This window comes from Oncorhynchus kisutch, linkage group LG8 (genome assembly GCF_002021735.2).
Source record: "Oncorhynchus kisutch isolate 150728-3 linkage group LG8, Okis_V2, whole genome shotgun sequence".
NCBI classification, from domain to species: domain Eukaryota; kingdom Metazoa; phylum Chordata; class Actinopteri; order Salmoniformes; family Salmonidae; genus Oncorhynchus; species Oncorhynchus kisutch.
This window is the reverse complement of record NC_034181.2, coordinates 42,866,489-42,938,577: the sequence shown is the minus strand read 5'-3', so window position 1 is coordinate 42,938,577 and position 72,089 is coordinate 42,866,489. Positions and strand designations below refer to the sequence as shown.

The 72,089-nt window shown below is 43.4% G+C and overlaps 1 protein-coding gene across 2 annotated transcripts; it reads right to left on the bottom strand.

Moving 5' to 3' along the window:
• Nucleotides 1-14,276: 14,276 nt before the first annotated feature.
• On the bottom strand, nucleotides 14,277-59,478 carry LOC109895632 (transmembrane protein 161B). Of its 2 annotated transcripts, none has more exons than XM_020489491.2 (12): nucleotides 59,255-59,478; nucleotides 27,225-27,328; nucleotides 26,106-26,189; nucleotides 24,026-24,123; nucleotides 23,675-23,831; nucleotides 21,641-21,792; nucleotides 21,179-21,239; nucleotides 20,893-21,033; nucleotides 19,134-19,247; nucleotides 18,604-18,778; nucleotides 18,377-18,473; nucleotides 14,277-18,264 (listed from the first exon to the last, which is right to left on the bottom strand). In XM_020489491.2, the coding sequence occupies exons 1-12, from the start codon at nucleotides 59,255-59,257 to the stop codon at nucleotides 17,981-17,983; spliced, it is 1,470 nt and encodes a 489-aa protein (XP_020345080.1). In that variant the 5' UTR covers nucleotides 59,258-59,478; the 3' UTR covers nucleotides 14,277-17,980. The 2 variants fall into 2 exon arrangements, with proteins under 2 accessions (XP_020345080.1, XP_031686272.1); XM_031830412.1 differs by having other exon boundaries at nucleotides 14,533-18,264; nucleotides 21,641-21,755; nucleotides 23,665-23,831.
• Nucleotides 59,479-72,089: the final 12,611 nt, after the last annotated feature.

Genomic DNA, 72,089 nt, shown 5'->3' with positions numbered 1-72,089 from the left:
GTTCGAGGCATAGGCTTAAAGGTTCCGTTCTGGGCAATCTCTAAGTATCTATTCCAATTCAAGCCAACCCCATGTTATTAACTAGTAGGGGGTTACCTGCTGAACATGGCATGTTTGTATTAGAAAATCCGTCTGATCTGAAATCCCACAGCTGCGGCCTTGAACTGATTTGTGTAAAAGCCAGAAGTTTGATTTCGAAAATGTATTTTATTGTAAACCAATAAGGACATTTTGGTTGTAACTGAATATTAGTTAAAGAAGTCTGTGCCAGACTCTGACGTGTATCTGACTGGTTATAATGTTTTTATATCTGATACAGTCTGCAGAGGAGTGGGTATCGCCTTATACATACAGAGCAACTTAAATGTGGTAATGGATACAGAAACCTCTGTCCCTAAGCAATTTGAATGTCTAGTCCTAAATGTGGGACCACCAGATGCTACCCGGAATTTATCACCCTCCCTTGGACTCCATATGTGCTCTGAGTCTCGATTGGTTGATGACAGCATCCGATGGGCTGAAAGATATAAAAAAAATCTAATCTTGTAGATATTATTCTAGCAAATGCCCCTCATAAGTTTACAGCCAATGGAATATTTGCCAATGAGTTCAGTGACCGTTGTCCCGTTGCTTTTATAAGAGGTGTTAAAATGCCTAAATCTCGCTCATTATTACAAAAATACATTTTAGGAATTTGAACCCTTTTACAAATATGATCACATGTTTGTGATCATTGTTGAGTATTCCATGCAGCGTACTATCGCAAATATGTGATTGGAACAGTAGCAAAAGAACGTATGATGCAACAGACGTATCTGAAAGGCAATCTAAACAATGTTTTGTACTGATGTTAAATAAAGGCTTTATTCCTCAATTTCACATTTTATTGTAAAACATAAATGCAAACTTAACTTCATCATCCAAACAGCACACGGAACACAACCACAGCCAAACTCATTCCATAAACCTGTCTAAATAACAGGTTGCGTTGCCAAAAGAAACTAAACATACAGTGCATTCGGAAAGTATTCACACCCATTGACTTTTTCCAAAATTTGTTACATTACAGCCTTATTCTAAAAAGGAAAAAATATATATCTACAGACAATACCCCATAATGACAAAGTCAAAACATGAAATACCATATTTACATAATTATTCAGACCGTTTGCTATGAGACTCGAAAGGGAAGTGACCAAGAACCCGATGGTCACACTGAGAGAGCTCCAGAGTTCCTCTGTGGAGATGGGAGAACCTTCCAGAAGGACAACCATATCTGCAGCACCCCACCAATCAAGTCAAATGTATTTATTAAGCCCTTCGTACATCAGCTGATATCTCAAAGTGCTGTACAGAAACCCAGCCTAAAACCCCAAACAGCAAGCAATGCAGGTGTAGAAGCACGGTGGCTAGGAAAAACTCCCTAGAAAGGTCAAAACCTAGGAAGAAACCTAGAGAGGAACCAGGCTATGAGGGGTGGCCAGTCCTCTTCTGGCTGTGACGGGTGGAGATTATAACAGAACGTGGCCAAGATGTTTAAATGTTCATAAATGACCAGCATGGTCAAATAATAATAATCACAGTAGTTGTCGAGGGTGCAGCAAGTCAGCTCCTCAGGAGTAAATGTCAGTTGGCTTTTCATAGCCGATCATTAAGAGTATCTCTACCACTCCTACTGTCTATAGAGAGTTGAAAAAAGCAGGTCTGGGACAGGTAGCACATCCGGTGAACAGGTCAGGATTCCATTGCCGCAGGCAGAACAGTTGAAACTGGAGCAGCAGCACGGCCAGGTGGACTGGGGACAGCAAGGAGTCATCATGCAAGGTAGTCCTGAGGCATGGTCCTAGGGCTCAGGTCCTCCGAGAGAGAAATAAAGAGAGAAAGAGAATGAGAGAGAGCATACTTAAATTCACACAGGCCCCCGGATATGACAGGAGAAGTACTCCAGATATAACAAACTGACCCTAGCCCCCCGACACATAAACTACTGCAGCATAAATACTGGAGGCTGAGACAGGAGGGGTCAGGAGACACTGTGGCCCCATCCGATGATACCCCCGGACAGGGCCAAACAGGAAGGATATAACCCCACCCACTTTGCCAATGCACAGCCCCCACACCACTAGAGGGAAAACCTCAACCACCAACTTACCATCATGAGACAAGGCCGGGTATAGCCCACAAAGATCTCCGCCACAGCACAACCCAAGGGGGGGGGGGCGCCAACCCAGACAGGAAGATCACATCAGTGACTCAACCCACTCAAGTGACGCACCGCTCCTAGGGACGGCATGAAAGAGCACCAGTAAGCCAGTGACTCAGCCCCTGTAATAGGGTTAGAGGCAGAGTCTCCTAGTGGTAAGGGGGGAACCAGACAGGCAGAGACAGCAAGGGCGGTTCGTTGCTCCAGAGCCTTTCCGTTCACCTTCACACTCCTGGGCCAGACTACACTCAATCATATCACTGAAGAGATGAGTCTTTAGTAAAGACTTAAAGGTTTAGACTGAGTCTGCGTCTCTCACATGGATAGGCAGACCATTCCATAAAAATTGAGCTCTATAGGAGAAAGCCCTGCCTCCAGCTGTTTGCTTAGAAATTCTAGGGACAATTAGGAGGCCTGTGTCTTGTGACCGTAGCGTACGTGTAGGTATGTACGGCAGGACCAAATCAGAGAGATAGGTAGGAGCAAGTCCATGTAATGCTTTGTAGGTTAGCAGTAAAACCTTGAAATCAGCCCTTGCCTTGACATGAAGCCAGTGTAGGGAGGCTAGCACTGGAGTAATATGATAAAAATGTTTGGTTCTAGTCAGGATTAATTTAGTGCTTTATCCGGGTAGCCGGAAAGTAGAGCATTGCAGTAGTCTAACCTAGAAGTAACAAAAGCATGGATAAATTTTTCTGCCTCATTTTTGGACAGAAAGTTTCTGATTAATTGCAATGTTATGTAGATGGAAAAAAGCTGTCCTTGAAACAGTCTTGATATGTTCGTCAAAAGAGAGATCATGGTCCAGAGTAACGCCGAGGTCCTTCAGTTTTATTTGAGACGACTGTACAACCATCAAGATTAATTGTCAGATTCAACAGAAGATCTCTTTGTTTCTTGGTGCCTAGAAAAGCATCTCTGTTTTGTCTGAGTTTAAAAGTAGAAAGTTTGTGTCACCCATAGTGTGTCATCCGCATAGCAGTGAAAGTTAACATTATATTTTCTAATGACATCCTCACGAGGTAAAATATATCGTGAAAACAATGGTGGTCCTAAAACGGAACCTTGAGGAACACAGAAATTTACAGTTGATTTGTCAGAGGACAAACCATTCACAGAGACAGACTGATATCTTTCCGACAGATAAGATCTAAACCAGGCCAGAACTCGTCCGTGTAGACCAATTTGGGTTTCCAATCTCTCCAAAAGAATGTGGTGATCGATGGTATCAAAAGCAGCACTAAGGTCTAGGAGCACGAGGACAGATGCAGAGCCTCGGTCTGATGCCATTAAAAAGTAATTTACCACCTTCACAAGTGCAGTCTCAGTGCTATGATGGGGTCTAAAACCAGACTGAAGCATTTCGTATACATTGTTTGTCTTCAGGAAGACAGCCTTTTCTAAATTCTTTGAGAGGAATGGAAGATTTGATTTAGGCCGATAGTTTTTTATATTTTCTGGGTCAAGGTTTGGCTTTTTCAAGAGAAGCTTTATTACTGCCACTTTTAGTTTGGTACACATCCGGTGGATAGAGAGCCGTTTATTATATTCAACATAGGAGGACCAAGCACAGGAAGCAGCTCTTTCAGTAGTTTAGTTGGAATAGGGTCCAGTATGCAGCTTGAAGGTTTAGAGGCCAGGATTATTTTCATTATTGTGTCAAGAGATATAGTACTAAAACACTTGAGTGTCTCTTGATCCTAGGTCCTGGCAGAGGAATACGCAGATTTAAAGAGGAGTCCGTAATTTGCTTTCTAATAATCATTATCTTTTCCTCAAAGAAGTTCATGAATTTATTACTGCTGAAGTGAAAGCCATCCTCACTTGGGGAATGCTGCTTTTTAGTTAGCTTTGCGACAGTATCAAAAATACATTTCGGATTGTTCTTATTTTCCTCAGTTAAGTTGGAAAAATAGGATGATCGAGCAGCAGTAAGGGCTCTTCGATACTGTACGGTACTGTCTTTCCAAGCTAGTCGGAAGACTTCCAGTTTGGTGTGGCGCCATTTCCGTTCCAATTTTCTGGAAGTTTGCTTCAGAGCTTGGGTATTTTCTGTATACCAGGGAGCTAGTTTCTTATGAGAAATGTTTTTAGTTTTTAGGGGTTCAACTGTATCTATGGTATTGCGCAAGGTTAAATTGAGTTTCTCGGTTAGGTGGTTAACTGATTTTTGCCCTCTGACGTCCTTGGGTAGGCAGAGGGAGTCTGGAAGGGCATCAAGGAATCTTTGTGTTGTCTGTGAATTTATAGCACAACTTTTGATGCTCCTTGGTTGGGGTCTGAGCAGATTATTTGTTGCATTTGCAAATGTAATAAAATGGTGGTCCGATAGTCCAGAATTATGAGGAAAAACATTAAGATCCACAACATTTATTCCATGGGACAAAACTGGGTCCAGAGTATGACTGTGACAGTGAGTAGGTCCAGAGACATGTTGGACAAAACCCACTGAGTCGATGATGGCTCCGAAAGCCTTTTGGAGTGGGTCTGTGGACTTTCACCAATCAGGCCTTTATGGTAGAGTGGCCAGACGGAAGCCACTCCTCAGTAAATTGCACATGACAGCCCGCTTGGAGTTTGCCAAAAGGAAACTAAAGACTCAGACCATGAGAAACAAGATTCTCCGGTCTGATGAAACCAAGATTGAACTCTTAGCCTGAATGCCAAGCGTCACATCTGGAGGAAACTTGGCACCATCCCCAAGGTGAAGCATGGTGGTGGCAATATCATGCTGTAGGAATATTTTTCAGCGGCAGGGACTGGGAGACTCTTCAAGATCGAGGAAAAGATGAACAGAGCAATGTACAGAGAGATCCTTGATGAAAACCTGCTCAAGGGCACTCAGAACATCAGACTGGGGTGAAAGTTAATCTTCCAACAGGACAACGACCCTAAGCACACAGCCAAGACAACGCAGGAGTTGCTTAGGGACAAATCTCTGAATGTCTTGAACCTGGAATTGAACCTGATCAAACATCTCTGGAGAGAGCTGAAAATGGCTGTGCAGCAACACCCCCCATCCAACCTGACAGAGCTTGAGAAGATCTGCAGAGAAAAATGGGAGAAACTACCCAAGTACAGGTGTGCCAAGCGTGTAGTTTCATACCCAAGAAGACTCAAGGCTGTAATTGCTGCCAAAGGGGGCTTCAACAAAACGCTGAGTAAATGGTCTGAATAATTATGTAAATGTAATTTCATTTTTTTTTAATACATTTGCAAACATTTTTTAAAACCTGTTTTTTCTTTGTCATTATGGGGGATTGTGTGCAGATTGATGAGGATTTTATCAATTTTAGAATAAGGTTGAAACATAACATAATGTGAAAAAAGTCACAGGGTCTGAATACTTTCTGAATGCACTGTTAGTTAGTGTCGTGACATTACTTTCATTAATCTGCTGACTGTTATTTATCGAATCAACTAACTATGTTTAATTATTACCCGATTAAATTAATAATGTAACAATTAACTAATTAGGAATTTTGGGCACCACAAGAGCGGTTGTTTAAAGAGTTACCATCTCCTGAAGAAAACTCTAAAGGTCTTTACCTATCACATCCATAAAACAGTCAACATATTATATCATAACCTCTTATATATCATATCATCATTCTGAACAGTCGTAACCTTCTAGGATCTGCAAACACCCTAGCCTTACTTATGATTCAGTACTTCACAGATTGGTAAAATGATTTATTTACTAGTTAACTAAATAATAACACAGAATAAGCATACACACGAGGTTAATACCTGAGAAAAGGGTCCCTAGCGGACTAACACAACATATGGTGGCTTGTTACACAGAAAATGAAGAACCAGGTTGTTGGCCTTTCAGTTGAATGCTTGTATGTCTCTGATTGTCCAAGAGGTGTCTTCCCTGTTCCGTCTTCTACGGATGTTCACTCAGGAAGATGCTCCTTGGAAAGGCTAGCCAGCCGTGTCAATGGGACCCATTGGTGATGAGCGTAGTAGAATACGGTGATTTGAGAAGAGTAGTGGGATGTCCCCCCTTAAATTTTCTAGATATTTGGCTTAGAACAGCTAATCAGCTGTACCAGTGATTGTCCGAGAGGGGAGTTTTCTCCACTCTCCGCATCATGTTGATAGTCAGAGTTTGAACCACTTTACACGGGCAGATGCGGCCTAGCCATGTTCTGGTCTAGTCTCGGAGGTGAGTATATTTTTTTCACCTCGTTCTGAGGTTCCAAGTTCCAATGTGTAGCGACCGCTTCACGCTTTTCTGGTCTAATGTTAATCTCTCTACCAATCCTTTTATGCACTCTGGCCCGAAGGGGATGGTTCCATCAGTCTGACACGCTCTCTGACCTCACTCGGGACGTGGCTACTTACTATGCACAGTTTAAAGGAGAGATTATCTGATGGCTCCTAAAATCACAGTCATAGCTTAATTCTTAGGGCTGAGATCCCGTTAACGGGATCGATATGACAACAGCCAGTGAAAGTGAAGGGTGCCAAATTCAAAACAGAAATCTCATCAATTAAAATTCCTCAAACATACAAGTATCTTATACCATTTTAAAGGTAATTTTGTTGTTAATCCCACCACAGTGTCTGATTTCAAATAGGCTTTACAGCGAAAGCACCACAAACGATTATGTTAGGTCACTGCCAAGTCACAGAAAAACACAGCCATTTTTCCAGCCAAAGAGTAGAGTCACAAAAATCAGAAATAGAGAAAAAATGAATCACTAACCTCAAATCAAATCAAATTGCATTTGTCACATACACATGGTTAGCAGATGTTAATGCGAGTGTAGCGAAATGCTTGTGCTTCTAGTTCCGACAATGCAGTAATAACCAACGAGTAATCTAACCTAACAATTCCACAACTACTACCTTATTCACAAAAGTGTAAAGGGATAAAGAATATGTACATAAAGATATATGAATGAGTGATGGTACAGAATGGCATAGGCTAGATGCAGTAGATGGTATCAAGTACAGTATATACATATACATATGAGATGAGTAATGTAGGGTATGTAAACAATAATCCCAGAATGCCATTCACTATAAAATGCAAATAGTCAGAGTCAAAGATGGCTGCGCCCATTGCCCCAAAAATATTAACTTAATTTGGCCACTTTTCAGCATATCAATAATCTTCAATGTACTTGTTACAGTGTATACAAAAACCAGAGCACATGACTTGACAGGTAATTTACAGTCACCGCACAGATTATCACCCCAAATAGAAGCCAGCTGCCTAGCCTAACCATAGCGTGAAAGCTAAACATGGTTGTTGTTTAATTTGCAGGGAATTTCAAGTCCATGGGGGATAGAAATGGGGGATGGTATCATGACAACAGCTCTGGTGGACATTCCTGCTGTCAGCATGACAGTTGAATGCTTTTATTTCAGCTCATGAAACATGGGACCAACACTTTACAATTTGCGTTTATATTTTGTTCAGTATAGCTTGGGATAAGACTGACTGATTCTACATCTGATTGGCCTTCATTCAGACATTTGAGAAATAGATGTCTATCCCTGGTTAAAATCAACATATTTCTTGAAATGTGTGTCAGAGAGTGGTTGTATCCAGCCAATTTCTGGAAAGGGATATTTGAAACAAAACTCCACCTATTCATTGCCCCAGCAGTTTTGACAGCCTCCGGTCAAATACTAGAAAACATTTATATTTGTGATGCTTTTAATAACCATTCGCTTTAGCTGGCCACCTGTTTGAAAGGATAAACTCTGAAAAGTCATCTCATCCCACTAGAGGGAGTCCTGTAGTCACCTCAGAGCAGATTGTAGAGAATGATGCACTAACAGACTCAGTTGCAACACTCACTACCGAGTTCCAAACTGCCTCTGGAAGCAACGTCAGCACAAGAACTGTTTGTTGGGAGCTTCATGAAGTGGGTTTCCATGGCCGAGCAGCCACACACAAGCCTAAGATTACCATGCGCAATGCCAAGTGTCGGCTGAAGTGGTGTAAAGCTTGCTGCCATTGGACACTGGAGCAGTGGAAACACATTCTATGGAGTGATGAATCATGCCTCACCATCTGGCAGTCCGACAGATAAATCTGGGTTTAGCGGAAGCCAGGAGATTGCTACCTGCCCCAATGCATAGTACCAACTGTAAAGTTTGTTGGAGGAGAAGTAATGGTCTGGGGTGTTTTCCTGGTTCGGGCTAGTCCTCTTAGTTCCAGTGAAGAGAAATCTTAATGATACAGCATACAATTACATTCTAGACAATTCTGTGCTTCCAACTTTGTGGCGCTTTCCTGTTTTAGCATGACAATGCCCCCATGCAGAAAGTTACGTCCATAAAGAAATGGTTTGTTGATATAGGTGTAGAAGAACTTGACTGGCCTGCACAGAGCCTTGACCTCAACCCCATCGAACACCTTTGTCATGAATTGTCATGACAAATTGATCTTGCCTCTCCCTAAATATCAAGGAGCCAGATTGTACAGTCAACTTTCCTGACAGTTCTTGACTATGGTGACACCATTTACCAGATTGCAGCAGCCCCTACTCTTAAACCTTTGGATACCGTCTACCATTGTATCACTGCTGACAGTTTAAATACTCACCACTATATCCTGTATCAAAAGTTTGGCTGGTCATCATTAAAGTCCCCTAGATTGATTCATTGCTCACTTTTTGTTAGCAAAGCCCTACTACAAGCTTCCAACTTAGCTAACTTTTTTAAAAAGGGGCGGGGTACTTACCTAAATTGGTTCTTAAAGTGTAAAAACAAAAAAGTGTAAAAACATGAGATACCAAACCTGCTCACAGGGTTGGTTAACTCTTGAGGTTCCTCGGGTCTCCACCAAACTAGGTAAATCTGCTTTTAGTTTTAATGCATCTCATTCCTGGAACCAACTGCAAAATACACTGCAATTGGATGCTCTGGTGCTGCTCGGGCATTTAAAAATATTGATAGCGCAACTACTTTCTGAGGAATGTGGCAGTTTTTTGTTTTCTTTGTGTTTGCTGTATTGTAGTTTGTTTTTGCACAATATCTGATTTTGATGTGATTTTATCTTGTGAATTGTATATGCAGATCTCCCTTGCAAAAGAGACCTTTGTCTCAATGGTGACTCTGTTTAACTTAAATAAAGGTCAAATTAACCCTAACTCCTAACCCTAATTAGACTTTTTCCTGTGGGGACCGGCAAAATGTCCACACTTGTCCGAATTGTCCTTGCTTTATTATCCTTGTGAGGACTTCTGGTCCACACAAGGATAGTAAAACAAAAACACACACACACACACACACACACTCAGAAAGGAAACTACTAATTAAAGGCTGTGCTAGAATGCACCATGAAGACCGCAGAGGAGCAATATTCATCTCAATGTGAATTGATGTAAGAGCACTGTTGATTACGAGGAGAGCAGCCAGCCATTTCATATCGCTATGAGGAGCCAACACAACCCAAAATTCACCCATGACTAGATGTAGATTTATTTTGCCCGTGAAGGGAGAAAAATCGTTATTTTCCCATCTTTGCTTGTTTCTGACGGATCACACAGTGTCCTCTCACTGATGTTATGTGCCCCCCCTCACACAAACACATACCCACGCAGGGCCAGCAATAGCCTTTTGGGGGCCCCAACCAAAATCAATGGGGGCCACCTGGAGTTCAGGGCCTCTGGGCACCTGCCATGCATAATCAGTTGGTATTCGGCTATGATAACAACAAGTTTAGATTGCTGGCTAGACTAACTGACCAATCTACAAACTGACATAACAAGAGAAAAACTGCTGTTCCGCAACCAAATGTCGAAATTCCACCTTCTGTATTCTACTATTTTAACTCGCAAAAGTTGGTTGAGACCCCGACTGAGTTTATTTTATTTTGTTGATGTTAGGGGGGCCCGTAGCGATCATGTACACATGACACACACACACACAGAGCTCAACAATGACCACTGCACTTGACCATTAAAGAGAGTCTGACTGAGTGTCCCCCAAACGAACCCTTTGACTTCTGTTTGTCAGATAGGAATACACTCAAACAACAATTTCAGTGGACACATTAACGGAGGATAGTTTGGATAGGAGGACCTCATGATTCACAATATCAAAGGCCTTTATAAGATCCAAAAAGAAAAGGTTTTGAAAGATCATACACAGCAAATCCCCAGGTCCTAAATTGCATTTTTGTGTGCATGTTCTGCAGACCAACATCCCCCTCCCTCCCCCATTTGCCTACTACATTTACTATGGACAAAGATGTTCTATTATATTGACAAGATAGTCAAGTGACTGCTCTAACAATGGAAGTATATGTCCTCAAAGATGGAAGGCATGCAGGAGGAGGCGAGTTCAGGTGGGACCATTCTAGCCAAAGAGGGCAGATACGCCTGTGAGTTCCCGAAATGTCACGTGTGTCCACTTATATCAGAGCATTCGTAACAACCTCACCTTCACGAAACTTCTATCCGATCAAATAAGCTTTGTGGCAAATTAGCAAATATTTTTTGTTGTTGACCATATTCGAAACTTTCTCAATGACATTCATACAAAATTTCCTCAGTAGACAGTAAACCCTCTCTCTTTGCCTCTTCCTCTCTGCTATGGAGCACTGTTTAAAGCCACCATGCACAATTTCAGAGTGTTATTTCAACCTCATAGTGTGGATATTTGATTTTTAAAACCTGGAAAAGCACATTTTTAACTGCACTGCCTCTTTAAGGTCATGTTTGGTGTATATAAGCTTGTGGCTACTGGTGTTACTGACATTACCATACCATTCACAGATTGTTCAGACTGTAGTATTCCTTTTGATGTTCACTCTCAGTAGCACAATATGTTTTAGGAATCTTTTTTTGAAACATTGCAAATATTCTGGCCAAGATATTTAGTCTATCTTTAGTCAAATGTGATACAAGGGAGTATGTGGGTCTTATTTGTGTACATAACTTAGGTAAGATGAGATGGTAAGGTACACCAAATCAAACGAATTCAGTCTAAACCCTTCTTCAAATGATAATGATTTTGCAAATACACTACAGGTTTGAGAAAACAAAAGCTGTTGCTGGGCTCAAGCTATAAAAATAGTGTGTGATCTGCCCTTGATTTCATTGACGGCCCTTTCGGCAGGCCACGTTTTTTCCTTGTCCCAAATCTGAAGTAGAATTGCTAATGTTCTATAAAAACAGATCAGAGGCTTCCAGGGAAATGTTATGTCCTCTTTTGGGCCATTCAATCCACAAGGTCAGGTCATTGATGGAGTAGCTCCTCTTCATTGCTACTAGTTCTCACAATCCCAATAACACAATGGTGGAATTCCTATTCTCCCTCAGACAGAGAGCTAGCGATTAAAGGGACACCTCTCCAGAAGGTTCTGTCATTCTTGCTGTGGAATAGGGTGGTGGGGGTCTGGAGGGGTACGCCAAAACCCCAAAGGGGTGCTCTGTGGCCCTCTGTAGAGAAACAGACTGGTCTGAATAGGCCCCTCTCAAGGGAAAGAAAGGAACCTCTCCAGAGGTTTGTTTTGAGATCCTGCCTCTGAAATGAATGTATTGGCCCAGTTTCTCCTGTTCATATGGAATATGGACAATGGCACTCACAGGCTTTATTATAGCTCCTCTGCACTATCCAATGAATGCCTCATAATGCTTGAGTTGGATGAGAATGACCTCCCGGTCCTACAACACACCACCCCACCCCACCCCAACAACGGAGGAAAGGCAAAGCAAATCAATAGATTGATAGACTTCCAATTAGTCTAACGTGACATTCTGGGCTAAATCAAAATATAGGATGACAAAACTATATTGAACACCATATCTTGAGCATCTGGTTTACAATGAAGTAGAACATGTGTTTCTCAAACGTGACTAGTTTGAGGCCTTGGAACACAAAGTAATCTAGAGTGAGAGGCTTATCAGACCAATGAATTTATCAATGTACTTGACAGGCTGGCGCTGACCTTGTGAGGACCAAACCTGGACTGAGCCAGAAGGGACCAAAACATCTTGAATAACAAGGCCACTTACTACTAAAGTACATTTCTTTATTTACTTCTGTTTAACTATGCAACAGGACAATGTTGTTGCTATTAACTGTGGCCAGGTTACACATGCTACTGTAACAGTAACAGTTGCAGAGTTGTCTCACAGTTGGTTAAAGTCTGCCCCGCCATCTGGACAACCCCTGAGCTAACTAAAAGCAGGGGCGTAGTGTCATAATGCAAACTAACAGTAATTATACTGTATGTATTACACTGAAAGAAAATATAACATGTAGTGTTGGTCCCATGTTTCATGAGCTGAAATAAAAGATCCAAGAGATTTTCCGTACACCAAAAAAAGCTTATTTCTCTCAGATTTTGAGCTCACTTTTGTTTACGTCAGTATTTCTCATTTGTCAAGATAATCCATCCACCTGACAGGTGTGGCATATCGAAAAGATGATTAAACAGCATGATCATTGCACAGGAGACAATAAAAGGCCACTAAAATGGGCAGTTTTGTAACATTACACAATGCCACAGATGTCTCAAGTTGAGGGAGCGTGCAATTGGCATGCTGACTGCAAGAAAGTGCCCCATGGTAGCGGTGGGAATTTGGTATGGACAACGAACACAATTGCATTTTATTGATGCAAATCTGAATGCACAGATACCGTGGCAAGATCCTGAGGCCCATTGTCGCGCCATTCATCCACCGCAATCAACTCATGTTTCAGCATGATAATGCACGGCCCCATGTCACAAGGATCTGTACACAATTCCTTGAAGCTGAAAATGTCCCAGTTCTTCCACGGCCTGCAAACTCACCAGACATGTCACTCTTTGAGCATGTGTGGGATGTTCTGGATCGACAGCGTTTTTCCAGTTCCCGCCAATATTCAGCAACTTCGCACAGCCTCTGAGTAGTGGAACAACATTCCACAATCAACTGCCTGATCAACTCTATGCGAAAGACATGTGTCATGCTGCATGAGGCAAAATGTGGTCACACCAGATACTGGTTTTCTGATCCACTCCCTTACCTTTAAGGTATCTGTGACCAACAGATGCATATCTGTATTTCCAGTTATGTGAAATCCATAGATTAGGACCTAATGAATTTATTTCAATTGACCGATTTCCTTTTATGAACTGTAACTCTTACTGTAAATCTTATACATTGTTACATGTTGTGTTTATATTTTTGTTCAGAATATATTCATCTGGCACTTTTCATTATGGTTTTAAAAACACTCAAAATTGTATGGATGTAACTCATCCCATCCATGGCCAATGTTTAGGTCTACCTGGGTGATGCACGGCAGCCTTTTTGGATTGACAATAACAGGGTGAGCCTTAACACATTGGGCACGTTCCACTGCCCAGGCATTGCTAATGAATAGATAGGCATTTTAAGTATCAGCTAACTATATCATACGTTATAGAAATCTGTCAATCGATGACGTGGCACACAACCATTGGTTGAGGGCTGCAACGTCTGAGCAGGGGAACACAACCATTGACTGACTGTCATCGCAATGGCTCGACAGAGGGGTTGACAGAGGGAGGGACAAGACAAGGACACATTACACAGTCTTTTGGAAGGCACCGTTTCTGAAGTTGTCCAACATTTGTGTTGTACTGAACACTACCTAACAATACTGAAAGACTAGGAGAAAATTTTAACTGTAGCTAATGTTTTGCACTGGTAACATATGGATTATTAGGAGTCTGGACACTATATTCTCACATGGCCTCATTTTAACACTTGTCCATTGGCAAATTTCTGCATTAGCTGTCGAGAACAGGTGCCATATGCCATGCCTATGGTGGGTAAAGTGGGTCCTTCCAGCAATGTCCACACCTCTGATGCGGAAAGCTCAAGTGAACAGCAGTCTAAAAAGGTCCTCACTAATATTTCAGAACAAACCTGTTCAAAAATGTAAAAAAACTTTAGATAAAGACTTGAATGTAACCCTCAAGCTGAGTAACTATTTGTAACAGTCACGCAACCTTTGGGGCCTCTGGGATAATAAGCCTCTGGGCCAATAAAATAGCTTTTCCTTGTGCAGTATTTCATCCCGGCCAATTATCAACCAGTAAGTCAGTAAATAAAAAGTATTCAAAACCAAATTCCAAAACACATGGTAATGATTGGAATTTATTAAAGACAAACTAAACCAGAAAAAAATAAATACATGGAGGAATAGTAATACTTTTTAACTAAATAAAACACTAAAGTGGTGACAGACGAGGCAAACAACACCTTTTTGGCCAATGGATTGTAAAAGTATCCCAGCTACTTTTGACATATCAGGGGAAATATATATCTAAAAAAGATGCGATTTGTCTTGTACACGTTTCTGAACTGATTGAAAACATCATAGTCCAATAATACAATGTTTGGTGTTAAGATTATATATATTTTTTTACAGGCCCCAAAATATATTGAACTTAAAACCCAGTTTCCGAGTGGGTAGGGAGGATGGGTCAGGGTTAGCTTCATATTCTTTTATTTGATTGTTTTAGTGCTTGTAACCCCCCCTCTGAAAAAGAAAAATGACAAAACTAAATAAGTTGGTCACAAAAGAAAACATGGTGTTCAGATGTAAAAAAAGAATCTTCTGTTGACCTAATCACGAGGCATAGGGCTAGGAATAGGAGCCAAGTGCAGTCATTAACCGTTGAGGGTACAAATTAAAATCACATACCAATAATTTATCACAAAGAAACATCTGAAATTAGGCAGGATTGATACATTCAGTGTGCATACTCTCCACCTTTCAAATAAATAAGAACAAGTGAAGACTTTTGACCGCTCTTTAAAAGCTTGAAATGGGCACGGTCTAACGTACTCGACATCCAAAAACATACCGTACGAGTCAAAAGTTTGGACACGCCTACTCGTGGAATGGTTTTTCTGAAGTTGTGCTATTTTCTACATTGTAGAATGGCAAAGACATCAAAACTATGAAATAACACATGGAATCATGTAGTAACCAAAAAAGTGAGACACAAATCAAAATCTATTTTATATTTGAGATACTTCAAAGTAGCCACCCTTTGCAGTGAACAGCTCAAATAAGCAAGGAGAAACGACAATCCATCATTACTTTAAGACATAAAGGTCAGTCAATCTGGGAACATTTCAAGAACATTGAAAGTTTCTTCAAGTTCAGTAGTGGCAGCGGGTGCCGCTGCGGCCTAAGGTACTGCATCGCAGTTGCTAGCTGTGCCACTAGAGATACTGGTTTGAGTCAGCCGGCCACGACTGTGAGACCCATGGGGCAGCACACAATTGGCCCAGCGTTGTCCTGGTTAAGGGAGGGTTTGGCCGGCAGGGATGTCCTTGTCCCATCGTGCTCTAGCAACTCCTGTGGCGGGCCAGGCGCATGCAGGCTGACAAGGTTGCCAGGTGTACAGTGTTTCCTCCGACACATTGGTGTGGCTGGCTTCCGGGTTAAGAGGGCATTGTGTCAAGAAGCAGTGCGGCTTGGTTGGGGTGTTAAGGAGGACGCATGACTCGCGACATAAGCCACTCCGAGTCCTTACAGGAGTTGCGGCCATGAGACAAGACTAACTACCAATTGAATACCACAAAATTGGGGAGAAAAAGGGGTAAAAGTGTTTAAATATATAAAAGGTTCCATCGCAAAAACTATCAAGCGCTATGATAAAACTGGCTCTCATGAAGATCGCCACAGGAATGGAAGACCCAGAGTTACCTCTGCTGCAGAGGATAAGTTCATTAGAGTTAACTGCACCTCGGATTGCAGCCAAAACAAATGCTTCAGAGTTCAAGTAACAGACACATCTCAACAGCAACTGTTCAGAGGAGACTGCGTGAATCAGGTCTTCATGGTCGAATTGCTGCAAACAAACCACTACTAAAAGGACACCAATAATAAGAAGAGACTTGCTTGGTCCAAGAAACATGAGCAACGGATATTAGAACGGTGGAAATCTGACCTACCGCCGTGTCTTTGTGAGACGCAGAGTAGAACGGATGATCTCCACATGTGCGGCTCGCACTGTGAAGCATGGTAGGACTATCATTTGTTTTTGAACAGGACAATGACCCAACACACTTCCAGGCTGTGTAAGGGCCATTTGACCAAGGAGAGTGATGGAGTGCTGCATCAGATGACCTGGCCTCCACAATCACCCAACCTCAACCCAATTGAGATGGTTTGGGATGAGTTGGACCACAGAGTGATGGAAAGGCAGCCAACAAGTGCTCAGCATATGTGGAAACTCCCTCTAGATGGTTGGAAAAGCATTCCAGGTGAAGGTGATTGAGAGAATGCCAAGAGTGTGCAAAGCTGTCAAAGCAACAGGTGGCGACCTTGAAGAATTGATTTGTTTAACACTTATTTTGTTATTACATAATTCCATGTGTTATCTCATAGTTTTGATGTCGTCACAATTATTCTACAATGTAGAAAATTGTAAGAATAAAGAAAAACCCTTGAATGAGTAGGTGTGTCCAACTTTTGACTGGTACTGTATCTATGTTTAGCTTTCTTAATGAACCATTAAATAAACTGTTTGACAAAGTTATCTGGCTAACTCATTGACCGTGCTTTGTAGTATACCACTCTGTCCAAAACTATTCTTTACTCCTGAACGGGCTGTACAATTATCCCTGTGTTTGAGCTTGTGACTATGTGTGTGTGTGTGTGTGTGTGTGTGTGTGTGTGTGTGTGTGTGTGTGTGTGTGTGTGTGAGAGAGAGAGTGTCAGTAAGCCTATGAAAGTCTGTACATATACACTTGTGCATATCTTGTTCTGAGTACACACTTGTGCTCTATGGTTCCTCATGGGGACTCTGAAGACAGAAGGCCGCATTGTCGCTGTAAAACTATCAGTCATCAAATCTTACAGCCCACTGGAGGGGTCACTCTTACTTGGCAGCTCTTTCAAATAAAAACACATTTCTAAATTCACAATTTGATCCATGAAACAAAAACAGAAGACCTAAAAATGGTAGTTTCCCTACTGGCTCTACAAGGGGTGGACGGGGAGAGGGGAGGGTGGAGGAAAGAGGCTGTAGCTTACAATTGGCATTTGACTTGACACTTCTCCTATTGATCAAAATGCCCTTTTAGTTGTACACCAACCTAACAGCAGGGATCTTACTCACATTCACACGTACCATTCCCTTGACCAAGGCCTGTGTGTTGCTTCCCTCCCTGACTGTCGTCACAACTGGTCAGAAGGGGCACACGTTTCTCTCAGCTCTTCCAGTATGGCTCAGTTTGTACCAGGGACAGTAAAGGGGGGATAAAATATTTCAGAAATCATAAGGAACGTACATTTAAAAACCCATGTTCGTCCTTGGTAGCCAGTTAGACATATTTAAATTTAACAGTTTCAAGTGACGGGATCTCAGCAGGGACTCTCCCAGTGAGGTGTCCCCTCCTTCTCCAGTAGGACAAGCATCGCAGTGGTGACCTCTTATTGGCTGCTTTAGTTCACACATCCCTTTTCAACATCCACAGCCCCCCACCACCACCACCACCACAAGGTTCTCTGCTGCTCTGTTTAAGACTGTACGCACATAAATATTACCATTACTCTCATTTATATTAGTGTCTTTTTGTTAAGGATTTGTGAATCCTGCTCTCAAAATAAAAAGGTAGTAAAAGTCAAGTTAAGAGTCATCCATGAAGGAAGCACTGGGGGGTGAACCAGGGGTTCTCTGCAGATATGGTCATGAGTGACGTGGCTGTGGGAGAGGAGAAGGGTTGTCCTTAGAGCCCTGCCCCACACAGTCGTTTCTGAACGGGGCTGGAACAGAGCCCAGTGGGACACCACCCTGACCCTGGGGGAATGCTGCTATGCCGCCATGAGATACTGGTGGTAGAAGAGGCCGAAGATGGAGGTGGAAAAGAGGCAGGCAGCGATCCACCAGGTGAGGAAGGAGAGGAGGCCACGGAAAAGCAGAGGGGTGAACACTGTTCGCAGGCCCCCGAGGGCCACCGACAGCTGGACCACCGATGCCTGGGCCACCACAGCCAGCCCTGGAGCTGCAGTTGCTACTGCAACCACAGCAGGGGCAGAGTTAATCTCCATTGGGCAGGGGAGGTCTTCCTCAGAGTACACCCCCCAGGAGTGTCCACCTATAACACAAAGAGTAGGGTGCTACATTAGCAGTGTGGTGGACTAATGACGGCTGCTAAATGGTTCAATTTAATATATGAGCAATAATTTCTGATGATGTGCCAAACTCACCTAAGGTTTTTAGCAGGAAGGTTGTATGCAGCAACATCACCAAGGGTGCCACATACTGCAGTGCGATTACACATAGGTAGTAGAAAACACGGGCCACCTTGGAAACAAAAGAAAAAAACCAAAAAGAGTACTCCCTGTCAAGAGGAACTCTTAAAACCCCATTTGTTTTATCATACTCTGCCCATCTGTCAAGGCCAAATGATTGGCTGATTTGAGGCACCACTCACCATCTTCTGCAGGTCAATGGTGCTGATGCGTCCCGCCTCCTTCTTCATCTGCTCCACGCCCTTCTGGGCCAGGTTGAGGTAGGCCTGGAGGTGGTGCCTCATCATGGCCAGGCGCAGCACACACAGCAGCAGGATGGCCCACAACCGCAACGTGTCATAGGTCTCCTCAGTCATCCTGGTGAGGAGTCAGACACAGCAAGTGTGTGTGTGTGTGAGGAGTCAGACACAGCAAGTGTGTGTGTGTGTGTGTGTGTGTGTGTGTGTGTGTGTGTGTGAGGAGTCATACACAGCAGGTGTGTGTGAGAGTGAGTGAGTGAGTGAGCGATGGGTGAAGGGAAAATAAGCCAACCCACGTCGATAATGTGAGAAGATGAGATAGTATGTGAGAAAATGTGAGGGTATGAAAGCCAGGAGTGACAGGGAGAGGTGGAAAGAGATGTTACAGAGATGTGAAACTTTGGGAAGGCTTCATCCTTTGACCATGCATGTGGTTGAAAAATGTACTGACAAACAAAACAAGGTGAACTTACAAAGGCATACTCTCCTTCCCCAGGGCAGGATTCAGGAGGTAGTCCTTGGTTATAGGCTTCACCCACAGCAGTACCATAATAAGAGGGGAAAGGAAGTTGATATGAAGCAAAGTCCTGGAAGAGAAGAACAAAATAAATGGTCACACATTCTTGTCAGTAAAACGCTTTGCTTATCCAGGAGTACAATGTGAATACTGTATGAGCACTATATGTTTATGGCATACTATCATCTACACTAGAGGTCGACCGATTATGATTTTTCAACGCCGATACCGATTATTGGAGGACCAAAAAATATCCGATGCCGATTAACCGGCCGATTAAAAAATTTACAAAATGTATTTGTAATAATGACAATTACAACAATACTGAATTAACACTTATTTTAACTTAATATAATACATCAATAAAATCTATTTATCCTCAAGTAGATAATGAAACATGTTCAATTTGGCTTAAATAATGCAAAAACAAAGTGTTGGAGAAGAACGTAAAAGTGCAATACTTGCTATGTAAGAAAGCTAACGTTTCAGTTCATTGCTCAGAACATGAGAACATATGAAAGCTGGTGGTTCCTTTTAACATGAGTCTTCAATATTCCCAGGTAAGAAGATTTAGGTTGTAGTTATTATAGGACTTTTCCCCTCTATACCATTTGTATTTCATTAACCTTTGACTATTGGATGTTCTTATAGGCACTTTAGTATTGCCAGTGTAACAGTATAGCTTCCGTCACTCTCCTCGCTCCTCCCTGGGCTTGAACCAGCAACAGCCACCACATCGAAGCAGCGTTACCCATGCAGAGCAAGGGAAACAACCACCCCAAGGCTCAGAGCGAGTGAAGTTTGAAACGCTATTAGCGCACGCTAACTAGCCAGCCATTTAACTTCGGTCACACCATCCTCATCTCAGCAGTTGATATGTTTGAAGTCATAAAGAGCGCAATGCTTGACGCACAACGAAGAGCTGCTGGCAAAACGCACGAAAGTGCTGTTTGAATGAATGTTTACGTGCCTGCTTCTGCCTACCACCGCTCAGTCAGATACTTAGATACTTGTATGCTCAGTCAGATTATATGCAACACAGGACACGCTTAATAATATCTAGTAATATCATCAACCATGTGTAGTTAACTAGTGATTATGATTGATTGTTTTTTATAAGATAAGTTTAATGTTAGCTCGCAACTTACCTTGGCTTACACCATTTGCGTAACAGGCAGTCTCATTGTGGAGTACAACGAGAGAGAGACAGGTCGTTATTGCGTTGGACTAGTTAACTGTGCGGTTGCAAGACTGGATCCCCCGAGCTCACAAGGTTAAAATCTGTCTTTCTGCCCCTGAACGAGGCAGTTAACCCACCGTTCCTAGGCCGTCATTGAAAATAAGAATGTATTCTTAACTGACTTGCCTAGTTCAATAAAGATTAAATGTGTAAAAAAAAATATATTTTTTAAATAAAATAAATACAAATTGGCGCCCAAAAAGACCCTAATTAAATCGGCCTAATTAATCGTCCATGTTGATTAATTGGTCGACCTCTAATCTACACTCATTGAGGACCAGCCAGTAGACCACATTACTTATTGGTTTATTCAGATCCCCATTAGCTTTTGCCGATGCAGCAGCTATTCTTCCTGGGGTCCACAAAAAACAATCATTTAAAAACTCACACCTACTTCAACCAGCCCATTTATGAATGGGACAACAGTGTAACTGCGGAGAGGGTGAGGAAGACAGGAGAGAAGAGAGGGACTCACTGTGTGACTTTGGCTGTGGTCAGGTTGAGGGCGTCCAGGTGCATTTGAGCCAATCGTAGGCCGGGAAAGGTGAGGAATGCACCAATCAGAGAGCAGAGCAAGGCCAGGATCAGCTTAAAGGTGAGTTTAGATATGGGACCCCTGGAGAAAAGAACAGACCCAGTTGTACTGGGCTAAAGCGTACGCCACAGTCATACAACTTGTGAAAACGCGCACACACACAGTCCACGAGTCAATTAGATTCAAGACCCATGCATACTGATAAAAAAAAGAAGCTCATACTTACTGGGACTCTAACCCCTGGTTTTCCAAAAACTGTGTGGCACTTTCAGAGAAATTTGCAAAACCTAGATTGAAATGATAACACGATTACATTTTAAAAATGCCCAGAAAAATAACAATTACAATACATTAGACAAAACAAATGGAATCTAGTAACAGATTTAATCTATTCCTCTAATGTAGTGTTCTTCCACCCTGGTCCTAGGGAAGCACAGAGTTTGCAGGCTTTTGTTCACTCTCATCACTAACACAGCTAGTTAGATATAACTTGATGTGTTAGTACTGGTCTGGAACAACAGCCTGTGGGTCCCAAGGGTTGTAATCACTAGGAAGCAAACGGGACGAAAAAGCTAGGTTTTTTTTTCCATTACAAAATGTTGTGCTATGTTTTGTACTAGGACCCATGTGCAGGACAGAAGAGCGCTGTGGGCTAGCCATACTGACAGATGGCTCATAGCCCACTCACCTGTCTCCAGGCCAAACTCCAGGTAGTTCTCAGTGACGATGAGGATGGCCATGGCTTTGACAAAAAAGAAGAAAGCGAAGGTGATGCAGAGCGAGCGCTCGCCACCTTCCTCCAGCTTGAAGTAGAAGGCCGTCAGGGAGAACAGAGTCTTACTGTGGGGCAGGGGAGTTAAGGAAAATGCCAGCAGAAACACACCACTCATGAAATATAGCCTACTAATCATATTGCTGTGAGCCATGGCCGTGTAGAGACGTTTCTGCAGTAATGGTGGTGGCTCATTAACATAATGGACTCGAAGGATCAGAAGCACGCAACAGTACTCGACAGTGACCCTGCAACAAGCATGCGCACACACAGTCTAGCTTCTCTCACTCTCTTAAGCAGCGGCTGTCACACATTACCATGAGGCTCAATGGGCCGGGCTTCCTCAGAACTAGAATGGTGTTTTCTGCGGTGCCTTGCTGCAGTGTTTCTAGGGTGCTAAGTAAGGACATAGCGTGCTTCTAGAGCTGCCTCGCATCTCCAAGGTGATGGAGTTCAGCCTTTATTCCACATAGCAATCTCTCAGGCCATTCTGAATGGGGAATCATGGTAATGTAGGCAAGCCAATGGATTTGCCTTTTCCTGGGGGTCACAACCAGGATACTAAAGGCTGCATAAAAAAAAAAAAAAAAAAAAAAGGTATCCGACACCTTAAGAGCTAGTTTCTCTCAAAGGAGCAATGAAGCCCCATTATCAGAGCTCAGTGAGGCAGCTGCTAATGTAGCCCTAAATACACCTTGGGAAGCAGCCACAGAACGCAAGTGGCAAATTTCGATGCAGCATTTCAGCGAGAGTAGCTTTAGCCCACTTCGTTATACCATCACTGATTGTCAGGATAAATCTAGGCTAACCAACAGGCCACTCAATGGGATGTCTACCTGTTGTGCATTCAACTTCATCAACGCTGATTGAAATCCCTTTCTGTTAGGTGGAAATCACAGAGCTTGGGAAGAATCCAATGTTCCAATACCTCATACTGTAACTTCACAAAAAATGCAATCTGCTAAATCAGTTTTAAGATTCCATTCCATGGCTGAGGTGTGTTAAGTCGAGGTTAACACAACAGTCTCCAAGAGGGTCGCCCGAGACGGGAATATGAAATCAAGTGTGCCATTAACACACACACACACACACACACCATCTTCATCATCCACCTAGCCGTGCAACCCCTCCTCCACGTACCTCCCCCTCCCAGTCGCCTCTTTTCCCAAGCAAATCAGTCTGGTGGGCTGTGAAAATTGGGCCTCCAATCTTCCTCAGCAGGCACGCAGGAAATGGCATGCCTTCTGACCGCACTCAGCCAGGGAGCGTGGGAAAGATTGATCCCCACGGACTGCGGCGGAGGATAATGCGTATGATTTGGTGACGCGTCGGCAGAAGAGAGTAGCAAGGAGGCATGTGGTGGCAGGCAGTGGCTGGAGCTGTGTCTGTCAGTTTATGGCTACTTACTGCCGTCTGCCTGCTGAAATGGAACCTGGGAACAATCAAGGCTCTCTCAAATGTTTTTTTTACACTCTCGTAGACAAAGAGATGTTAACCGGCAACAGGTAGTGAAAAAAAGGTAGGATTCTCAGTATGTGCACGGAGTGATTAAATGCAAGAACTGTAATGAAATCAAAGTCCTTTACTAGGCCTTTTACAGCACCTATGTTATTTGTGGACGAAATAGGGGCGAGGTACGTTGAGCAGTGTGCAAATAAATAGAACAGCAGAATATGTACCATCGTGCATGTGATATTGTTGCAAGGGGAGAAAAAAAAACAGTGTTCACTGTTCGCAGTAACGTCTTTTTGTTATGTAATAGACGTTTCGCCATTAATGACTTGGCTTGTCAAACGTTGCCATTCGTTGAGACTGGGGTTCCACTGAAACCCCGACAACCTCTAGACCTGGATCGCTGTTCAGCAGGACATTGTGACAGATGGATGTTATATAGAAGGAATGATCGAAAGAGAGAAAAAGGGATTGGACGATGTACTGACTGAAGGATGCATGACGAAGGCGAGGACGAGCAGGCACCACACCACGCTGATGTTCATCTCCCCAGAGGGCTGGGCCACTGTGTAGTACAGCTCTGTGATCAGATACACCACTGTGGCAGCCACCGTGAAGTCCACCAACCACTGGAACTCTGGGAAGTAGTGCAACGCTGCAGGAGGACGAAGAGGAGGATGACTGATTTACTGTTCTGTTACTTGGCTGATTTATGACAGTAATTCTGGACTGTGATGATGTGCTCAAATACTGAACGATGAAGATTTGTTGAGGTTTAAGGGGGGGAAACAAAACTGGTTATAAAGATAAGAGGATAACTGAATGGTGCCAGTAGATATGGCCTCATACCTAACGTGTCCACTTCTGTGATGCACTTGGTCTCCAGCTGCAGGTCTATGTCCTTGGGAATGGTCAGAGGCTTGTTCTCTATGTGGCCATTGTTCCTCCTGGGACAAAAGACAGAGCGCCAAGTCAATACCAGACAGACATGGGGGAAGAGAGACAGACATGTCCTATGTTGCAGGCAGGTGTACTCTGTAATTTTTCTGGTCATTAGTCCACCTCTAAAACACAGGCACAGCAGAGAGTGCTAAATAAAAATCGACTGCTATCATGTCAATTTACTGGCTGTCCTAAAGAAAAACACATATCCCGGACTATATCAAACTTAATCTGTGTACAAGGTCGTTTGGGCATCTGCGAGATGGCTAGAGTCATGGAGGTCACGAAAAACGTGACAAAATATTATGTGCGCACATTGATGAGGCAGAAGGCCGTGTTGTGTTTCTGAGCAGTCAGATAGATAGCAACAATGACAAGAAGCTGCCATGGGGCCTCCCGGGTGGCGCAGTGGTTAAGGGCGCTGTACTGCAGCGCCAGCTGTGCCATCAGAGTCCCTGGGTTCGCGCCCAGGCTCTGTCGTAACCATCCGCGACCGGGAGGTCCGTGGGGCGACGCACAATTGGCCTAGCGTCGTTCGGGTTAGGGAGGGCTTGGTCGGTAGGGATGTCCTTGTCTCATCGCGCACCAGCGACTCCTGTGGCGGGCCAGGCGCAGTGCGTGCTAACCAAGGTTGCCAGGTGCACGGTGTACCCTCCGACACATTGGTGCGGCTGGCTTCCGGGTTGGATGCGCGCTGTGTTAAGAAGCAGTACGGCTGGTTGGGTTGTGTATCGGAGGACGCATGACTTTCAACCTTCGTCTCTCCCGAGCCCGTACGGGAGTAGTAGCGATGAGACAAGATAGTAGCTACTACAACAACAATTGGATACCACGAAATTGGGGAGAAAAAGGGGGTAAAATTCAAAACTAAAAATAAGATTTAAAATGGGAGGAATCGTAGGTGGCTCATTTCAGCTCGTTGTATCTTTTAATTGATACAATGTCTAGTTGATTCATGTCAGGTCTACCCTAATATGGCTCAAATTAGCTAGCTAGCTAACAAACAACTGTATTTGAGAGACACCAAGTGCTCATTGGTTGTATGTTTTCAATAAACATTTGGAGACTGAATATAGTTTACATGTTGTCAACAATCCAAGCCAACCCAGTATGCTTTGGCCCATAGTTGCACACGCGTCGGTTTTGTTGCCTAACAACCAACCAGGACAAATTAGCTACCAAGTGCAAGCTAACTAGCTAAATTGCCATACATGTTTAATGCTTTTCGACCTGTCAAATTAATGTAATTGGTTCAGAGTTTGTTTTGAGGTTTTAACCTGCGAGTCATGATAGCGTTTGGTGTAAGGGGACACAATACATTTATTCACGATAGCGCGCGCAGCCAGTTTGGGTTCCGTGTTAGTAAACGTGGCGTTGAGCTCCAACCTGCCTCATGGAGGCCTAGGAATTGGACTAGAACTACGTAATGGCTCCAAGCAAGAATCTAGAAGATAAACTTCATGAGACTTAATTTTCAAATGTTGCCAAACATTGCCAAACCTTGCTTTCTATTAGGCTAAAGGCATGAACACAAAATGGAGATGAGGAATAAATATCAACATTAGGTAAGTCTTATTTCAGAACTCGCCATAGTATCGTCATGACTTCTACCTGAAACCATTACATGGGGTTGGCCCTAAACCTTGTTTTGTTGGGAGTCTTAAACTACGGTTTATTCACCACTGAAAGATGTCACCTGCATGGCCAGGACTGACCAACCATTCAAGGTTCTCCCACCATAACTCACTACCGTAAGACAGCCAGAGACCATTCTCGAAGGCAAGGCAAACAAAAATATAACAATATGTCAGTCCTCTCACTTCAAACAGGCCTTAAACAAGCCTCCTAAACACATCAGCTTAATCTCTCAAATGCCGCGCCCGTGTTCACCATCCATCTCACACGTCTGCCTTTACTTCCTGCCTGATGAGAGGTATCACTCGCTCCCCTCTGCTCCACCCTCCTCAGCAGCCCCCCCCCCCCTTACCGGTCTTTCTTGCTCTTAGTTTTTTGTTGCTTTCCAGCAAGGCTCCTCAACTCATCTTCCGTAGGGTGCTGGTACCACCGCAGACTGGGAAAGGAGGAGACAAGTGAGTAATCAAGGTAGCTTTAGAACTACACCAATGGTCCCATGTCCTGGAGGGATGAAGGGTGGACAGGCTTTTACACATCAATCAATTAACTAACCAATACATCAGTTGGATTGTTGTTTTTTTGTATTGTGCAAGAACAATATATTTACACAGGCTATGGCCCACTAGGACCAGTATTGGTGACGTTATACCTCACATACCCCAAAAAGTGAGCCCTTCTATTGTTTGTGGTTCCAGGCCTTCATGATTGAAAATTATTAGGACCATCAATTAGCGAACAATCTGGGTTTTGTGATAATTTACCTTAGAAATTTACACAAGACATCCCTCAAAGCATCAATACACCTAATACACCCTTGACAAATACTTGCCAGAAGTTTACAGAGAGGGTAGTTATCGTGTCCTTTGAGGACTGTACTTAAAACAAGAGCTAATTTAAGAGCAGCCTTTTGAAGACTAACATTTCACGCAAGCTCTAACTTTGTCACAAGCCCTGAGAGGCATAGGCGTGAGGGAGGAATGGAGGGCTTGTTTTCATTCATTCATCTTTATTTATTTATTTATTAGGGGAAACTTAATTGGAGATCTCTCTGAAGCAACACTGAGCCTCCTGTTTGGGCTAAAGTTTTTTTTTTAAATGCATCAACAGCCCCCTAGAAGAAAAAACAAGCACTGGTGAATTATTAAGCGTTTTCTGGGGAGCTGTTTACTCAAAAACACATATCGCACTAATTAGAGGAAACGAGACTGGTGCTTTATTTGTATTGCCCGTCCTCTCGGGTTCTCCCAATATTTGATGATGCCCTTTGGTCTATGCGACGCAACTTAAATTATTATTTTATTTTTATTCCCTACAGCAGACAATGAATAAAGAGACCATGTACAAATTGAGCAAATACTATTTCCCGCATTGTTAAGACTTGAAATGAATTGTTCTGATGGGAAAACCACTGAGGAGATTAAATCATGGCACCACCAAAAACATTCATGTCAGGTACAGAGTTCTACATTACCTGCCACTGCAGAGTAGCCATCTTGCAAAGGAATAATGAGGAATGATCTTCTGAATTACACTGGCCATTACCATAGTAACCACCAGCTGCACACCGATCACCCCCTGAGGGAGGGAAAAACAAATCAAGTTATAATTTAATAGGAATTGGACAGATATGAAATACATACAGTTGAAGTAGGAGGTTTACATACACCTTAGCCAAATACATTTAAACTCCGTTTTTCACAATTCCTGAAATGTAATCCTTGTAAAAAAAATCCGTCTTAGGTCAGTTAGGATCACCACTTTATTTTAAGAATGTGAAATGTCAGAATAACAGTAGAGAGAATGATTTATTTCAGATCTCTTTCTTTCATTACATTCCCAGTGGGTCAGAAGTTTACATCCACTCAATTAGTATTTGGTAGCATTGCCTTTAAATTGTTAAACTTGGGTCAAATGTTTTGGGTAGCCTTCCACAAACTTCCCACAATAAGGTTTGTGAATTTTGGCCCATTCCCACTGACAGAGCTGGTGTAACTGAGTCAGGTTTGTCGGCCTCCTTACTCGCACACGCTTTTTCAGTTCTGCCCACACATTTTTTTATGGGATTGATGTCGGGGCTTTGTGATGGCCAATCCAATACCTTGACATTGTTGTCCTTAAGCCATTTTGCCACAACTGTATGAAGTATGCTTGTATGGTCCATTTGGAAGACCCATTTGCAACCAAGCTTAACTTCCTGACTGATGTCATGAGATGTTGCTTCAATATATACACAATTTTTCTTTCTCATGATGGTATCTATTTTGTGAAGTGCACCATTCCCTCCTGCAACAAAGCACCCCCACAACATGATGCTGCCACCCCTGTGCTTCACGGATGGGATGGTGTTCTTTGGCTTGCAAGCCTCCCCCTTTTTCCTCCGAACATAACGATGGTCATTATGGCCAAACAGTTCTATTTTTGTTTCATCAGACCAGAGGACATTGCTCCAAAAAGTACGATCTTGTCCCCATGTGCAGTTGCAAACCGTAGTCTGGCTTTTTTATGGCGGTTTTGGAGCAGTGGCTTCTTCCTTGCTGAGCGGCCTTTCAGGTTATGTTGATATAGGACTCGTTTTACTGTGGATATAGATACTTTTGTACCGGTTTCCTCCAGCATCTTCACAAGGTCCTTTGCTGTTGTTCTGGGATTGATTTGCACTTCTCGCACCAAAGTACGTTCATCTCTAGGAGGCAGAATGTGTCTCCTTCCTGAGCGTTATGACGGCTGTGTGGTCCCATGGTGTTTATACTATTGTTTGTACAGGTGAATGTGGTACCTTCAGGTGTTTGGAAATTGCTCCAAATGATGAACCAGACTTGTGGAGGTCTGCAATTTTTTTCTGAGGTCTTGGCTGATTTCTTTTGATTTGCCCATGATGTCAGGCAAAGAGGCACTGAGTTTGAAGGTAGACCTTGATATACATCCACAGGTACACCTCCATTTGACTCAAATGATGTCAATTAGCCTATCTGAAGCTTCTAAAGACATGACATAATTTTCTGGAATTTTCCAAGCAGTTTAAAGGCACAGTCAACTTAGTGTAGGTAAACTTCTGACCCACTGGAATTTTGGTACAGGGAACTAAATATAAGTGAAATAATACGTCTGTAAACAATTGTTGGAAAAATTACTTGTGTCATGCCTAGATGTCCTAAGCGACTTACCAAAACTATAGTTTGTTAACAAGAACTTTGTGGAGTGGTTGAAAAACGAGTTTTATCCATTATAATCGATCATTTCAATAAGCATTTTTTTACGGCTGGCCATGCTTTCCACCTGGCTACCCTTACCCCGATCAACAGCCCTCCACCCCCCACAGCAACTCGCCCAAGCCTCCCCCATTTCTCCTTCAACCAAATCCAGATAGCTGATGTTCTGAAAAAGCTGCAAAATCTGGACCCCTACAAATCAGCCGGGCTAGACAAGCTGGAACCTCTCTAAAATGATCTGCCGAAATTGTTGCAACCCCTATTACGAGCCTGTTCAACCTCTTTCGTATCGTCTGAGATTCCCATAGATTGGAAAGCTGCCACGGTCATCCCCCTCTTCAAAGGGGGAGACACTCTAGACTAGAGGTCGACCGATTAATCGGAATGGGCGATTAATTAGGGATGATTTCAAGTTTTCATAACAATCGGTAATCGGCATTTTTGGACACCGATCATGGCCGATTACATTGCACTCCATGAGTAGACTGCCTGGCAGGCTGACTACCTGTTATGCGAGTGCAGCATGGAACCAAGGTAAGGTGCTAGCTAGCATTAAACATGTCTTTTAAAAAACAATCAATCAATCTTAACATAATCACCAGTTAGATTAGCTTGTCCTGCGTTGCATATAAATCGATGCGGCGCCTGTTAATTTACCATTGAATCACAGCCTACTTCGCCAAACAGGTGATTCAACAAGGGCATTCGCTTATGGTTAGGCACCAATGTGTACCTAACCATATACATCAACGCCTTTCTTAAAATCAATACACAAGTACATATTTTTAAACCTGCATATTTAGTTAATATTGCCTGCTAACATTTCTTTCTTTTAACTAGGGAAATTGTTCTGTGCAACAGAGTCAGGGTATGCAATCTGGTTTCAGAGCTGGTCATGGATGCACCTCAGCCACGCTCAAGGTCCTAAACGATATCATAACCGCCATCGATAAGAGACATTACTGAGCAGCCGTATTCATCGACCTGGCTAAGGCTTTCGACTCTGTCAATCACAACATTCTTATTGGCAGACTCAAAAGCCTTGGTTTCTCAAATGATTGACTCGCCTGGTTTACCAACTACTTCTCTGATAGAGCTCAGTGTGTCAAATCGGAGGGTCTGCTGTCCGGACCTCTGGCAGTCTCCATGGGGGTGCCACAGGGTTCAATTATCGGGTTGACTCTTCTCTGTATACATCAATGTCGCCGCTCTTGCTGCTGGTGATTCTTTGGATCCACCTCTACGCAGACGACACCATTCTGTTTACCTCTGGCCCTTCTTTGGACACTTAACTAACCTCCAGACGAGCTTCAATGCCATACAACTCTACTTCCGTGGCCTCCAACTGCTCTTAAATGCAAGTAAAACTAAATGCATGCGCTTCAACCGATCGCTGCCCGCACCTGCCCGCCCGTCCAGCATCACTACTCTGGACGGTTCTGACTTAGGTATTTGTAGTTATTCACATATTCTAGGTGTCTGGTCAGACTAAACTCTCCTTCCAGACTCACATCTCCAATCTGAAATTAAATCTAGAATTGGCTTCCTTTTTCGCAACAAAGCATTTTTCACTCATGCTGCCAAACATACCCTCATAAAACTGACCACGCTACAGATCCTCGACATCGGAGATGTCATTTACAAAATAGCCTCCAACACTCTACTCAAGAAATTGGATGCAGTCTATCACAGTGCCATCCGTTTTGTCACCAAAGCCCCATATACTACCCACCACTGCAACCTGTACGCTCTCGTTGGTTGGCCCTTGCTTCATACTCGTTGCCAAACCCACTGGCTCCAGGTCATCTACAAGTCTCTGCTAGGTCCCCGCCTCATCTCAGCTCACTGGTCACCATAGCAGCACCCACCCGTAGCACGCGCTCCAGCAGGTATATCTCACTGGTCACCCGCAAAGCCAATTCTTCCTTTGGCCGCCTTTCCTTCCAGTTCTCTGCTGCCAATGACTAGAATATAGAGACTCATATCTCCCTCACCAGCTGTCAGAGCAGCTCACAGATAACTGCACCTGTACATAGCCCATCCAACTACCTCATCCCCATACTGTATTATTTATGTATCTTGCTCCTCTGCATCCCAGTATCTCTACTTGCACATTCTACCATTCCAGTGTTTAATTGCTATATTGTAATTACTTTGCCACCATGGCCTATTTATTGCCTTACCCTACCTCATTTGCACATGCTGTATATATACTTTTTTCTACTGTATTATTGACTGTGTTTGTTTATTCCATGTAACTATGTTGTTCTACATGTCGAACTGCTTTGCTTTATCTTGGCCAGGTCGCAGTTGCAAATGAGAACTAAGAGCATAACATTTCTACACCCTAATTTTCTAATTCTAGTCCAAAGAATTACACCCCCCCCCCCCCATGGGTCAGGTCTGTGCGCGGCTCTGCGGCCCATCCCGTGCCCCTGCCCTCTTGCATTGAACCTTCGACCTTGCGCGCGTTCAATGGATGCAGCTGGAGAACTGTAAGGCAATCCCACTGTGCGCCACTCGGGAGCCATGACCAATATATATTGTCCTGCTAATAACAGGGTTAATAATATATCTGAGAATATCCAGCAGGCTTTTATATAGTTCTAAATGAATAATAATCACAGTTTAAAAAAATATTTGAGATGATTTTGTTTTCAAATAATGTAAAATTGGTGAGAAAAAGGTGATTCTTGAACATGGGGTGAGACATTGCTACTAATTTGTAAATTAAGCCAGTTTGTTATTTAGAATGATTTATTTCTGTTTTTAGAGGGAGAGAAACCTACAATCATCTCATGGGTCTCCCAGTCAAGGGCGGCATGGGTATTGAACCAGCATCTGTAGCAATGCAGCTTGCACTGTTATGCAGCGTCTTAGACCGTTGCACCACTGTACAACGTGAACATTCGGGAGTGGACTACAGTACTACAGTAAGAGCAAACTAATCCTAACAAAATAAAATAAAAACCTTAGTGTAACAGTTTTAGTAAGTAATAGTGAAGTCGTGCACAATTAGTTTCTATTTAGGTTTATGTCGCCCATTCACTGTCAGTTAGAGACACAGTAGGACCAAAAAGCATAATCAGTGCTCTCTCCCCCTTGCGTTGGTCTGGAGCAACGAAGCAGTGACGCAGGGTACCGTACTAAACCACAAATTACCTAAATCAAACAGCATAATCTCAACATTTTCAGTTGAGCAACCACTGTACATGCACACTAGACGGTCAAATTGGATTTATTTGCTCTCAAGTGGTTTTTAGTCTTTTTTTGCATATCTTGTTGCTTACTAGTTGTCAAACTGTCAACAGAGTAGCTAAGAACATGTGGTAGCTAACTAGCTTGAGAATGGTTTACAAACAAATTAGTGAATGTACTCTAAAGCTAAACAGCTACCTAGTTAGCTAGTTTGACTGCTGTGGCTAGCCAAAAATAACTCATTTAAAAAGTTGGATCAGCTTCTCCTTTGAGCCTTTAAAAGTGTTCTTACACTGACTTTGAACATTCAAAACAACTGGGAAATGTTCATGACAGGTATTGTTGTCACGTTAGCTTGCTATACAACTTCTGAGTGATAGGAAGCATGAGCACCACCAATCAGCCTACACCACCGTGCACACACAGGTCGTTACTATGACAACTAGCGTAGCCATGTCAGAAAATGGACTTCCGTCTGAACACAAATCCACATTTGGTCACTTGTAACTTGTTTGAACAGTCAGTATACCGAATGGGATTTGAAAAAGGCCTGCGGTGTGAACAGGGTAGATGCATTACCATGTGTATGGGATCCAACTTGTGGCCTTCACTTCTGATGAGAGCTTCATTCATGTGGCTTTGGTATGCATGGTCTCTTGTAGTATTGGCACAACAAGGATAATTTGTGCTTAATTTGATACAGCCTAGCCAAAAGGTATACAGGGTGGAAGTGGTGGGTTTGAGATTTGAGAATTAGTGCTGCATGTGTGTGTGTGTGTGTGTGTGGGGGGGGGGGGAAATACAGTTACATATCACGGGGGGGGGGGGGGAATACAGTTACATATCACAATATTATTTAGAATACTATTACAGTGCATTCGGAAAGTATTCAGACCCCTTCACTTTGTCCAAATCTTGTTACATTACAGCCTTATTCTAAAATTTCTTAAATTGTATTTTTCCCCCTCATTCATCTTCACACAATACCCAATAACGACAAGGCAAAAACAGTTTAGAAATGCTAGCTAATTTATATTAAAAAATTAACTGAAATATCACATTTACATACAGTGGGGCAAAAAAAATATGACAGACAAAATGGAGAAAAAAAATCCAGAAAATCACATTGTAGGATTTATGAATTTATTAGCAAATTATTTTCTCATTTTGGCTGTCATAGTTGAAGTGTACCCATGATGAAAATTACAGGCCTCATCTTTTTAAGTGGGAGAACTTGCACAATTGGTGGCTGACTAAATACTTTTTTGCCCCACTAAGTTTTCAGACCGTTTACTCAGTACTTTGTTGAACCAACTTTGGCAGCGATTAAAGCCTTGTATCTTATTGGGTATGACGCTGCACATATGTATTTGGGCAGTTTCTCCCTTTCTTCACTGCAGATCCTTCGAGCTCTGTCATGTTGGATAGGGAGCGTCGCTGCACAGCCATTTTCAAGCCTTTCCAGAGAATTCCGAGCTCTGGCTGTGCCACTCAAGGACATTGAGACTTGTCCCGAAGCCACTCCTGCGTTGTCTTGGATGTGTGCTTAGGGTCGTTGTCCTGTTGGAAGGTGAACCTTCGCCCCTGTCTGAGGCCCTGCGCACTCTTGAGCAGGTTTCCATCAAGGATCTCTGTACTTTGTTCTGTTCATCTTTCTCTCAATCCTGACCAGTCTCCCAGTCCCTGTCGCTGAAAAACATCTCCACAGCATGATGCTGCCACCACCATGCTCCACCGTAGGGATCGTGCAAGGTTTCCTCCAGACGTTACACTTGGCATTCAGGCTAAAGAGTTCAATCTTGGTTTCATCAGAACAGGCCTCGATTCTCATGGTCAGACTCCTTCAGGTGCTTTTTGGCAAATTCCAAGCGGGCGGTCATGTGCCATTTAATGAGTTGCTTCCGGCTGACCACTTTACCATAAAGGCCTGATTGGTGGAGTGCTGCAGAAATGGTTGTCCTTCTGGAAGGTTCTCCCATCTCCACAAAGGAACTTTGGAGCTCTGCCAGAGTGACCATCGGGTTCTTGGTCACCTACCTGACCAAGGCCCTTCTCCCCCAATTGCTCAGTTTGGCAAGGCAGCCAGCTCTAGGAAGAGTCTTGGTGGTTCAAAACTCCTTCCAATAATGATGGAGGCCACTGTGTTCTTAGGGACCTTCAATGCTGCAGAAATGTTTTGGTACCCTTCCCCAGATCTTTGCCATGACACAATCCTGCCTGAGTGCTACGGACAATTCCTTCGACCTCATGGCCTGGTTTTTGCTCTGTAATGCACTGTCAATTGTGGGACCTTATATAGACAGGTATCTGACTTTTGAAATCATGTCCAATCAGTTGAATTTACCACAGGTGGACTCCAATCAATTTGTAGAAACATCAAGGATGATCAATGGAAACAGGATGCACCTGAGCTCAATTTCCAATCTCATAGCAAAGGGTCTGAACACTAGTAAATTAGGTATTTCTGTTTTAGTTTTATTATTATTATTATTATTATTATTATTTGTAAACCTTTCTAAAAACCTGTTTTCGCTTTGTCATTATGAGGTATTGTGTGTAGATAGATTACATTACATGTTTACTTCATCAATTTTAGAATAAGGCTGTAATTGAAAATTTGAATATTTGGAATATAAAGAAAATAATATTTGACTACAAGTCCAGTGCTTTCCATTTTCCACCATAAATTAACTAGACTTTTCATTTAAAAGTTTCAATTCGCTAGTCAGAAAAGTCTGTAAAGCCTTCTCCCGCTAGAATGAACAATATGCATCTTCTAGTGATCTATTGACAGGACATGTGCCTTTGTCACAAAGCGAGCGATGACAGGAAACTGCTAGTTTGTCAGTCTGCGGTTTGTCCAGCCTCTGTTTTTTTTGCGATGTCGTTGGCTGCATTCACATTTATTTTCACGAATGGAGAGCATGATGCTTCTTCATCGTATCCTGTGAGTGAATTTACACATCCCATGTAAGTGTTAACGATGAGTTCTAATCCACTTAATAATTAATCTTCTTTCGCATGCATCATAGGTCTTTAACCAGCCACTGAGTCGGGGCACATAGGCTATTTACTGTTCCTTGATTGACGACCGAACTTGTGTTGACTAGTTTATAAAAGGTGCCAAACTGCCTGAATGAAGGGGCCTCCAGCGTGGCGCAGAGGTGTCACTACAGACCATGAGGGGTGCACAATTGGCCTAGTGTCCTCCGGGGTTGGCCGGCCGGAATGTCCTTGTCCCATCGCGCTCGAGCAACTCCTGTGGCGGGCCGGGAGCATGCACATCGACTTCGGTCGCCAGTTGTACAGCGTTTCCTCAGACACATTGGTGTGGCTGGCTTCTGGGTTAAGCGAGCAGTGTCCCAAGAAGGAGTGTGGCTTGACAGCGTCGTGTTTCGGATGACACATGGCTCTCGACCTTCGCCTCTCCCGAGTCCGTACGGGAGTTGCTGCTATGGCTTGCGAAGAAAAAAAAATAGCTGACTGAATAAAGTCAATCTCCAATATCCCTTTGCTATTCATAAATCATATAAATACATTGTATGTCCATAGTGAAAAGTAAACCAAAGAGTGTGTGTATTTTCCCAATATTCTAAACCCATGTCGAGACTTGCCTGTGACCCGTCAGTGTAGCAAAAGTAATGGATTGTTCGCGACCGAACGGCTGTTTTAAAAAGCTTCTTTTAGGTGAACAGAATCAAATCGTGAGAGAGACATTTATTTGACTCCCTAATTTGCATACTAGACTACTGCTTTTTTGCAATTATCTGCAGATAAATTATGAAAACATTTGATGAAGATGTTGAATATAAAAGACAACAGATTGAGCATTATAAAAGCCAATGTCATGATACTTACAATGCCTTCAGAATGTACACACCCCTTGACTTATTCCACATTTTGTTGTGTTACCTGAATTCAAAAATCAGCCATCTGTATACAATACCCCATAAAGACAGTAAAAACATGTTAGAAATGTGTGCACATTTTGACAGGAAATACAGAAAGACAAATTTACATAAGTATTCACAACCATGAGCCAATACATGTTAGAATCAACTTTGGCAGTGATTACAGTGGTTTGTCTTTCTAGAGAAGTCTAACATGCTGACCAATCCGGACACGCGTCTCTGTGCACAGTGAACCTTTTTTTTGTGAGATACACAAGGCAATTCTAGGTCTTGTGGCATATTTTGGTTAACCTATCCCCAATTCAATGAAATTGCAACCCTCTGCATGAACAGCGCATTCTTCCATCACATGTGCAACTTATTCTCAAAATCTTGTACACTAATGAGATGCTATTGAGCCCAAACTACTACAGTGTGTGAGCCAAGGACTTACATGCTTTCTGGTAAGTTTTGATTACAATACTTGGTGGGGTGAATATTTTTATATGACATGCATGATTTGTTGTTTACTAGTAAATAGTAGCCTACAGCAAAGTGTGTTTAAACCATTTCTAACTTGTTAACAATTTCTGCTAGTTAGTGTTTGCTACCATGTGGATTTTAGCGTGCTTGCGTCTGCTAACTGAGGAGTGTTAATTCACCCATTTCCATACATGTTTCATTTTTAAACAACTCCTTTGTAAGATAAATGTTTTATCTAACTTGTTAACTATTTATCTGTACATGGAATTGTATAATATATATATATATATATTATATATTTTTTTTCTTCTTTCTAATCTTTATAGGAAAATGCCATGGGCGGTATCTGATGTGTGAAGACATTTCACTGCAGCCAATGTAGAAGGAAAAGCAGTGTACATTTGTAAACACTGCCAAATCATATGTTGGACCACAGAAGGTATTTGCACTGGTGACAGACAATGCTGAGAACATGAAGGATGCTTGGTCTAAAGTGGAGGAGTCCTACCCATTGGTTGTGCTGCTCATGCATTGAATCTGCTCCTCAAGGACATCATGGCACTGAAAACACTCTACAAGAGCCAAGGAAATGGTTAGGTATTTGAAGGGTCATCAAGCTATAGCAGCAATCTACCTCACTAAGCAAAGTGAGAAGAATAAGAGCACCACATTGAAGCTGCCCGGCAACACTTGTTGGGGTGGTGTCATCATGTTTGACAGTCTCCTGGTGGGGAAGGAGTCTCTCCAAGAAATGGCCATATCACAGTCTGCCGATATGGACAGCCACATCAAGATGATCCGGATGATGTATTTTGGGAGAGAGTGGAAAGCAGCCTGAAACCTATAGCAGTAGCCATTGCACGGATTGAAGGAGACAATGCCATCCTGTCGGATGTTCAGACTCTGCTTGCAGATGTAAGAGAATAAATCCGTACTGCCCTGCCCACTTCACTGTTACTCCAAGCAGAGGAAACTGCAGTTCTGAAACACATCAAAAAGCGTGAAGACTTCTACCTGAAGCTCGTACATGTTGGACACCAAGTATGCTGGCAAGAGCATCCTGTCTGGTGCAGATTAACAAGGCCTACGGTGTCATCACGAACGTGTCTCGCCACCTTGGCCTGGATGAGGGCAAGGTTCTTGGCAGTCTGGCAAAGTACACTTCCAAGCAAGGGCTTTGGGATGGAGATGCAATATGGCAGTCGTGCCAACATATTTCCTCAGCCACCTGGCGGAAGGAACTTTGGGGATCTTTGGGGAAGGCAACCAAAGCTTTTTGGGAGATGCAATGGATCATTGGGGATCATTCGATATTCCCTTTCTTTTGTTGTTCTGTGAAATCTCATGTGAAAAGTCAACTCATTTAATTGAAGTTCAATTCGTAAGTCAATTTTATTACTATTTTACATTTCCATGTATTTCTATTTTAATAATTTGCAATTGTCTACTTATGATAAGGTAAAAGGTTTATGTTTGTCTCCATATGATACATATATTCAATGCTAACATCTACATGTAAATGGTATTAATTTTCATATAGTTCCATTAATTCCCAAGGAAAGTTTCCACCTATTGAATATTCCCCAAAATTTGCAATCCTAGGAGTAACTAACATTTTATTGATCCATCCTCATTTCTCTTATCACAGCCATTAAACTCTGTAATAGTTTAAAAAGTCACCATTACCCACATGGCAAAATCCTTGAGCAGTTTCCTTCCTCTCCGGCAATGAAGTTCAGAAGGACGCCTGTATCTTTGTCGTGACTGGGTGTATTGACACACCATCCAAAGTGTATTTAATAACTTTACCATACTCAAAGGGATACTTAATGTCTGCTTTTTTTGTTAGACTCATCCACCAATAGGTGCCCTTTTTTGCAAGGCATTTGAAGAAAAAAAACTTAGTCTTTGTGGTTGAATTTCCCTGCAATTCTATATTGTTTCTCAACAGGGAATCAATGTTTATGACAGAATCCATGCTCTTGACAGAACACAACCTTTATTCTTAGGTTTTTGCAACAATACATTCAATTGAAAGAGTCGTTTTTCAGACTAGATTACTAATCTACCGCCCTCCCTCAAAGTCCCACCCACAGTGATTGACAGGTCTGAAACCCTACCAATTCTGTGACTCAAACATCCTGCCCCCTCCCGTGACAATCCCACCCACAGTGAATGATTGACAGGCCAAACAGTTAAAAGGATTATTCCCCCAAATTACAAAACAAAATTAGTTTCCTTACCTTAAGTGTCCAGAGCAGCAGAGCCAATAAAATACATCATTTGAAGAACAAACATCAGTGTGGCAATTTATATCTTGCAGCAAAACAGTAACTATGGCTTTAATCTCAAAACAGATTTTGTGTTTAAAAAGGTCACCTTACTTAGAAAATACCCCCGATCATATAGGCGATGTCCAAAACAACGCAACACACTGAATTCATACATGTTCAGTCATTTTAAAGTTGTCCCTCTACTCAAAACACAATAAATCTTACAACGCTGGGAGGTAAAGTCGTTAAAGTATTTAATAATTTAGTTGTGTATTTCGGGTGGAAGAGAGGTAAGCGAAATACAGCTTCTTTAATAACTCGCTGGCTGGCTACTTATTCTAGTTGGCTGGCTACTCCATGTACGCCTACTTACAGAAAACATTGTTAGGAAAGAGAAAGGGTTGTACAACTGAATGTATTCAACATAAATGTCTTCCGCATTTAACCCACCCCCCTCTGTTAGTTGGCTGTACCTGCGCCAAAACTATAGCTTGTTCTCAATCTTCTTTTTAAATAGTGAGCCAACATGTTTTCAGCACTTTGATATCCCTGACGGACCAAAACTCATTTCTCTGCAGCAGACATATGTTTGGAAAATCAAATCGCAGTACTGAATCGCAATACATATAGAATCATGAGAATAGCAATATCGCCGCCTAAGTAAAGTGATAATATCGTATAGTGAGGTGCGGGACCGTGCTGCTCAGTTGCTCAATGCGCTTGCAATGTCAGGGTTGTGGGTTGGATTCCCATGTGGGACCAGTGTAGGGGGGAAAAACGTGTATGCACTCTCACTACTGTAAGTCAGTCTGGATAGGAGTGTCTGCTAAATTACTAAAATGTACAGTACTGGGCCTAGACTACGGTGTAGCTGTTCATTTAAAGAAAAATCACCTACTATTTGTGCAATATGTCTCATTAAAACAGTGCAAAGCACTGAAAAATCACTGCAAAGTAAAGAATGGAAGTCTTGTTTATGTTTGATTAGATTACATCAATTTGGGAACTTCTACAGTGACCTTCAACTGAGTTGAGATAGGGAAAGTTAAGAGTGGAAAGCTGGTTTAGTTGTCCCTCAATGTCATTTCACCTTCTTGTCCTTCCGACCAAAACACGAGAGTAAAGATAAGCTTTTTTTCCTAAAGACCCGCATATATTGTAGGTCATTACCAATGTAAAAAAAGAAAATAGAAATCCGGCACTGAGCAAATTTCAGGTCTGCTGAGAGCAAAACTTGAACATCGTGAAAATTGTGTGCAACTTCCAAACTACACATTTACTCAGAACACGGAGGCTGTACACACTAAGTTACAGTTTTAACAGAGGCCAAGTAGGCTACTGTGGCTATTTGATCATAATGTAGGCCTACCATAAAAAAATAATGGTGAAAAATGCAACCCATAACATGGAAATAGCTGTTCTATCATTCAGCCTACAGTAGCAGCAAATGTATTCCAAAAGTCCATGAGACTTAAAAAAAAAAACAAGGGCTACACATTAACCTGTTCATCCACTTGTCCTTCAGACAAGGTGACTGAAAATGTGTTGTTTGATGCAAGAAACTACTTTACAAAATAAAATAAATTATTATTCCCATACCATTATTACAGAGAATACAAAATTATGCGAGCCTCTGGCTATTGGCTACTTAGCTTATTCAAGACAGTCTCAATACAACACTGCCCCTTTAAGAAATTGCAGAAATTTGCTTCCTGCAACACTAACTCAAAAATGTTCTGGGACACTGTAAAGTCCATGGAGAATAAGAACACCTCCTCCCAGCTGCCCACTGCACTGAAGATAGGAAACACTGTCACCACTGATAAATCCATCCTAATTGAGAATTTCAATAAGCATTTTTCTACGGCTGGCCATGTTTTCCACCTGGCTACTCCTACCCCGGTCAACAGCACTGCACCCCCAACAGCAACTCGCATCGCCCAAGCCTTCCCCATTTCTCCTTCTCCCAAATTCATTCAGCTGATGTTCTGTAAGAGCTGCAAAATCTGGACCCCTACAAATCAGCCGGGCTAGACAATCTGGACCCTTTCTTTCTAAAATTATCTGCTGAAATTGTTGCCACCCCTATTACTAGCCTGTTCAACCGCTCTTTCGTGTCGTCTGAGATTCCCAAAGATTGGAAAGCAGCTGCGGTCATCCCCCTCTTCAAAGGGGGGGGACACTCTTGACCCAAAATGCTACAGACCTATATCTATCCTACCATGCCTTTCTAAGGTCTTCGAAAGCCAAGTCAACAAACAGATTACCGACCATTTCGAATCTCACCATACCTTCTCTGCTATGCAATCTGGTTTCAGAACTGGTCATGGGTGCACCTCAGCCACGCTCAAGGTCCTAAACGATATCTTAACCGCCATCGATAAGAAACATTACTGTGCAGCCGTATTCATTGATCTGGCCAAGGCTTTCGACTCTGTCAATCACCACATCCTCATCGGCAGACTCGACAGCCTTGGTTTCTCAAATGATTGCCTCGCCTGGTTCACCAACTACTTCTCTGATCGATTTGACACACTGAACTCTGAGGGTCTGCTGTCCAGATCTCTGGCAGTCTCTATGGGGGTGCCACAGGGTTCAATTCTTGGACCGACTCTTCTCTGTATACATCAATGAGGTCGCTCTTGCTGCTGGTGAGTCTCTGATCCACCTCTACGCAGACGACACCATTCTGTATACTTCCGGCCCTTCTTTGGACACTGTGTTAACAACCCTCCAGGCAAGCTTCAATGCCATACAACTCTCCTTCCGTGGCCTCCAATTGCTCTTAAATACAAGTAAAACAAAATGCATGCTCTTCAACCGATCGCTACCTGCACCTACCCGCCTGTCCAACATCTCTACTCTGGACGGCTCTGACTTAGAATACGTGGACAACTACAAATACTTAGGTGTCTGGTTAGACTGTAAACTCTCCTTCCAGACCCATATCAAACATCTCCAATCCAAAGTTAAATCTAGAATTGGCTTCCTATTTCACAACAAAGCATCCTTCACTCATGCTGCCAAACATACCCTTGTAAAACTGACCATCCTACCAATCCTCGACTTTGGCGATGTCATTTACAAAATAGCCTCCAATACCCTACTCAACAAATTGGATGCAGTCTATCACAGTGCAATCCGTTTTGTCACCAAAGCCCCATATACTACCCACCATTGCGACCTGTACGCTCTCGTTGGCTGGCCCTCGCTTCATACTCGTCGCCAAACCCACTGGCTCCATGTCATCTACAAGACCCTGCTAGGTAAAGTCCCCCCTTATCTCAGCTCGCTGGTCACCATAGCATCTCCCACCTGTAGCACACGCTCCAGCAGGTATATCTCTCTAGTCACCCCCAAAACCAATTCTTTCTTTGGCCGCCTCTCCTTCCAGTTCTCTGCTGCCAGTGACTGGAACGAACTACAAAAATCTCTGAAACTGGAAACACTTATCTCCCTCACTAGCTTTAAGCACCAACTGTCAGAGCAGCTCAGATTACTGCACCTGTACATAGCCCACCTATAATTTAGCCCAAACAACTACCTCTTTCCCCCAACTGTATATAATTTATTTATTTTGCTCCTTTGCACCCCATTATTTATATTTCTACTTTGCACATTCTTCCATTGCAAAACTACCATTCCAGTGTTTTACTTGCTATATTGTATTTACTTTGCCACCATGGCCTTTTTTGCCTTTACCTCCCTTCTCACCTCATTTGCTCACATTGTATATAGACTTGTTTATACTGTATTATTGACTGTATGTTTGTTTTACTCCATGTGTAACTCTGTGTCGTTGTATCTGTCGAACTGCTTTGCTTTATCTTGGCCAATGAGAACTTGTTCTCAACTTGCCTACCTGGTTAAATAAAGGTTAAATAAATAAATAAATAAAAACTAGGCAAGTCAGTTAAGAACAAATTCTTATTTTCAATGATGGCCTAGGAACAGTGGGTTAACTGCCTGAAGTTCAAAGTGAATGGCACATGGTACAAATCTGTCGTTCTGCCCCTGAACAGGCAGTTAACCCACTGTTCCTAGGCCGTCATTGAAAATAAGAATTTGTTCTTAACTGACTTGCCGAGTTAAATAAAGGTAAAATAAAAAATAAATTGATAGTGGCTAATATTGTGTTGATTCAAGCACAGTTCCCACAGTAAAGTGTAGCTTTGATAGTGTTAACTAAAGGGGAAAACTTGGTTGAAGTTCAACCTTGTGCTTCTCTGCGGGGGCTGATATTTAACCTGTGCGCAGCTTAGAGTGAACGTTGGTAGTAACCGCTTTTACAGATATATGAAAGGGGAGTCAATGAACATCTCAAAATGCTTTTGAAATTGTGCTTTGAGAGTTCGTCATCCACTTTCTCTTTAGTCCTTCCATCCTCAGATCCTCAAAAGGTTCTACAGCTGCACAAACGAGAGCATCCTGACGGGTTGCATCACTGCCTGGTATGACAACTGCTCGGCCTCCGACCGCAAGGCACTACAGGAGGGTAGTTTGTTTGGAGATCTTGATTGACGTCACAACTTGCAGACTTGTTTACGTGTTGCTGTGCGTTTTGTTGCCAACCTATTTTGCTACCTGACAACTTTACGCTTTTTACTTTTTAATTACCGTTTATATTTTTGTTTTTTCCCTCAACTTTTTCACTCCGGACGCTTTATCTGGACATGGTTCGTCAGGACCTCCAACAGCCGAAGCTAAGTAGTAACATTAACATGATGCCTTCTAATTGCAGTTGCTGTACTCATAATATACAGGAGAACGATCGCCTTACGGCAAGGATTGCTGTGCTACAAGCCCAGCTTTAGACGCAATCGTTAGGCAAGGGTAATTTCAGTGTAGGAAAGGATGAAACCGCATCTGTGCCACCAGTAAGTACAGATAGTAGTATAAATCCCCTGGCACAGTCCCCGCAGCCGGACAACTTTCTCACGGTTTCTGGAAGGAAATGCTGTAGGAACGCTCAACCGGTGTCGCTCATTCAGCCGACAGAAACTTTCAACCGGTTTTACCCATTAAGCAGCGAGTCGGTGTCAGAGGCCGAGCCTTCTCTTGTCTCTACTCCCCCCGTTACGGGGTCTGAGACGCCGAAGCTTCCCACCCTTAGCTCTGACAAATTGAAAACTCTAGTCATTTGCGACTCCATTACCCGCAGTTTTAGACTTAAAACGAATCATCCAGTGATCATACACCGTTTACCAGGGGGCAGGGCTACCGACATTAAGGCTAATCTGAAGATGGTGCTGGCTAAAGATAAAACTGGCGAGTGTAGAGAGTATAGAGATATTGTTATCCAGGTCGGCACCAACGATGTTAGGATGAAACAGTCAGAGTTCACCAAGCGCAACATAGCTTCTGCGTGTAAATCAGCTAGAAAGATGTGTCGGCATCGAGTAATTGTCTCTGGCCCCCTCCCAGTTAGGGGGAGTGATGAGCTCTACAGCAGAGTCTCATAACTCAATCGCTGGTTGAAAACTGTTTTCTGCCCCTCCCAAAAGATAGAATTTGTAGATAATTGGCCCTCTTTCTGGGACTCACCCACAAACAGGACCAAGCCTGACCTGCTGAGGAGTGACGGACTCCATCCTAGCTGGAGGGGTGCTCTCAACTTATCTACCAACATAGACAGGGCTCTAACTCCTCTAGCTCCACAATGAAATAGGGTGCAGGCCAGGCAGCAGGCTGTTAGCCAGCCTGCCAGCATAGCGGAGTCTGCCACTAGCACAGTCAGTGTAGTCAGCTCAGCTATCACCATTGAGACTGTCTGTGCCTCGACCTAGGTTGGGCAAAACTAAACATGGCGGTGTTCGCCTTAGCAATCTCACTAGGATAAAGACCTCCTCCATTCCTGTCATTATTGAAAGAGATCATGATATCTCACATCTCAAAATAGGGCTACTTAATGTTAGATCCCTTACTTCAAAGGCAATTATAGTCAATGAACTAATCACTGATCATAATCTTGATGTGATTGGCCTGACTGAAACATGGTTTAAGCCTGATGAATTTACTGTGTTAAATGAGGCCTCACCTCCTGGCTACACTAGTGACCATATCCCCCGTGCATCCTGCAAAGGCGGAGGTGTTGCTAACATTTACGATAGAAAATTTCAATTTACAATTAACAAAAAATGATGTTTTCGTCTTTTGAGCTTCTAGTCATGAAATCTATGCAGCCTACTCAATCACTTCTTATAGCAACTGTTTACAGGCCTCCTGGGCCATATACAGCGTTCCTCATTGAGTTCCCCGAATTCCTATCGGACCTTGTAGTCATAGCAGATAATATTCTAATCTTTGGTGACTTTAATATTCACATGGAAAAGTCCACAGACCCACTCCAAAAGGCTTTCGGAGCCATCATCGACTCAGTGGGTTTTGTCCAACATGTCTCTGGACCCACTCACTGTCACAGTCATACTCTGGACCTAGTTTTGTCCCATGGAATAAATGTTGTGGATCTTAATGTTTTTCCTCATAATCCTGGACTATCGGACCACCATTTTATTAAGTTTGCAATTGCAACAAATAATCTGCTCAGACCCCAACCAAGGAACATCAAAAGTCGTGCTATAAATTCACAGACAACACAAAGATTCCTTGATGTCCTTCCAGATTCCCTCTGTCTACCCAAGGACGCCAGAGGACAAAAATCTGTTAACCACCTAACTGAGGAACTCAATTTAACCTTGCGCAATACCCTAGATGCAGTTGCTCCCCTAAAAACTAAAAACATTTCTTATAAGAAACTAGCTCCCTTGGTACACAGAAAATACCCGAGCTCTGAAGCAAGCTTCCAGAAAATTGGAACGGAAATGGCGCCACACCAAACTGGAAGTCTTCCGACTAGCTTGGAAAGACAGTACCGTGCAGTACTGAAGAGCCCTTAATGCTGCTCGATCATCCTATTTTTCTAACTTAATTGAGGAAAATAAGTACAATCCAAAATTCCTTTTTGATACTGTCGCAAAGCTAACTAAAAAGCAGCATTCCCCAAGAGAGGATGGCTTTCACTTTAGCAGTGATAAATTCATGAACTTCTTTGAGGAAAATATCATGATTATTAGAAAGCAAATTACGGACTCCTCTTTAAATCTGCGTATTCCTTCAAAGCTCAGTTGTCCTGAGTCTGCACAACTCTGCCAGGACCTAGGATCAAGAGAGACGCTTAAGTGTTTTAGTACTATATCTCTTGACACAATGATGAAAATAATCATGGCCTCTAAACCTTCAAGCTGCATACTGGACCCTATTCCAACTAAACTACTGAAAGAGCTGCTTCCTGTGCTTGGCCCTCCTATGTTGAACATAATAAATGGCTCTCTATCCACCGGACGTGTACCAAACTAAAAGTGGCAGTAATAAAGCCTCTCTTGAAAAAGCCAAACCTTGACCCAGAAAATAAATAAAAAACGATCGTCCTATATCGAATCTTCCATTCCTCTCAATTTTTTTTGAAAAGGCTGTTGCGCAGCAACTCACTGCCTTCCTGAAGACAACCAATGTATACGAAATGCTTCAGTCTGGTTTTAGACCCCATCATAGCACTGAGACTGCACTTGTGAAGGTGGTAAATGGCCTTTTAATGGCATCAGACCGAGGCTCTGCATCTGTCCTCGTGCTCCTAGACCTTAGTGCTGCTTTTGATACCATCGATCACCACATTCTTTTGGAGAGATTGGAAAAACAAATTGGTCTACACGGACAAGTTCTGGCCTGGTTTAGATCTTATCTGTCGGAAAGATATCAGTGTGTCTCTGTGAATGGTTTGTCCTCTGACAAATCAACTGTAAATTTCGGTGTTCCTCAAGGAACATTTCTGTTTTAGGACCACTATTGTTTTCACTATATATTTTACCTCTTGGGGATGTCATTCGAAAACATAATGTAAACTTTCACTGCTATGCGGATGACACACAGCTGTACATTTCAATGAAACATGGTGAAGCCCCAAAATTGCCCTCGCTAGAAGCATGTGTTTCAGACACAAGGAAGTGGATGGCTGCAAACTTTCTACTTTTAAACTTGGACAAAACAGAGATGCTTGTTCTAGGTCCCAAGAAACGAAGAGATCTTCTGTTGAATCTGACAATTAATCTTGATGGTTGCACAGTCGTCTCAAATAAAACTGTGAAGGACCTCGGCATTACTCTGGACCCTGATCTCTCTTTTGAAGAACATATCAAGACCATTTCAATGACAGCTTTTTTCCATCTACGTAACATAGCAAAAATCAGAAACTTTCTGTCCAAAAATGCAGAAAAATTAATCCATGCTTTTGTCACTTCTAGGTTAGACTACTGCAATGCTCTACTTTCCAGCTACCCGGATAAAGCACTAAATAAACTTCAGTTAGTGCTAAATACAGCTGCTAGAATCCTGACTAGAACCCCAAAGCATTTATATTACTCCAGTGCTAGCCTCCCTACACTGGTTTCCTGTCAAAGCAAGGGCTGATTTCAAGGTTTTACTGCTAACCTACAAAGCATTACATGGGCTTGCTCCTACCTATCTTTCTGATTTGGTCCTGCCGTACATACCTACGTGTACGCTACGGTCACAAGATGCATGCCTCCTAATTGTCCCTAGAATTTCTAAGCAAACAGCTGGAGGCAGGGTTTTCTCCTATAGAGCTCCATTTTTATGGAACGGTCTGCCTACCCATGTCAGAGACGCAAACTCGGTCTCAACCTTTAAGTCTTTACTGAAGACTCATCTCTTCAGTGGGTCATATGATTGAATGTAGTCTGGCCCAGGAGTGGGAAGGTGAACGGAAAGGCTCTGGAGCAACGAACCGCCCTTGCTATCTCTGCCTGGCCGGTTCCCCTCTTTCCACTGGGATTCTCTGCCTCTAACCCTATTACAGGGGCTGAGTCACTGGCTTACTGGGGCTCTCTCATACCGTCCCTGGGAGGGGTGCGTCACCTGAGTGGGTTGAGTCACTGATGTGATCTTCCTGTTTGGGTTGGCGCCCCGCCCTTGGGTTGTGCCGTGGCGGAGATCTTTGTGGGCTATACTCAGCCTTGTCTCAGGATGGTAAGTTAGTGGTTGAAGATATCACTCTAGTGGTGTGGGGGCTGTGCTTTGGCAAAGTGGGTGGGGTTATATCCTTCCTGTTTGGCCCTGTCAGGGGGTATCATCAGATGGGGCCAGTGTCTCCTGACCCCTCCTGTCTCAGCCTCCAGGATTTATGCTGCAGTAGTTTGTGTCGGGGGGCTAGGGTCAGTTTGTTATATCTGGAGTACTTCTCCTGTCCTATTCGGTGTCCTGTGTGAATCTAAGTGTGCGTTCTCTAATTCTCTCCTTCTCTCTTTCTTTCTCTCTCTCGGAGGACCTGAGCCCTAGGACCATGCCTCAGGACTACCTGACATGATGACTCCTTGCTGTCCCCAGTCCACCTGGCCGTGCTGCTGCTCCAGTTTCAACTGTTCTGCCTTATTATTATTGGACCATGCTAGTCATTTATGAACATTTGAACATCTTGGCCATGTTCTGTTATAATCTCCACCCGGCACAGCCTGGTTCCTCTCTAGGTTTCGGCCTTTCTAGGGAGTTTTCCCTAGCCACCGTGCTTCTCCACCTGCATTGCTTGCTGTTTGGGGTTTTAGCCTGGGTTTCTGTACAGCACTTTGAGATATCAGCTGATGTACGAAGGGCTATATAAATCAATTTGATTTGAGTGTGTATGGCCCAGTACATCACCGGGGCCAAGCTTCCTGCCATCCAGGACCTCTATTCCAGGCGGTGTCAGAGGAAGGCCCTAAAAATTGACAAAGACTCCAGCCACCCTAGTCAGACTGTTCTCTCTGCTATCGCGAGGTACCGGAGCACCAAGTCTAGGTCCAAGAGGCTTCTAAACAGATTCTTCCCCAAGCCATTAGATTCCTGAACAGCTAATCAGATGCCTACCCAGTCTATTTGCATTGCCTGTCTATTAGGAAACAATTAGATAAGGCTTATTAGTAAGCAACTTACGAGAGTACATATTAACTAACCGTCAACTGAAGTACACCCCAATAAAAAAATGGGTCTCTAAGATAGCCATTTAGGACTGTTAATACTGTACAATGCAGAATCGCTCATACACACTCCCAATGAAAGTCCAATAATTTGTCCACTGTAATTTCCAACAATGGAGTAGGCTACACAGCAGCAAGGTGCACTTCTGTTATGATATACAACTGCAGAAACAAAGAAGTGAGACCATTAAATGTTCTTATTGGCACATTTGAGGCACTTGCAAAAACAGCCATCAGTGCAATAAAAAAAAATTGGTGACTCTCAGCACCTATTATGCTCATCTGAGAACAAGCAGCACTCAACAGTGGGAAGCTGGTCCTGTGATAGCCAGCTTAGGCTTTAGCACAGGGGATTTCATTTCAACCCTTACGGATCAATACTCTCTTAAACAGGCTGGGTAGAATCATATCGTGCTCTTACTTTACACGCTCAGTGTAGGGTAGTCCAACTTTTACACACCGATGGCTGTTTTTGCAAGTGCCTTAGCCATATCAGCACGTACTCATGTGGATGCGCACCCGCACACAAGAATGTAGGCCTTTGAATAGCACTAAATCTTAGACACATTTTTGTCATTTGAATAATGATTGAGTTGAGTTATTGTCAAACTGACAAAAACAGTGGGCCATTGTGGTCAACAAAATGCCCTTTCATGTGCCTCATTTTAGTCACACGCCACATTTGTATGCCTCTTTAACCTATAGTAAATATAAAAATCACTGACTTATGTGCAAACATACATAGCCTTGTTCTACCAACATATTTTTCTGCATAACAACATTGTCTTCCCAACAGCAGAAATATGACAAACATACAGTACTAGTCAAACATTGGCATACCTACTCATTCAGGGGTTTTTCTTAGTTTGTTTTTACTATTTTCTTCTTTGTATAATAATAGTGAAGACATCAAAACCATGAAATAACATATGGAATCATGTAGTAACCAAATAAAAAAGTGTTAAACAAATCAAAATATATTTTATATTTGAGATTCTTCAAAGTAGTCACAATTTGCCTTGATGACAGCGTCGCATACTCTTGGTATTCTCTCAAATCCAAATTCAAAATCAGTCACATACACATGTTTAGCAGATGTTATTGCGGGTGTAACGAAATGCTTGTGTTTCTAACTCCAACAGTGCAGTATTATCAAACAAGAAATATAAAAAAATGTTACAACAACAACACACAAATCTAAAGTAAGGAATGGAAATAAGAATATCTAAATATTTGGACAAGCAATGTCGGAGTTGCAAAGACTAAAATACAGTAGAATAGAATACAGTACATACAGTGAGGGAAAAAGGTATTTGATCCCCTGCTGATTTTGTACATTTGCCCACTGACAAAGAAATTATCAGTCTATAATTTTAATGGTAGGTTTATTTGAACAGTGAGACAGAATAACAAAAAGAAAAACGCATGTCAAAAATGTTGTAAATTGATATGTATTTTAATGAGGGAAATAAGTACTTGACCCCCTCTCAAATCAGAAAGATTTCTGGCTCCCAGGTGTCTTTTATAAAGGCAACGAGCTGAGATTAGGAGCACGCTCTTAAAGGGAGTGCTCCTAATCTCAGTTTGTTACTTATATAAAAGACACCTGTCCACAGAGGCAATCAATCAATCAGATTCCAAACTCTACACCATGGCCAAGACCAAAGAGCTCTCCAAGGATGACAGGGACACGATTGTAGACCTACACAAGGCTGGAATGGGCTACAAGACCATCGCCAAGCAGCTTGGTGAGAAGGTGACAACATTTGGTGCGATTATTCACAAATGGAAGAAACACAAAAAAACTGTCAATCTCCCTCGGCCTGGGGCTCCATGCACGATCTCACCTCGCGGAGTTGCAATGATCATGAGAACGGTGAGGAATCAGAACTACACGGGAGGAACCTTGCCAATGATCTCAAGGCAGCTGGGACCATAGTCACCAAGAAAACAATTTGTACTGAAATCCTGCAGCACCCGCAAGGTCCCCCTGCTCAAGAAAGCACATATATATGCCCGTCTGGAGTTTGCCAATGAACATCTGAATGATTCAGAGGACAACTGGGTGAAAGTGTTGTGGTCAGATGAGACCAAAATGGAGCTCTTTGGCATCAACTCAACTCGCCGTGTTTGGAGGAGGAGGAATGCTGCCTATGACCCCAAGAACACCATCCCCACCATCAAACATGGAGGTGGAAACATTATGCTTTGGGGGTGTTTTTCTGCTAAGGCAACAGAACAATTTACCGCATCAAAGGGACAATGGACAGGGCCATGTACCATCAAATCTTGGGTGAGAATCCCTCAGCCAGGGCATTGAAACTGGGTCATGGATGGGTAGTCCAGCATGACAATGACCCAAAACACATGGCCATGGTAACAAAGAAGTGACGCAAGAAGAAGCACATTAAGGTCATGGAGCGGCCTAACCAGTCTCCAGACCTTATTCCCATAGAAAATCTGTGTAGGGAGCTGAAGGTTCGAGTTGTCAAACGTCAGCCTCGAAACCTTAAAAACCTCTTAAAGATCGGGTGAATTTTTTCAACTCTTTGTTAAAAATCGCGCAAAATTTCAACGTCCTGCTACTCATGCCAGGAATATAGTATATGCATATGATTAGTATGTGCAGATAGAAACTTCAGAGTGTTTTCTCAAACTGGTTAAATCATGTCTGTGACTATAACAGAACGTGTGTAGCAGGCAAAACCCCAAGGAAAAGCTGTTCACAAAAACAAATGTATCCCTCCACCAGTTCTCTGTATTGTCTATGGCAGGGGAAAATAGATAGCACCCAGTTTACAGTTCCTACAGCTTCCACACGATGTCGCCAGTCTTGGCAATTGGGTTGAAGTTAATCCTTGGTGAAATGAGAAATAGGCACTTCCTGTCATCGGGTACACCGGGGGAAGTTATGAAAGAGAGAATATCGAACCATGATTTCAAGACTGGCTGCTATTGAATACAGATCGCCCCGTGATCAATTTGATCGATTATTAACGTTTACAAATACCTAAAGTTAGATTACAAAAGTAGTTTGAAGTGTTTTGGCAAAGTTTATAGGCAACTTTTTTAATTTAAAAAAATGACATTGCGTTTTGGAAAGCAGTCTTTTCCTGGATCAGACGGGCTTCATAAATGGACATTTTGGGTATACATCGACGGATTTAATCGAAAAAAAAGACCCAATTGTGATGTTTATGGGACATATTGGAGTGCCAACAAAGAAGCCCGTCAAAGGTAATGAATGTTTTATATTTTATTTCTGCATTTTGTGTAGCGCCGGCTACGCTAATTCTTTTGTTTACGTCCCCTTCAGGTATTTCGGGGGGGGGGGTGCATGCTATCAGATAATAGCTTCTCATGCTTTCGCCGAAAAGCATTTTTAAAATCTGACATGTTGGCTAGATTCACAACGAGTGTAGCTTTAATTGAGTACCCTGCATGTGTGTTTTAATGAAAGTTTGAGTTTTATCGAGTACTATTAGCATTTGGCGTTGCGCATTTCCATTTCCTTTTGGCTAAGTGAGATGCTAGCGTCTCACCTTGCTCTAAGAGGTTGAATTAATGGCTTGGAGAAGATCTGCAAAGAGGAGTGGGACAAAATCCCTCCTGAGATGTGTGCAAACCTGGTGGCCAACTACAAGAACAATCTGACCTCTGTGATTGCCAACAAGGGTTTTGCCACCGAGTACTAAGTCATGTTTTGCAGAGGGGTCAAATACTTTATTTCCCTCATTAAAATGCAAATCAATTCATAACATTTTTGACATGTGTTTTTTCTGGAATTTTTGTTGTTATTCTGTCTCTCACTGTTCAAATAAACCTAACATAAAAATGATAGACTGATCACTTTTGTGTCAGTGGGCAAACGTACAAAATCAGCAGGGGATCAAATACTTTTCTCCCCTCACTGTACATATGAGATGAGCAATGCAAAGTATGTAAACATTAACATGGCCAGTGATTTTAAGTCTATGCATATAGGGCAACAGCCTCTAATGTGCTAGTGATGGCTGTTCAGCAGTCTGATGGCCTTGAGATAGAAGCTGTTTCTCAGCCTCTGTCCCAGCATTGATGCACCTGTACTGACCTCGCCTTCTGGATGATAGCGGGGTAAACAGGCAGTGGCTCGGTTGGTTGTTGTCCTTGATGATCTTTTTGGCCTTCCTGTGACATTGGGTGCTTTAGGCATCCTGGAGGGCAGGTAGTTTGCCCAGTTGAGGTGTTGGGCAGACCACACCACCCTCTGTGGGCAGTGCAGTTTCCATACCAGGCAGTGATACAGCCCGACAGGATGCGCTCAATTGTGCATCTTTAAAAACGTTTGAGGGTTTTAGGTGCCAAGCCAAATTTCTTCAGCCTCCTGGAGGTTGAATAAGTGCTGTTGCGCCTTCTTCACGACGCGGTCTGTGTGGGTGGACCATTTCAGTTTGTCAGTGATGTGTACACTGAGGAACTTTCCACCTTCTCCACTGCGGTTCAGTCGATGTGGATAGGGAGGTGCTCCCTCTGCTGTTTCCTGAAGTCCACGATCATCTCTTTTGTTTTGTTGACATTGGGTGAGAGGTAATTTTCCTGGCACCACACTCCCACGGCCCGCACCTCCTCCCTGTAGGCTGTCTCATCATTGTTGGCAATCAGGCCTACTACTGTTGTGTCTTATGCAAACTTGATTGAGTTGGAGGTGTGCGTGGTGAGGTAGTCACATGGAAGGTATTTCAATTAACAGGTGTGCCTTGTTAAAATTTAATTTGTGGAATTTCTTTCCGTAATGCATTTGAGCGAATCAGTTGTGTTTTGACACGGTAGGGGTGGTATATAGAAGATAGCCCTATTTGGAAAAGACCAAGTCCATATTATGGCAAGAACAGCTCAAATACGCAAAGAGAATTGACAGTCCATCATTACCTTAAGACCGGAAGGTCAGTCAATCCGTAAAAAGGTTTCTACAAGTGCAGTCGCAAAAACCATTGAACGCTATGATGAGGAGGAAGACCCAGAGTTACCTCTGCTTCGTTAGCGTTAACTGCACCTCAGATTGCAGTCCAAATAAATGCTTCAGAGTTCAAGTAACAGACACATCTCAACATCAACTGTTCAGGGGAGACTGCGTGAATCAGGCTTTCATGGTCAAATTGCTGTAAAGAAACCACTACTAAAGGACACCAATAAGAAGAGAGTTGCTGGGGCCAAGAAACATGAGCAATGGACATAAGACCGGTGGAAATTTGTCCTTTGGTCTGATGAGTCCAAATTTGAGATGTTTGGTTCCAACCGCCGTATCTTTTTTAGACGCAGAGTAGGTGGATGGATGATCTCCGCATCTGTGGTTCCCATGGTAAAACATGGAAGAGGAGGTGTGATGGTGCTTTGCTGGTGACAGACTCAGTTATTTATTTAGAATTCAAGGCACACTTAACCAGCATGGCTACCACAGCATTCTGCCACGATTAGCCATTCCAGCTGTATTGATCTTAGTGGGACAATCATTTGTTTTTCAACAGAACAATGACCCAACAAACCTCCAGGCTGTGTAAGGGCTATTTGACCAAGCAGGAGAGTGATGGAGTACTGAATCAGCTGACCTGGCCTCCACAATCACCCGCCCACAATCACCCAATTGAGATGGTTTGGGATGAGTTGGACCAGAGTGAAGAGAAAGTAGCCAACAAGTGCTCAGCATATGTGGGAACTCAAAGACTGTTGGAAAAGCATTCCAGTTGGTTGAGAGAACGCCAAGAGTGTCCACAGTGTCTCCTGACCCCTCCTGTCTCAGCCTCCAGTATTTATGCTGCAGTAGTTTGTGTCGGGGGGCTAGGGTCAGTTTGTTATATCTGGAGTACTTCTCCTGTCCTATTTGGTGTCCTGTGTGAATCTAAGTGTGCGTTCTCTAATTCTCTCTCTCTCTCGGAGGACCTGAGCCCTAGGACCATGCCCCAGGATTACCTGACATGATGACTCCTTGCTGTCCCTAGTCCACCTGGCCGTGCTGCTGCTCCAGTTTCAACTGTTCTGCCTTATTATTATACGACTATGCTGGTCATTTATGAACATTTGAACATCTTGGCCATGTTCTGTTATAATCTCCACCCGGCACAGACAGAAGAGGACTGGCCACCCCACATAGCCTGGTTCCTCTCTAGGTTTCTTCCTAGGTTTTGGCCTTACTAGGGAGTTTTTCCTAGCCACCGTGCTTCTACACCTGCATTGCTTGCTGTTTGGGGTTTTAGGCTGGGTTTATGTACAGCACTTTGAGATATCAGCTGATGTACGAAGGGCTATATAAATAAATTTGATTTGATTTGTGCAAAGCTGTCATCAACACGAAGGGTGGTTACTTTGAAGAATCTCAAATATTTCCTAAATTTGTATTTGTTTAACAGTTTTTTGGTTACTGCATGATTCCATAAAGTTTTATTTAAAAGTTCATATCTTCACTATTATTCTACAATGTAGAAAATAATTTGTTTCTTAAAATAATAACTTGAATGAATAGGTGTCTCCAAACTTTTGACTGCTACTGTAAATAAAAGTACTATGGATTTCACCTCCATCATTCGGTGGCATCATTGCCATTGTTATCAACATTCTACAGACCCCGCAGCCACATTGGTGTCCAAAGTAGAACAGGGGCTCATTACTTTGAACAAGCGCTAATGACTTCCAGTGATGTGGTCAAGTCACTAAACCTTTCGTCCGAATCGAGTCCCAAGTCCCCTGTGCTCGAGTCCAAGTCCGAGTCAACAATGGTCAAGTCACGAGTCGTGTCACAAGTCCCTTTGGCTGAAGTCCGAGTTCCAGTGCTCAAGTCTGAGTCACTAGGTCTACATTAACTTAATAAAATTAAGTCCCTTTTCCATTTAGACACTGTTGCTATCCCTTTCCCTTCTTATGTGGCACCAAATGGTTGCATAAAGGCCAACGATGATGTTACCAGGGCCACGTTCCGTTGCAAAATTATCTTGAACTTGGCAGATAGACATTCCATGAATAGAGGTGATGTTATTCCTTATTCAAAAATGTCAGATACACGTTTGATCTACATAGCATGTTTCGATCTGAACGTTCCAAAATGTTGCGTCCTACTGAAATCGCCCTAGGTTGTCATCTATAGCTAGCCAATGAGGTATCATGACTGAACAAGGTGTAGCCTAAGCAAATGGTTAACGGTCCGCAAGTACCCTAGTTTTAGAACAGCCCCGCCGCCAATTCATTTGAAAAAGAAACGTAGTGGGAAAAAACGTTGGGCCGTTATTATGGGTCATATCGTTTGAACGGCAAGGGCTAGAACCAAGATGTTTTCTCTGATGAAAATAAGGAGACTTGGCTGCATGGGCTACAGAACCTGGCTATGAAATGCAGTGGGGAAAGTGGGAGGGTTTAACGAGACAACAATTCCACAGACAGCCTACTTTTCTATACTGAAGGGAGAGAAAACATAGCTAAACTGTTGTTTTACTATGAAGCTCAATGCTGCTCGTTTTTAATTTCATAAAGCAGCTGGTGCTTCTTAACCAAGCAAAGGGTAGCTAACTAGAAGGCTGGTGGTGACTGAAAAGCTACTGGGAAGCAAGAGTCGCCTGCGAGATGTATATAATCAGAGCCGGAGCGGAGACTGTCTGCCCACACTCAATGCTTGCGCATCTATGCAGCTAATATTGATTGTGCTTATCACTGAAAAGCTCTTAATCTCTATCAAAAACTATTTTCCAGTCCATTTAGTAGTCAGATTTTAGTCACAGAATTGTGTCTAGTCTCGTGTTAGAAAAATAAATGTTGGTTTTAGTTTTTTCTGGGTCCATTTGGTCAGCGATAGTCTGGTCAATTACCATGGAAAGATTGGTGTTAACGAATATTTTAGTCACTATTTCTGTTGACAAAATTTACACTGGCTCAGTATACATCGAGAAGCCTTGGACAACTGAGACTGCCTTTTCCATCAGCTGGGAGACTGCTACCATGAGAGAAAATGAGGTCATCATGTGGGGGAAGAAATGTGAGTGAAAGGGTGAATTTCATAGTGTTTCTACTGTGCATTTGTATGGCTAATTTTACCTCACTTTCCACTCTAAGAGTACTCTACTGCAGAATATGCTGATGTAGCACCTTCATGAGGCCCTGTGAGCAGAAAATAAGAGAAATTAAGTGTTAAGTTCACTGGTTTCCTGATTCTGACCTGACCACTGACGATTACTGGATTTGAGAGAGGGAAGGGAGATGTGGGTAGAGAATGCGGAAGAGAAGATGGAGGGAATAGATGTGTGTGTGTGGGGGGGGGGGGGGGTGACTGGAATTTGGGAGACCCTAGGCAGGCATCACACAGTGCAGCATGCACTCTTAAAGCCAAAGTCAATACCTCCACTAGAGTCACAGAGGGGGGGGAGTAGGACCCATAATGTTGCAATTTACTCTTCATCTGACATCTTTAGAAATGTGACCTCTGGTATCTGACAATAACAGGCAGGATGGAATTTCTCAGACTCTTGGATGTACAGGGTATATAGGTCAAACACACACTAACACACAGTTGGGTCGGTCTTGAACATTCTCCATAGGGTCCTCTAGGACTCCCAAGCCTGGGGAAATTGAACATCAGCATGGGCTCTCTTATCTTCCCCAGTCCCCACGACCCCATCCACACAGGGGCCAATTGAAGGCCGGGGGGGGGGGGCACAGGGGAGATAACAAACACCTCAGAGCTCAATCGCCCCCAACAGGCGGCCTGCCATCTTGCCCCTGAAACCAACTGGAGACCAGAGAGGGGAGCCCATCTCCACTGCCCCCTGGTTAAGCTGACAGTTGGTGAAAAGCTTCAAGGTTTCCCTGCCTGGAAATGGTACTCACTACTAGCAATATGGATTCACTGAGAAAACATGCAAGAATATCAAAAGTCAGTCAAATAATTCTGTGTAGACCAATATCACTTGTGAATAATAGACAATAATGGTGTGCTACACACGCACTGATTGATTATTGTTAAGCTATTATCCATATCTACTATTGAGCAGCCATAGTGCACCCCGTTAAAAAAGCTTACTACAGCCACCTTACCTGTGAATCGTGGGCCAATTGCATGAGAGCTGCAAGTACAGGTAAGGCAAATCAGTGACTTTCTGACTGTGTGTTGCACTGACCATCACACATGACACATGACAAATGTAGCTTAATAGTTTATCTAACATGTCCAATCTGAATAGCCCAGGCATCATAAGGCATAAATGCCATTAAAAAAAGGTATCTCCATGATGTTATAAATGTGTTATAAACTGCTTATAATTGGCATATCAAAGACCACCCTCAGTGGGTGAGTGCATCCTTAAAACAACGAAGTATCCTAAATCTCACACCTGTGCTTCCATTATTCACAAATGAACCATGAGTGCTTTCAAGTCCCTTTTCTAAATTGCAATGAATTCCAGCACTATCTGAAAAAGATAAGGCGCTTAGGTTATACCAAACTACTAAATTAATAATTCTCCTTCTCCTATAGTTTAGGAGACCTTATGATAACACACAATTCACCTAAACATAAATGGACATCAATTGTAAATCTACATTTAGATCAGAGATGGTAGGCCAATCTTCCCATTCAGAATGTTTTAAATTGTAGTGTTTGGTTTTTGGTAGTACATTTCAATTTCTGAACATGCCAAGGGATTCTACGGAATCTGATATTACTTTTATGTTACATCGTTTGTACATTCGGTGGCATACAACGTATAACTTGAGAAGTTTAAAGTTATTCTTTACAGGTTGCCCTGAGGATTTAGCTAGCATTACCAGTACCATAATATTATAAGAGACAAAAGTACGAGGGACATACAGTGTATGGCTGATAAAAATGCAATATCACAACATGGCAAGGTAGAAAATAACCCACAAGCATACCGCCTCGCGGAGGGCATTCTGAGGTCAAAACGAGTGTTCTATATAGAGGTGAGAAACACCTTTCCCTACCTGCACATTCTCAATGATTGACATAATCAAAGTGAACATGGCAAGCTAGCAAGGTTCTAGCTGTTTGCTGAGCATCACGAGCGCCAAATTCTCCAGCAATCTAAGTAGTTGTCAGAATAAGATGGATAAAAACATTGGCTATCGAGTAATAGTAACGAATTGGAGTTCACTGCACAGGTGTCTGAGGTTCTATAGCTACCTGCCGTTAGCTAGCTAGCTAACCTAGCGTCAGCTACCTAGATATCGTTAGGTCGCTAGCGCAGGAACAGAATGCATGACTTGGAACTAAACATGCAATATTACATCTGGTTGTGAAACTTCAGTATATATTAGAAAGTTCTGCATTAAGAGCTAGTGCTGCAGCAGATGTGTAATATTATCCAGCTAGTTAGCTGGTTGCTCTCTGATATCAAGCTAACGGCTAACTGGTGTTAATGGTAAGCTTGCCGTGGCATAGAATACTCACCATGTTGATGCAGTTGTGCTGAAATGGACTTAACGCCGACAACTGTCACACTAAGCTCCCCGAGTCGGAAATCGAGCGGCGCGGAGCACATAAGCCTTTCTGAAGTTGGTGATATTTAAGATTAATTCATTTATAAATCAAACTGCTGCAATTATATTTCAATGACCAATTCATTCAAGCTCGGTTCCCAAATGTTTTCAACTGCAGTAGAGGTCACGCTAAGACTCTGGGTATATAGGCGTCTCTGAATATGCCTGTTTACAGTGTGACTTATGTGGGCGTTACTTTCTTTTAAACAAAAGCCTGGCGCATTGCATTTGATACGGATATCTTTAATGTAAACCCATATATACGGACAATGAAATATGGCATACTTTCTATTGTAATATGTGGATTTTATTTAGGCATTTTAGAACACAATAAATGTACCTAAGGACCCCTAGAACGGCTGAAGGTACACGTGACTTTTATTTTCACCAGTCTGTCAATGGATGAGAAACCCAGCGAGATCTCAATGTTAAAACTAAAGAAGAATGTGCAGTGTTTTAGAAATGTTTTATTTGGCAGGTGAAGATTTTCTAGTATTTGCCTATTGCGAATTTGAAATAGCCTCATGCGCTACAGTGGGTTGTACTACTTTAGTGAAGCCTATGGCCTAATTTGACATGATGCACCATTTCAATAAAAAAAGAAGAAAAGAAAACATAAATACATAAATACATTCTGTAGTAAGTGCAGTGGCGACCCGTCATTCTGTTATGTGACGCCAAAATAACAACATGCAAAAATAAAATTGAAAATACACCTGTTTAGCTAAACATAAATAATGTTGTGTTTTTTTGCATGTTTTGCATGTTATTGTAATTAAAACAGGCATGGAGCAGGTCTCGAATCCTCGACCTAGCCCAAGGTCCTGCGCGCTATCGACTGCTGCAAAAGCATGCTCGTGCGGCAGAGTCGATTTCCGCGCTTATAAACCCGGGGTCGCTACACTACTCCCTCCTTTCAAAGAGCGCGTCCTCGCGCTAGTTTGCAACCCTACGTCTTACAGGAACACGCTCACCGGCCAAACACACGCACTGTCGTGGATGAAAGTTACGATCACTTCTGACACCAATGCAATGACCTGATTAGATCATAAAGGAACACTTGTTCAGAGGATTGAGTTTACGAATTGACGGTTTTATTAACCCAACTTTACACAGGCTACTGTTTGGCCATAGCCCATGCCAAATAAATGAAAGATACCCCACAAGACAACCGTGACCGTCGTTTGTGAAGGCCAGACGTAAGAGAAAGAACAATGGCTAAACCTGGTCTTAACTTCCAATGCTCCATTCCCCTGCCCAACCCCCCTCCACGCCACTCCGCCAACCACCAGGATGCCCTGCATCAGAACATTCCAGGCATTCCCGTGATTGGCAGATAGCAGGTTGTTTGGCATGTCGGACCCTGCGAACACTGGTAAGCACAACACAACCCACTAATAGCCGAACACATAACACCGCTGTCTGTGCAGGTCGCTACACAGCCCCCCGACCACAAAGTCCCTCATCCCCGAGGGAACAAACAAAGTCTCTGAAGCGACCCGGAGGTCTCTTTTGCCTGTGTGGCCGTGATGGTCACGGAGTGTCCAGATGTGAAACAGGCGGCTCCATCCGTGGCAGGGGGCTTCCCCTCTGGGACCCAGGGGATGAAGGAAGGGATATGGGTGACAAGGAAGCGGGAACGGGGAATACAGTCCGTGGCTCCGGGGAACCACGCGGTGACACAGGGAGGGAGACAGGGGGAGTGGGCTGTCTGGAACCTTGTCAGCGGCACCTGGGGGTGGGTGCCTGGAGAATATCATTGCCAGAGTGGGGAATTTTGGGGGGCCCTGGGGTTAGGGGAGCAGAGGCCCCTCTGTATGGGGCTAACCTGTCCTGACCGGATAAACAACCCTCTCCCGGACGCTGCAGGGTCCCACCCAGTGACTGTACAACTTGGGGCATCTGCCTTTTTTCCTTAGGGGGCTGTAGACCCAGACCAGCTCCCCAGACACAAAGTGCCTTCCCCGGGTGTGCACGTCATAGTTCCTATTCTGCCTCACACCTGCATTCACCAGCTGCTCTCTGGTGAAGGTGTGGGCTGTCTCCAGGCGGTACTGGAGTCTCCGGGCATACTCCGGCCCCGGGGGAACATGAGGGCTATCCAGGGGCCGACCAAACGCCATGTCAGCATGGGTGCGGATCTCTCTCCCCAGCATGAGGAGGGCAGGCGTGCAGGAAGTGGAGTCTTGGACAGCGAAGCGGCATGCCGCGCTCCACATGGCCATCACTTTGAGGATGGAGAGGAGTAGTGCGGGTCTTGTGCATACCCAGCCTCTCACACATGGTGGCGAACACACGGGACTCAAATCTTCTGCCTTGGTCGAGGTGGATGGACTCCGCAACTCCAAACCTGCTGAACATCCCCGCTGCCAGGGCATCGACGATGGTCTCTGCCTCCTGGTCAGGCAGAGCATAGGCCTCGGGCCATTTTGTGAAATAGTCCATGGCCGTGAGCACCCAGCGGTTTCCACTGTCTGTGGTGGGGAACGGCCCAACTACATCCACTCCCACCCTCTCCATGGGAGCCCCAACTGGGAACTGTTGGAGCTGAGCATGAAAACGGCCTGGGGGGCCCTTTCTCGCTGTGCAGTTGTCACAGCGGTGGCAAAAGTCCTCCACATCCCTCTTGTGCTGCCCCCAGTAAAAGCCCTGACGGAGGCAGCGCAGTTTTTTGTGACCCCAAAGTGTCCAGTCCCCACCCCCCCAATGAGTACTCTGGAACGCAGCCTCCCGCAATGCTTTTGGGACCACCACCTGCCACCTCTCCTCTGCCATCAGCCAGCCGCAGTCTCTCAAACTTTAACCACAACCCTTTGGTCGTGAGTGAGAGCGCTATCACCTCTTCCCATGGTGGCCTCACCTGCGCCTCTACCCACTGTAGCACTGGCTGTAGGTCTGTGTCCCGTATCTGCTGCTGCCCCCATTCAGTCACATCGACAGTCTGCAGCTCACAACAGACAGGCCTGCTCGCCCGACACACTGTGGCACAGACCCCCTCCTCTGCATACAGCTCTCTCTCCCGTCCCTCTCTCCGCTCACAGTGGAGGCAGCCGTCTGCAGAACTGGGCCGATGGGACGTGGCGTCGGCGTTGGAGTGGCGTGCCCCTGCCACTGTGCACCACTGTGAAGTCATACTGCTGAAGCTCCTCCAACCAGTGTGGACCACTGGAGAGCAGAGTGTTCAGTCCTTACAGTAAAGGGCAGGCCACCCAGGTAGTACCTGAAGTGTTTGACGGAAGCCACAACAGCCGAGAGCTCTCGCCGGGTGACACAGTAGCGGCGCTCATGTTTGTCAAATGTTTTGTTGAACTACGCCTTCACTCTCTCCCCCTTTGTCCCCACCTGGGCCAGCACCCCACCCATGCCCACATTGCTCGTGTCTGTGTCCAGGTTAAAGGGCAAGGTGAGGTCAATGGGGGCGAGCACGTGGGCCTCAATCAGTGCACGTTTGAGGGTGTTGAAGGCCATGAGTCTGTGCAGCTTTAACTGTTGGAGTTAATTATTCCCTTCACTTTCATGGGTGCCAGCTCACCTGTGACTGTGCAGAGCTGCACAGTTGTGGGCTCACACTGAGTCCAACCTGGCACAATATCTGGCCTCACCAGGGTAACTGTGGACCCAGTGTCCACCAGGGCAGAGCAGGGCACCCCCTCCACAGTGACATGACAAAGGTCCCCAACACAGGTCCGGCCCACCACAACAACATGCGCCATCCGCTTGCCCTCGTCTGCTTCTGGGGGAAGTGGAGCCTTGCTTCCCCGTATGTGCCGGTGGGCTCCTCCTGAAGAAGATGGTGGTTGGGGATAGAAAGCCAGGGGTCCGCACTACCCGGTCTATGTGGACCCCGAGCTGTATCCCTAAGCTCTGGGGGACATGGGGCAATCCCGGCGCAGATGGCCTGGCTGGCCACAACCCCAGCAGACCCTGGGATCAGGGCGTGTGTTTCGTGCCGCCTGTTGTGACACAGCACGAATGAGTTCTGTCAGCCACCCATGCAGGCTTTTCCAGCTCCGGGCTGCTCTGCCCCCCAGCTCGCACAGAGGGTCTGTCTCCCTGCACCCCCACCAAAGCCCCAGCCCACACCAGCTCCCTCTTCAAAGCCATCTCCAAGGCTATCTGCAATGACTCAGGATGAGCCAGCTGGGTCTGTATGCGCAGCTCCGTAGGAGAGATCACCTGTATGAACTGGTCCCGTGCTAGCTCGCACTGCAAGGAGGGGGGCATGTGAGCATTTGCCCGCCGAGAGAGGCTCTCAATGTCATTAGCTAGCACCCGTAGAGGCTCTCCAGGCTGCCTGCGTCAATTACTCAGTTCGGAGCGCAGTAGCCCGGGCTCTACACACTGTCCATAGCGCCTCCTCAGTGCTCCCACTAAAGCACCATAATCACGTCTGTCCTCGGGGCTAATCAATATCAAACAGGCCAGAGCATCATCCGTGAGGCATAAAGCCAACTGCAGTGCCCTATCTTCATTCGACCATCCGCTAAAATGAGCTGACAGTTCAAACTGAGCATGAAAAGCTTCCCAATCCGCGTTACCGGAATACTTCGGGGTCTTAACAGATACGGACGCAGCCGGGAACTGGGCGCCGCCACGTTTGTTTACATACGGAGCCCCAGATTCCTCGTCCCGCCGCGTCGACGTCACCCCTTCAGTCTGCCCACCAGAATCCGCTCAGTCGACGAAGGACTCAAGCCCGCTTCGGCCACCATCACTCTAATGTCCTCCCTCAAGTGGCCTCTGGGCTCCCGACGCCCTGGCGATCTCCTCAGCCAGATCCTCCTTGGCCATAATCGTCCCCTACCTCCACCTTCACTTTCAGATTCCCTCGAAGCATTTTCAACCCCCGTTCTCACCTATGGTAGCTAGCCACAGAAGTCAGCTAGCTAGCTGGCTAACTTTTATCAACGTTTTTACTTCTGACGCTAATGTAATGAACAGGCAGGGAGCAGGTCTTAATCCCGGACCGAGGTCCGGCGCGCTCGTGCGGCAGAGTCGATTTCCGCGCTTATAAACCCAGGGTCGTTACATTATTTTGGCATTACATATCACATATCAGTTTGCAAACAATGTAAAAAAAATAAATAAAAAAATAATAATAATAATGAATCATTGAGTTAATAAAGAGTAAGGCAGCTCCAAAATACAGGTGTTTCATCCTAGTACTTTCTGTAGTGGTGGGGCAGCCAGCGGAAAATATGGAGCGTTGGGGTTGGTAATGTATTCTAGTTGCACCGTGATTGTCTCAGTGTTCTGTAACTCATGGGGACACAACATCACTGCAAAATCTACTGGGAGAGCTCGAAAATGGAAGCCCCTTGGGTGCTGCCATAGAGTTACATTAGAAGGGCCCATCCAAGAAGGCTCAAGGTCATTGGCCACAGATAAAAGGACATCAAATCACGTTATTGGCGATGTCATTTACAAAATAGCCTTCAACGCTCTACTCAACAAATTGGATGCAGTCTTTCACAGTGTCATCCGTTTTGTCACCAAAGCTCCATATACTACCCACCACTGCGACCTGTACAGTCTCGTTGGCTGGCCCTCGCTTCATACTCAACGCCAAACCCACTGGCTCCAGGTCATCTACAAGTCTCTGCTAGGTAAAGCCCCGGTCTATCTCAGCTCACTGGTCACCCTAGCAGCACAGTAGTACTGTGCGCCTCCGATAGTCTGTTCTGGACATGGGGATTGTGACGAGACCTCTGGTGGCATGTCTTGTGGGGTATGCATGGGTGTCCGAGTTGTGTATTAGTAGTTTAAACAGACAGCTTGGTGCATTCAGCTTGTCAACACTTCTTACAAAAACAAGTCATGATGAAGTCAATCTCTCCTCCACTTTGAGCCAGGAGAGATTGACATGCATATTATTAATGTTAGCTCTCCGTGTACATTTAATGGCCAGCCGTGCATCCCTGTTCTGAGCCAATTGTAATTTTCCTAAGTCCCTCTTTGTGGCACCCTGAGTATGTGAGCAGAGTTGAGTGGTTGGAAGTCCCACCTATCGCTCTGGATGTGAAAAAACTGCAGCTCCGAATTCGCTCCATTCATTAAAATCATAATTTGACCAGCACCCATCTATTTTTGTGACTCCCTGGACTTACCATTTGGTTTTGAAGTATTGAAACCAAACCATATGATTTGAATGAAAAGTACAGTATTTGAATAAACAATGAAAGATGAATGTAAGAAGCACACATTATTTCAAATAGAATACATGTCATATTAAACAGCATATAAACACTCTAAATAGGTCAGGAGCCAGACAGGGAGCCTAAGAAGAAACAAAGATGAATTATTTAGACTATATTATTTCAATAATTTCAAGGCTATAGCCTACAAAGAAAAACAATGTGAAGCATTTGCGAGTGTGACAAAATAGGCTGGTAGGGACATAAAGCGCTCAGCATTTCAAATTAAGTCAAATTAATTTATATAGCCCTTCTTACATCAGCTGATATCTCAAAGTGTTGTACAGAAACCCAGCCTAAAACCCCAAACAGCAAGCAATGCAGGTGTAGAAGCACGGTAGCTAGGAGAACTCCCTAGAAAGGCCAAAACCAAGGAAGAAACCTAGAGAGGAACCAGGCTATGAGGGGTGGCCAGTCCTCTTCTGGCTGTTCCGGGTGAAGATTATAACGGAACATGGCAATGTTCAAATGTTCATAAATGACCAGCACGGTCAAATAATAATAATCACAGTAGTTGTCGAGGGTGCAACAGGTCAGCACCTCAGGAGTAAATGTCAGTTGGCTTTTCATAGCCGATCATTCAGAGGATCTCTACCGCTCCTGCTGTCTCAAGAGAGTTGAAAACAGCAGGTCTGGGACAGGTAGCACGTCCGGTGAACAGGTCAGGGTTCCATAGCCGCAGGCAGAACAGTTGAAACTGGAGCAGCAGCACGGCCAGGTGGACTGGGGACAGCAAGGAGTCATCATGCCAGGTAGTCATGAGGCGTGGTCCTAGGGCTCAGGTCCTCCGAGAGAGAGAAAGAGAGAATTAGAGAGAGCATACTTAAATTCACACAGGACACCGGATAAGACAGGAGAAATACTCCAGATATAACAGACTGACCCTAGCCCCCCCCCCCCCCGACTTATAAACTACTGCAGCATAAATACTCGAGGCTGAGGCAGGAGACGGCAGGAGACACCGTAGCCCCATGATACCCCCAGACAGGGCCAAACAGGCAGGATATAACCCCACCCACTTTCCCAAAGCACAGCCCCCACACCTCTAGAGGGATATCTTCAACCACCAACTTACCATCCTGAGACAAGGCCGAGTATAGCCGACAAAGATCTCCGCCACGGTACAACCCAGGGGGGGGCGCCAATCCAGACAAGAAGACCACGTCAGTGACTTTTGCGCAAAACAGTCACAAGAATTATGTATAACAATAAACATATTCATGAAAAATAACACAGAAAAAACGAGCCTGCCTGGCGCGTCCACAATACACACGTAACACAAACAATCTTATATAAAGACATGATGGGGACAGAGGAATAAATACATGTAGATTGATTGGGGAATGAAAACCATGTCTGCAGAGAACAAGACAAAAAAATTGATACATTAAAAATGGAGCGGCGATGGATAGAAAACCGGTGACGTCGACCGCCGAACGCCACCTGAACAAGGAGAGGAGCCGACTTCGGCGGAAGTCGTGACACATGTAGTACATACACCATCATGCTTTCGGGGTCTCTTTTCAGAATACCTACATCACTGCACTCCCTCTCTTGCTGTTGGTCCTCATCTTTGTAAGTCAAATTGATTTTGTACCTCTCTTTTATCAGTTTCTATATTTTTTTAATTTTAATGTTTAACTAGTCAAGTCAGTTAAGAACAAATTCTTCTTTACATTGACGGCCTAGGAACAGTGGTTTAACTGCCTTGTTCAGGGGCAGAACGATAGATTTTTACCTTGTCAGCTCGGGGATTCGATCTAGCAATCTTTCTTTTACTGGCCCAAAGCTACAACCACTAGGCTACCTGCCACCCGCTATATGAAAATATTTAGCGAATTCCATGACAGTAGCTAAAGCAAGGGGCTATAGCAGCAATTAAGTAGACTACAAATGCATGCTGGGCCGAGCATGCCCTGAGCTCATGAAGCGAGAAGGCCGATGCTCCAGCCAAATTGGGCATGTTCTGCTCCTCACTCCAGCTCCTCTCCGCTCACATACTCTGGTGGCACCTGACCACACAACTGAACAGTAGTCCAGGTGCGACAAAACTATTGTCTGTGAAACCTTCCTTGTTGATAATGTTGTTAAGAAGGCAGAGTAGCCCTTTATTATGGACAGACTACTCCACATTTTAGCTACTGTTGTATCAACATGTTTTGACTATGACGGTTTACAATCCAGGGTTACTCCAAGCCATTTAGTCACCTCAACTTATTATTATTCATTATTCATTACACAACTTAGTTGAGGTTTAGGGTTTAGTGAATGATTTGTCCCAAATTTTGTCCCAAACCGATTCTGAAACTAACTGCAGCTCTTTGTTAAGTAATGCAGTCATTTCAGTCGCTGCAGTAGCTGACGTGTATAGTGTTGAGTCATCCCCTTTCTCAAAGCCAGTGGAATGTCATTAATAAAGATTGAAATTATAAATGGGCCTAGACAGCTGCCCTGTGGAATTCTTTATTCTACCTGGATTATGTTGGAGAGGCTTCCATTATAGAACAGCCTATGTGTTATGTTAGAGCGGTCTTTGTCCACAATATGGCTGGGGGTGTAAAGCCATAACACATACGTTTTTCCAGCAGAAGACTATGATCGTTAATGTCAAAAGCTGCACTAAAGTCCCCACAATCTTTTATCATCAATTTCTCTCAGCTAATCATCTGTAATTTGTGTAAGTGCTGTGCTTGTTGAAAGTCCTTCCCTACAAGCATGCTGAAAGTTTGTTGTCAATTTGTTTTCTGTAAAATAGCATTGTATCTGTTCACAACACAACTTACTAAGGGGTTGGTAACAGGCTGATTGGTTGGCTATTTGAGCCAGGAAAGGGGGCTTTGCTATTCTTGGGTAGCGTAATTACTTTTGCTTCCCTCCAGGCCTGAGGGCACACCCTTTCTAGTAGGCTTAGATTGAAGATATGGCAAATAGGAGTGGCAATATTGTCCGCTATTATCCTCAGTAATTTTTTATCCAAATCAAGTCAAATGTTATTTGTTTCATACATGTGTTAAACAGATGTTATTGCGGGTGTAGCGAAATGCTTGTGTTTCTGGCAAGTCATCTCTAACAATACACACAATCTAAAGTAAAGGAATGGAATTAAGAATATATGAATATTTGGACGAGCAATGTCAGAGTGGCATAGACTGATACAGTAGAATAGGGTAGAATACAGTGTATACTGTACATATGAGATATAATGCAAAATATGTAAACATTATTAAAGTGACTAGTGTTTATTTGCCATTCCTTTTGCCTCATCCCTCTCAACCTTACAACTGTTCAATTCCTCATCAATCCAAGAGGATTTCACAGTTTTTACAGTCATTTTCTTAATGGGTGCATGCTTATTATTAACTGGAATAATCAATTTCATAAATGTGTCAAGTGCAGCGCCTGGTTGCTCCTCATTACACACCACAGACCAGAAAATATTCTTTACATCGTCAGCATAAGAATCACTACATTGTCCAATCCACATTGTGTTAACCCTTCACAACTTTTTGAGTTGTGTATAGCGATGGTGAAAAGGGTTGACATTGTCCTTTGGGTGTGACTCTCCATAAACAGTTAGACAGGTTGAATGCCCCTCCCTATTATATAGTACATCAGAGATTGGCCAAGAGTTTAAATGTCCATTCGCAATAGGCTAAATTGTGTTTGTGTATTTCTGAATCATAATACATTTTACAGTGAAAAGGCCTTCATCAACAGTGTAAATAGGGAAATAGCCTATGGCCAATTAGATTATGTATGCTGCACAATGTTCAAGAGATGGCCTACTGCTTGGGTACTCAAATCTTTCTCTGGAGGTCCAAATTACTGCTGGTCTTCTGTTCCCTGATTACAGGGCAAGAATTTTAAAAAGCAGTGTTACTGGCTTCAAGGTCCAGATTTCAATTTGAAGGGCCTACTCGTATCCTTTCCATAATGAATAAATGGAAACATATGGCTCATGTTTAGGACTTAAGAAGCAACATAATTACAATACTGTATTTTTCCAACAGTCTACTGTAGATCATTTATTTTGTAGATATGTTGCCCTAACAGTAGGCGAAGACAGTATACAGCCTAGTACAAGACTGTACAGAATGTTAGCCTAAACAATATGGCATAGTGTAGCTAAATTATAGATTGATACGCTGTAGCCTACAGTCAATGCGTATTGAGTTATCAACAAGTCTACATTGTCTACATTGTTTCTTAACTTCCTAATCTAAAAGCAATTTAAATATCTGCAGTGATTCATAGCAGGCCTACTCTCAGTCTCAACATGTCTTGTGTCATGTATACTTGATATCAGAGGGTGGGAGATTGGGGGAAGTGTTGGGAGTGTGAATGTGCATCTGCATGGGTGTGGGCAGCCAGCTTTAGGGCGTGTGCGAGTGTGTATGTATTTGCAGATGCGAAGGTGTTCATTCGCCAGTCTAGAGCCCTCCTCTCTTATTGCAGGGATCCCCACCCCCATTATGCATAACTGCAGCCCTCTCAGACACACACACACACACTCACAGGAGTGTGTTTCTCAATCTGCCATGTCACTCATTTCCCTTGTTAAGAAATCACACCTCAGGCCTGACTTGAGCTTAATGTGTTGTAATATAAAGCCAGCAGAGAATGCAATTAATTGTGGAAATATTGTCATATGCGTACACCACAAGTTCTATACGTACGTATTTCATATATAGTGCATGGTTATTTAAAATGTGATACTTTTCTGACAGTACACTGTGACTTAGTGACAATGACATTTTGAATTAAATGAAAAGCAATGCTCTGTATTATATTGCGTCCATGTTGTAAACCCCCATACAGTCAGCAGCTCTGTCATTGCTAGAACATGGACTGTATTCTCTGTGGAACAGAGGAGTTCTGTTCTTAACACAGCCCAGATATCAAGTGTAGTTTTATTTTTAGATGAAACATAGTAGTCGGCATCCAGTGCGTACTGTTGAGTTTCAAACTCCTTTCTGGTTTAATCCATGTGACATCTCCTCAGTGTCTCCTGCTCTTTTGAGTTCCCGCTCATGAGCCCTGCGAGATAAATAAAGCTGATAGAAATATTACAGTAAAACCTCTGCATAGTCAATCAAACACACTCATTGCGCAATGTCACACTTCATTTTTAATGACAGAGCTTTTTGGTATTTGAAAGTGGTGAGCATTATAGATCATTTCCTTCTTTTATCATTCAACAGTTTGAAATGCATGCTACTAATCTCAGCAGTATACTGCCTCAGTGCGGAAGAAAATGGAACAAAAAACCCAGTCAATCCGGACACTGAAATGGTTCGGAGAGCAATTTTGAAGTCTCTTTGGTGTAGTGCCTCCTTCCCCATTCGCTCTAATCTACAAGAATGCAAATGAAAATGCAAATGAAAATACTACTGAATAATTTATGTATCGTATTCCTTAATGCAAACCAAGAGCTTTCCACTTAAATAGAATAATGTAGCTTTGGAGCATACATTTGTTTTCGCCAAAGCAATGCAGCATACAAACGGTTCTGTTTGACTATTTGGCAGAAGCTGCACATGTAAATATCTACTCTGGCTGTATTTTACAAGGATCATCAATACATGATTCTGAATCGTATTATTGTGTGACAGGCTGGGTTTTTGCTGTGCTGTAATCAACCTGACCTCCATAATCTCTACCATACCTGAATGCCAGTAGGCCTACTGGACATACTAGGGAGCTGATATACACAACCTCTATTTCATGACTTTCTTGTGCAACATTTACCTGTATTTTAAATCCATTGTCATTGCTTGGAGGGAATGGCCATTGTTTTGAATATTACATACTTCATTTTTCCTCACAAATGATTTGTGAAATTTTCTGGAGCTATAGCAAATTAAACATTTGGGTTATTTTAATATTCTCCTCCTCTGCTATTGAATATGTCAATATGTAAACCACTGACGTTAGCTCCTCACCATCTGATGCTAATTCTGCGTGATACAACCCCGCAACTTGAACCTTTCAATGCCCTTCCTTGGACCCCGTGCTAAAATAATCCCAGTGTTTTTACAGTACAAGCTTTTCCCTCAATTATACACTGTTCCACCACACATCCAATATTCAGTAGGTTATATAGTTTCCCATTTCAGGAAATAACAATATATTTTCCTTCAGAAAATACTCATACCCTTTCACTTATTCCACATTTTGTTGTTACAGCCTGAATTCAAAATGGATTAAATATATTTAATTTTTCTCCCATCTACACACAATACCCCTTAATGACAAAGTGAAAACATGTTTTTAGAATTTTATTGAAAATGAAATACAGAAATATCTAATTGACGTAAGTATTCAACACCCCTGAGTCAATACATGTAAGAATCACCTTTGGCAGCGATTATGGCTAGCTGTGAGCCTTTCTGGGTACGTCTCTAAAAGCTTTGCTCACTTGGATTGTGCAATATTTGCAGATTATTCTTTTAAAAATTCTTCAATCTCTGTCAAGTTGGTTGTTGATCATTGCTAGACAGCCATTTTCAAGTCTTGCCATAGATTTTCATGCCGATTTAAGTCAAAACTGTA

Excerpts from the sequence above, each read along its gene's own strand:
- LOC109895632 (XM_020489491.2), bottom strand. Across the intron at positions 21,793-23,674 it reads CTCGTCCTCGCCTTCGTCAT|TAAGACTCTGTTCTCCCTGA; the intron begins GCATCCTTCAGT and ends CCTGCCCCACAG. Across the intron at positions 18,779-19,133 it reads GGGAAGGAGAGTATGCCTTT|GATGACTGAGGAGACCTATG; the intron begins GTAAGTTCACCT and ends ACTCCTCACCAG.